The sequence below is a fragment of the Python bivittatus genome, unplaced genomic scaffold (assembly GCF_059951505.1).
Source record: "Python bivittatus isolate LINGU-HERP-01145 unplaced genomic scaffold, Pbiv_v1 ctg000220_np1212, whole genome shotgun sequence".
Classification (NCBI taxonomy): Eukaryota; Metazoa; Chordata; class Lepidosauria; order Squamata; family Pythonidae; genus Python; species Python bivittatus.
Window position 1 is genome coordinate 5,644,023 of NW_028277048.1, and position 72,089 is coordinate 5,716,111.

At 41.2% G+C, this 72,089-nt stretch overlaps 2 protein-coding genes and 2 long non-coding RNA genes across 6 annotated transcripts in view; 2 read left to right on the forward strand and 2 right to left on the reverse strand.

The window, feature by feature from the left end:
- The first annotated feature begins 1,187 nt into the window (after window positions 1-1,187).
- On the forward strand, window positions 1,188-31,382 carry LOC112542487 (uncharacterized). Of its 2 annotated transcripts, none has more exons than XR_003086230.2 (3): window positions 1,188-1,295; window positions 27,346-27,511; window positions 28,335-31,382. It is a non-coding gene; the product is annotated as an uncharacterized LOC112542487 (long non-coding RNA). The 2 variants fall into 2 exon arrangements; XR_015795617.1 differs by lacking the exon at window positions 1,188-1,295 and adding an exon at window positions 6,188-6,320.
- Window positions 31,383-31,565: 183 nt separating this feature from the next.
- Window positions 31,566-36,283, forward strand: LOC112542424 (uncharacterized). The gene is made up of 3 exons (XR_003086185.2): window positions 31,566-32,847; window positions 35,500-35,752; window positions 35,840-36,283. It is a non-coding gene; the product is annotated as an uncharacterized LOC112542424 (long non-coding RNA).
- A 3,103-nt stretch (window positions 36,284-39,386) lies between these two features.
- LOC103056107 (neural cell adhesion molecule 1-B-like) lies at window positions 39,387-58,821 on the reverse strand. Of its 2 annotated transcripts, none has more exons than XM_007441557.4 (5): window positions 57,717-58,821; window positions 47,808-48,068; window positions 42,961-43,254; window positions 41,353-41,613; window positions 39,387-40,295 (listed from the first exon to the last, which is right to left on the reverse strand). In XM_007441557.4, the coding sequence occupies exons 1-5, from the start codon at window positions 57,769-57,771 to the stop codon at window positions 40,201-40,203; spliced, it is 966 nt and encodes a 321-aa protein (XP_007441619.1). In that variant the 5' UTR covers window positions 57,772-58,821; the 3' UTR covers window positions 39,387-40,200. The 2 variants fall into 2 exon arrangements, with proteins under 2 accessions (XP_007441619.1, XP_087993836.1); XM_088137710.1 differs by lacking the exon at window positions 39,387-40,295 and adding an exon at window positions 40,302-41,249 and having other exon boundaries at window positions 57,717-58,809.
- A 9,729-nt stretch (window positions 58,822-68,550) lies between these two features.
- MRPL4 (mitochondrial ribosomal protein L4) overlaps window positions 68,551-72,089 on the reverse strand; it is a 17,035-nt gene continuing 13,496 nt past the window's right edge. Inside the window, exons 8-9 of the mRNA XM_025175234.2 lie at window positions 71,216-71,286; window positions 68,551-70,226 (exon numbers count right to left, since the gene is read on the reverse strand). Of these exons, the coding sequence (XP_025031002.1) occupies window positions 70,081-70,226; window positions 71,216-71,286 (217 nt within the window). The 3' untranslated portion in view covers window positions 68,551-70,080. The remainder of the gene's footprint in view (window positions 70,227-71,215; window positions 71,287-72,089) is intronic.

Here is a 72,089-nt window from a genome sequence, read left to right on the forward strand (position 1 = left end):
CTTCCTTTGCTCGACTCTTCGTAATATGTGACCCTTTGCTGGGCTCCAGGCCTTGGACCTTGCCTTGCTCAAGCTCTGGGTCAGCCGACTCAGCCCACACCTGTGCCTCCTCAGGATGCTACCTTTAGCTAATTCCTGTGGGTCAAGCTCTTGAGCTTCTGAATGTGAAAAATCAGACCGATCTCTATCATTGTGAAAGAGAGGAAAGTGCTGGGCCAAGGTTGGGCATTTCAATTCTTCTGCAAAGCCTCCATGGATCTTCCCTGAAAATAGCTTGTGGACATCTGAGATCTGGAGCCGCAGTGTGAGAACCACTGTGTTCCATACAGTGATAGGGAAGTCTCTAAGTCAGACATTACAAGGAAGACTTGCACGCACTCATCTCAGTATCAGTGAGGGCAGCTTTCTTGTGGAGGTGGAGTTGCACTGTAACTCCTTTGGCTTCCTAATGTCTGTAGGGGGCTTCCTAAAGCCTCCCCAGAGTCAGCAATTTGGGGCAGATCTGTTTTGGGGATCTGCAGGTTAAGGGGCACATTTTGCCCCTTAACTGTCCGATGGGAAAATGTGCAAGGCTTAAGGCAGCCATTGTGCCATTCAACATCCCCCTCCAAAAATACAAAACAAAAAGCAGCCTAAAATTTTGGCTTCCTATAACGAAGCTCACGGGCTGCAAGTTGCCATCCTCCGCTAAACGCGTGGCTTCATTTATGGTTAACAATCACTTCTATTGGATGAGGGAGAGAGAAAAACATTTCTCTTCACATTTCCTGATTAAGGCAGGCACACTGGCCCTTAAAAAAACTCCTACCAAATAGGTTTTCGTAATTTGATAAATAACAGATACACACCTTCAGGTGGCATTCCATATGGATGACCTTTAGGCCTGTTTGAAAGAGAAACTACAAGCCTGTGACTGCAACTTACTTGGTATATCTAGGGATTCACAGTGAGATCAGCACTAATGAAGCCAAGGTTCCTATTGTTGAACTGATAAGCCACAAGGACGATTGCTCAAAAAACAAGAAGTCATAATCACATGATTGAAGAGAAATTCTGGAGCCCTGTGTAATGGATGGCATTTTTTCAGGGGTGGGTGGACAAAGCATTATTTTGCCCTTACATAGGCTGGTGGGAACAATGAAGCATGAGGCATTATGTTTCACTTTCATTTTTCTCCATCAATCAGCTTGGACGGTAAATTTTGTAATATCCTTACGGGAGACGTGATCTGCCCTTGTGACTTAGGAGAGCTTGAGAACCTGATTCGTTTCTGTGGCACTGCTCATTTTATCCAGGTATATGTACCTCTCAATTTTTCATTAATAGACCAGGTAGATCTGATCTATTTTACAGCCACTCACCCTGCTTTTAATGGCAGATACAGATTTAGCTGAGACAGGCCAAATGTTGTGCTGCTGTTTGTCAAGTCCACCAATTGACTCTTCAGGCATTTGATGGGGGATGAGTTATTTAGGCCTGGAGTTTGCCAGCATGTTTTTCATGCTGATGGTCTGTGTGCTTGATTTAATCTTTTGTGGGACTAGTGGGGATCTGAGGATGGCATTTTTCAGAAAAGCATTTAAAGAACATATGGCATAAGGAGAAAGCCATTCTGTCTACTCCCCCAGGCATTCATGCCATTGTCTGGCTGTCTAGAACAGTGTTTCCATTCTCGGCTGCTTTGAAAAATATGGACTTCACCTCCTAGAATTCTTAGCAATAGCAATGCTGGCTAGCGAATTCTGGAAGTTGAAGTCCACACATCTTAGATACACTGGTTTAGAAACTACATTTTTGCTGCTTCTTTTTTTTTATTTTCCTAGAATTGCTATGGGGAAATGAGATTTCATGTGTATATATGGGTGCATGGCTTCAGAGGAAAAGAAGGTGGAATATAAATTTAAAAAGTACTAGGATAATACTGGTTTGATAGGCATGGTGAGCTTAGGTTTGTATGTAGACATTCTGTTCATGCTCTTGTGAACTGTTGATGCAGTCCATGATACATTTGTCTGCAAAGGCATGGTTGAACCTGTTTGTTTGACCTGTTCACTGCGATTCTTCTGTCCCTTTATCGTTTCACGGGTAAAAAGAAGCATTGTATTGTCAAACTGAAAATGCAATTCTTCGTCGAACACAATTTGACTAAGCATGATGTCTGAACCCAGTCCCAAACATCCAACCAGGTCTGAATTCAGCAGCAACCAGCATTTTTTGTTTCCTGAAGAAGTCATATATGAAGACTACTGATTCATTGTATTTTCTAACTATCAAGAAATTTTTTGACAGCTGTACAGAAACCTGGTTGGTTGGTCCTTGTCATCATCATATCTCCACAACATTGGCTTAATCCAAGTGGAAGGAGTGGGAGATCTAAACAAATATTTCAGAGAATAAGTCATCTTATCTCTTCCCTCTTCCCCCACCCCCAAGTTAAAAACCTCCCTCAAGCAGGAAAAAGGAGATAAAAAATACATAAGTACCAGAACTGGTTACGTGTGTAGAGGAGTGGTGGCTGATGAAAGCTGCATCAGAAAAGTTTGCTTCTCTTGCTGGAAGGAATCGTGTCTTAGGCTAAAATGAAATCACCACTTCATTTCTTAGAACTTCTCGTGCAAAAAAATCCCACAAATATTCCCACCACTCAGGGCACATTACATATGACACTGCATCAACAGGTAATTTCGCGGGGCTTCTTCTTAAATACACATGACTAAGAAAGGTAAAATAGTAGGCTTGGGCCTTTGCGCTCCTCGTGTTTTATGAGTTTGAGACAGATTTCAACACACAGGGATGCAACACCCATGACTCAGCACAAGAGGAATATATTAAAACCAATTAATTGACAGATTGGGACTGCCCAGTCTCAGTCAAATCAGAAAAGGAATAGTGAAGCTAAACTAAAGCCACACCTCTTGAATTTTATTCTGCCATTTCTCTTAAAGGAACAGCATATCTCTTTGGGGAATACAGGTCACATAAAATACAGAGGCTTGCCAGATCCAAAATCTAGATGCCACTAAGGGGCACCTTTTGAATTTTTACCTGCTGTGTGTCTAGCAGAACAAGCAGGTGGTTAAATCAGCTCTAAGTCTGCATCTGCCTTCAATTCCAAGTTTATTAAAAAAAAACACAACTTCTTCTGACTTCTGACCCTCATCATAGAAAGAAATATATATATATATACTTCTCCTTCCAAAGCCAAATATCTAGGCAGAAACCTTGGGAAAATAACGCAAACCAGAGGAAAGAATCATCTGTAAACATTTTGATATTCTTTGGCAAAGCTGGTATGTGTGTGCAGCCAAGTGGAATGTTGCTGGGATTCTGGAATAGATCAAGTGATGTCACTTTCTTTAAATATTTATATCTGTTATTCTGTCATACACTCTCCAGAGTTTATGGATTGGGGAGGGATAAAAAAAGAACTGTAAATAAATAAATAAATAAATAAATAAATAAATAAATAAATAAATATAAGGAAGAGCCTCTTCATGTCAAGCCTGAAGAGATTTCAGATTGTGTAGATCAACACTCAACAAATAGCAGTTCATGTGATGTAACTGTAATTGAATTTTACACTTTGTACTGGGGTGGTGCAAGATATTGTATGTTTGATGTGCTTTATTACATTTCTTCTCCACTGTGGGCATAAAGAGAACAGGGCATAAAGCTCCAGAGAGTTAGCAGCAATAATAAAGGATCTTATGGCTAGCAAATTTATCATACCCTAAACTTTCATGGACTAGAGTTTACCACTTCAGATACATCTTATGCTGTTGGTGGATTTCCACTCCACTTGGTTAAATGTCATAGATTTGGCATAAACCTCCATGCTTCTGATGAAGTAGATTCCATTTTATAGAAGGTATTGATGAAAAGATTAAGTTCTCTGATAAACCTGGATTGTGAGATGGCTTAGCAAATGAAACAACTTGCACAAAGCACAGGCACTCAAATCTCTCCTTATCCAGGGGTTAGTTGGCAGAAAAGAACTGGATTCTTTTTTCCTACCAAATCAGCCAGGATGAAGGTATTATGATTCAGATTTATGCAGGATTACAAAACAAACCTGCAGGCTTCTTGGTGGCTTGCAACACATTGCCCTTTCTAGCATTTCCTAATTCTTCCATGGTGTACCTCATGCTCATATGATACACCCAACAGATACTGTGCTGTATGATTTGTTGGGCCTCCTCAGCAACAATTCCATTTTGGAAGCAACTGGCCACCCACACAGGAAGGGCTTCAGAGTAGAAGCTGCCTAGATAGAAAAAGGCAGCTTAAACAGAGAAAGACTTGTTCTGGCCCCACAGATTTGTTTTTAAACATGTTTCTTTGTCATATCACAGATGTTTCTTAGTTCCAAAGTCACTGAAATTCCAGACCTGGAGTCCTACCATCCATCCGTCCATCCATCCATCCATCCATCCATCCATCCATCCATCCATCTATCTATCTATCTATCTATCTATCTATCTATCTATCTATCTATCTATCTATCATATTTGTATAGCCGCCCATCTCCCCAAAAAGTGGCTCTGGGAGGCATACAAGACTTAGTTAAAAAGAAAACAAATATAGTTTCTTGGTTTATTGAGAAAACAGTAAAACAGTCATTATTAAAACTATAAAAACTATAAAAAAGCACACAGAACAAGAGAGGATGATGTTAACCATAGTAAGGTTAGCCATCGCAAAATCTCCCCAGTCCCTTATGAGACAATTGCTTGCTTGTTGGAGGACATGCCATGGCATTCCCATGATACTAGTGATCCACCAGTAGAGTGCTGGAAGTCAAAATTCAACTGCTCAGGAACCTGCAGAAATGAGATTTCTTTCCCCTGCTTTCAGAGGAATGGGCATTTGTATGCATGTTTCCCAGTGTTTGTGTTTGGTCTGGTTTTGATTAGAGCAGAAGACTCTGTCCCATGACCCCCATCTCCCAGTCCCCCATTTGCAAACAACAGAAAGTGAGAGCAATGTGAAGCAAAGGTAGGCTGGACATAGTCTCTGTTGGGAACAGTTTGCAATCCCAACAGGTTATAGTGTGGTAGGGGCATTCAATAACGTTTAGTACTATGTACTTCATTCAGAGAGATCTGATTCTTGGCATAACCAGACGGGGCAATCTTTCTTCCTAAGAACCTTGACAAACTAACACCATTTTAAAAAGCAGCAGCATGTCAAAGCTTAGACAAAATAAGAGGAGTTATTTATCAGGGACAGCAATCAGAAAAAGGGGACTGTCCCTAGTGAAGAGAAACAATCTGGAATGTGCCTTTTGCTTTAAAAAAGGCCCTTCCTCTTGGAATTTCCTCCCAATGCAAATTTCAGAGGGATTTTCCCTGGACTGCAGTTAAATCCCCCTTCATGCTGACTCTGAATGCATTTGTACTAGAGGACTTTGTGATATGCCTCTGCTGTCAAAGATCCATGATCAGAGGTTGCTATTAGCAGAAAAAGGCTACCCAGGTCGGAGGCTGCATCCATCTTTGGCAGTCTCCAGACTGACAGGGATCCCCAGAATTCTCTCTCTTCCACACTGAAAGGCCTATGAAGTTGGAACAGGGAAACACTGGCTTCCCAAGGATTCCTGAATCCTTCCCGCAAACAATCTAGGCATTACAGGCAGAGATCTATTATCTCACTGGTGGATTTAGTCGCCAGTTAGACAATTCAGAGTTGGGAGTAGTCCTTCCTGCTAATAGATCATTATTCGTTGGCTACTACCCTCTGGAATCCAGCCAAACAAACGCCTGAAGTTTTCCTTCAAGTTATAGTCAGTTAGAACATTATTTTGCTCTTTATAATACTTGCATCCAATCCCTGGGGATCACTCACACAAACGCTTTAAAAACAAGGACTTGTCATTCTGATAATGAACGATTACCTTCGTGCCAATGAAGTAGTTACATGTTTAATTTATATGTTCTCCCTTACCCACATACACACACAGTTTCTGCTGGTAAAGTGAAAGCAGAAGATCATGTTCAATTGGCCATGTGGCCAAATGAGATACTTCCTCTTCCTCCTGAGTCACATGAGATGCTAAACATAGTGGCACTAAGCGTTTTGTTGTCAACTGACTTTCAGGATATGTAGTTATGTAGTAGCCTCCGCCCCCACAAATATACCCAAAAAGCCACGTGGTCCAAGTTCTTTCCCACACTTACAAACAGGGTCTTCTCATTGTGCTTTCCTTCCCTCTCTTGTGTGACTATCTCCATACAATCTCAGCCATCCACTTCTCGTACCCCAAAGCAAGAGACATCTGGGCCCAGGCACTTCAGCAAGTGGACTGTGATCCACAAAATATGGTGAGATAATAAACGTTTTGTTTTTAAAGAGCCTACAATACCCTTTGCTTTTGTAATTTAAAACCTGAAAATGTGATTCATTTTTTTTAATAAAGGAGAGTGAATTAGAGTCTAACCCTAACCCTATGAAGACAAAGATGGAATATGTTCACAAGGTCTATTGATTGCTTGTGTGAGAAATTGAGTGGGGGGGGCAGTTTTCATGAGACACCCAAGTCCTCCTTATATACATAAGAAGTGTGGGGGAGGAGGCAGGAGGTGATTACCAGGGACGAAAGTTGCCTCCTAGCCCTGCCACTTGCTTCAGTAACCAGGAACATACAGGAACATAGGAGAATACACCGGGCACCTTAGGTTGTATAGATTGAGGGCCCTGCATTATGGGAAAATAAAACAGTAGTAGGTACCCAGTATGTGTGTCAGCAACCAGCCAATAAAAATGAAAGTGGTCTCCTGAGATGTCAGTAGTGGTATAGTGAGCTCTCCTGGGACCCTAGCATTAGCCCAAGTATGCCAGGTGTTGGTGCTAGCCTCAAATAATCATACATGATTATTTGTTCCCGATGTCCATTTTTTCTTGTAATCCTTCCAGTGAAGCTTCAAAGCATTGTCAGCATTATTATCACCATATTACAAATAGCGGAAGGAAGACTAAGATGAATCATGGTCTGAGATTCCTTGGTGAGTTCATAGCAGAAACTCACAAGATTTGAACTGAGGAAAGTCTTGGATAGTCTAACTAGGCATGACACTAACCTACCAAACCTTTAAATGACATGTTACTTCTCACTCTCCTTTCTAAGTGATAGCAATTGTTTACTATTGATGACAGAGAGTAGATCAATCCATCAGTCCCTCCAAATAGTATCTCCAGCTCTAAACAACTGCATTTCAGGTGCTCCTTGTGAAAGCAAAATCCACCCCCCGGATCTTCTGAAGCCAATTTTGTTTCAGCTTTGATGTCTTACCATCCCACTCCATATTCCTGACATAAAATGAGATTGTGAGGGTCTGTCTGGCCCCTCTTCCAAACAGCTCTTCCATCATCTCAACAGGAATCTCTCAGAGTTGGTTCAAGGTCAGATAGTCACATTTCAAGTCCTCCATGCTGGAAATTTTGCAATGTTAGTTCTTCTGTGAGTTGTTTATGCCTTAAGAATCTGTGGAATGGGGCCCCTCATCTCCAAAGCCTCTGGGAGGAAAGTTGCCAGGAGAAACAATTGTCTGCAGCAAAGGCTCCTACGGGCTGCACCCAGCTGGGAGTTTTCATAGTTGCTGCATGAGTTGGCATCTTTCCCTGCTCTTTTCTCTTTCCATTCATTCTGTGTTCTGGGACACTGTCAGTAACGCTCAGCACTCCGGGGAGTTTTTTGAGCAGCAGAGAAGCAAATCTTGCTTTCCATATGTTTCTGGGTTTCAAGGATTGTTTATAGTTAAATAGTTTGGGGAAGTCCAGAGGGAAATGTAGTGAGTCTCATGTGGAGGAAGCAGTCAACTTAAGGCAGATTTAGAATAGCGGAACATTGCCTTTTAAGAGACTTATATTTCTGCTGTATAAAGTAGAACATTTGAGGGTCAGGGATTGGAATAAAATTCTCTCTCCAAATGTCTAAATATGGTGCTAGGCTAAAAGAAGGCAGTCAGAGGAAATTAATGTGTGTAATTTGATAGATGTAATATGACAGATGACAGATGACAGATATAGATATAGATATAGATATATAGATAAATGTGTAGAGGTCAAAAACACAACAGATAAAGATGCCAGAGTGTCAACAGTATCTCCAAGTATCCTCCCAAATTAAAGTATCTTTAATGCTAAAGTTTAAAAAATTAAGAATGACTGAGTGATACAAAACAGCCACATTTTCTACGACTTTTGGCTCTCTCATATAAGATAGTGTGAGATCACATGTTGGAATGCCTGTTATCTGAAAAGATTGTTGACACATACTGGAGCGCATAACATACACACAGGATAAATATCATGTGAAAGCAAGGACATGGCTTGAATTTCCTGCTTAAAGTTGTGGCACACAACTACAACTCTGACCCCATGTTTGTGTGGGTCTCCAAATGGCTCTGGTCAACCCCAATTCTGTGCCCTTTCCTCCTACCATTCCATTTTACAAATGGCTAATATGGATGGACCATTTTTTTTTAGTCACAATAAAAATAGATAGAAAGACTTGAGGCTTCCAAGAAGGAGATAACAAGAATACTGAGGCCTTCAGAAAGGAGGCTTGCTGGGTGTAAGCTAAAGAAGTGGCTGAAAGTTACAAAAGGGTGATTATGTAAGGGCCAGATGGAGGAAGGCCAGGGAAAGCAGAGTTAACCAACACCAAGAGAGACTGAGAAACCCGCTATATTCTGAGGGAAGTCCTCCTCTGCTATAGAAGGGATCCTATGTCAACGAAGAGATTAAGTTACTAATTTCCTTTAAGAAACTGTTGATCTTGTGCATGACTGATCATTTTGGCCTATAAACTGCATTGTGCCTTAACTATGTCCATAGAAATTCCGAGTACAACATGTTGGATAATAGTAACAACTGGAGAGTTGTTTTATATCTCTGCCAGGTCAAGTTTGCTTTCTCACAAGAGAAGCAAGAAAGTCGCAGTGGTCATTGTCTTTCCTCTTTGCTCTGATCACATTCCTGTTTTCCTTCTCTCACCACATCCAACCTAGCCCTCATGTCATGATGGCCTGTATATCTGCATCATAATGCAAAAATTGTTGCTACAATGAAATCTGCATCAAAATACAAAGGAGCATTAGGAGCTGCCCTACATATGTGGATTCTTCCTCATGGCCACATTAAAATGCAGTCTACAAATCCTTGAGCTGGCATAAAATTTGCTGCTTGAATATTCTGCCTCAGAAACTAGGCTGGTCAGCAGCATCGGTGGGAGATGGCCATGGGGCTGATTTAAAAAGATCAAAAGCAGAATGATCAAAGCCACATCCCCTTTGTACATGCATTACATTTGTCTTTTTTGGCTCCTGCTGAAGTTGATGAATGGTGCTATCCTTACAAATTCAATGTGGAACAACTTAAGGAAAGTGTATGATGGATTATCCTAACTTCATGTCCTGTCTCCCCAAGGATCACCAGCTGGCAGGAAAACATTGACCAATCACTCTGCTTAAAATGGGCTGGGACAGAGGCAGGTTTTGGCAGATGGCTAGATCAGCAGTATAGCCATTTGTCAAAACCTAGTACTGAAAAAGCTGATCTAAGTGGTTTGTGGGGTTGCCCAGTAAAGCAGGAAAGACCCTCTTGCTCTACTGGATCGCCTTCTCCCACTTGACAGATCAGCTGTTGCGCTTACAGCCACCATAAGTGAACATACAGATAATAACCTCAGTAAAAATTGGATTAGGAGAAGAGGTTATTTTAAAACTGGAGCAGCTAGAGATGCTTTTAAATCACCTCTGTGGAGCTGTGGGATGGAGCTGTGACAATGTGTCATTTAAAAATGATCAGAGGTCAGCATGGTAAACTGACTGTGGGCACATGCTAAATTTAGCTACACGAATAGGATTATTATTATAAAACCTATCCCACAGTTTCTATGATTGGACTCAATCCAAGTGTATAAGCTGAAACAAATCACTCAACAGAACAATCTAAGCCAATTTCTTTGGAGCTTGGGAATAGTTTTATTGTAAATCATGGCAACCATTATTCCAAGTTGTTGCAATAGTCATCTCATGTGCTTTTAATGACTGCTGGTGGTAAACAGTCTTACTACCTTTAAATCTAGATTCATGAATGCAACCAAAAATAGAACTAACTTTTCAACCTAAAAAGTGTCTGGTTTTCATTATCTCTCATAAATAATTTTATCAAGCCAGGAAATAGATTTTTTGAGTGCCATTCAAGAAGGAAGGGTTGGAGCCATGCCATCTTCCCACCAGACACGATCTACTTTCTGATCTCGGACTGGATGCAACTATGTATTCTTCTGGGCAAGTCTGCATTAAGTGAAGCCAGCTTACAAACCAAATAGTCTTGAATACAGTGCTGTATATTAGACTTGAGTTTGCAGCTGAGGCATCTTTCGCCACTTCTCTTGCATAGGCAAGGATAGAGCAGAAATGTGCTCAGTTTGCACTTGAATAACAGCTTATCTTTAAAAAAAAGTTTGAAAGTTGGATTTCAAGTTTTACAATACCATCCACCAAATTGTTCTTCAAGTGGTCATCTGGGAATTCATACATGTGGAGAATCTGAAACTTTCTGGAGTTTACAGAATTGTTTGGCAGAAGTCCTATGTCCCCCACATCCCATATGACTAGCTGTGGCTTCTGCTAAAGCTCTTCATTTCCTAGAGCCAAACAATAGATCCAAAGACACTGAAGTCATTTGAGACCACGTGAGGTAGGAGGACAAATCATGAAAGTTCACAGATGACTACTCAAACCACTGCAGTTGCTTATCAGTTCTTTATTGTGGTATCTGTGGAGAATCACACACATGGGTGAGTAGCAAGCTTCTTCTCTGGAGGAGATCACACCTTTATATGAGCCTCAGAAGACCAGGAAAAATTGCCCTGATGAAACAGTGCCATACAGTCCAGATGAAAAGTGGAGAGCATGATGGACATCCAGGAATGAAGCAAAGTTTCCAGTGATCTGGAGGAGCTGGGGAAGAAACTAAACAGTATTATGTCCTGATTCCGGAGGAAAATCAAGACTGACTTTGAAGGAAGGAACTCTTTTGGCCAAGGAGTACTTTGACCCTATGAAAAATAAAGAAGAGAAGATTTCTTTGTAAGGCACATAATTTTCCAGCTTGATGATTCAATGTCACAGCTATCTTTCATGCAAGGAGGTAAACCAAGGAGGTAACAATTGGCTGAAGGGAGTCTCATGTTAATATAGAGAGTATAAGAGATACCAGAAGAGAGACGTGCTGGTCCTTCCTCCCGTGAAGGAAAAACAGGAGGCAATGGCAGCTACTACTCTTAAACCGTGTTCTGATACAGTAGTTCACAAATAAGAACAAGCATGACAAGTGTATTTAGCAAACATGCGACATACTTACAAATGTCTTCTGTATGAGCTTCATAAGGCAAAAAAGCCAGTTTCTGACCATTTGAGTTGGGGGGAAAATGTGGTCCCCCCTTGCTGGCATTTACAAGATGGGACTCCCTAGAGCCATAATAGAGCCCTTTCCTGGATCGGGATGCCCTTCGAACAGTCACTCACACCCTTGTTATCTCCCAGATAGACTACTGCAATGTGCTCTACATGGGGCTACCCTTGAAGAGTATCCGGAAGCTACAGCTGGTCCAGAATGCAGCCACACGGGCTATTGTTGGAGCCCCAAGGAGGGCCCATGTAACGCCTCTGCTCCGCGAGCTGCATTGGGTGCCAGTTTGCTTCCGGGTCCAATTCAAGGTGTTGGTTATCATCTTTAAAGCCCTACATGGCATGGGACCAGGTTACCTAAGGGACCGCCTCTCCCCTATGACTTCAACCCGTCCCACCCGATCACACAGAGAGGGCATGCTTCGGACCCCCTCAGTGAAAGAACTTCGACTGGCAGGGTCCAGAAGGCGGGCCTTCTCTGCGGTAGCCCCCGCTCTTTGGAACGTCCTGCCCCCGGAGGTGCGTTTATCTCCCACACTCCTGGCCTTCCGTAAGGCTTTGAAGACCTGGTTCTGCCACCTGGCCTGGGGTGGGGTGAGAATACCTCAAGCATGGGGATGGCTAGCCCCATAGAGGCCTCGTCCTTCAGCCTCAGGTTTTCATCCCCTTGGTCTCTCCTCCTTCTTTTTAGTTATGTTAATTTAAGGTTTTATGTGTTTATATATTTTATGTTCTAATGTTTATTGTGAATCGCCCAGAGCTCCCCCATTGGGGGGAGATGGGCGGTTGAAAAATTTAATAAATAAATAATGCTGAAGGCCAAAAGCCTGTGAGAAGAAGATGATGTATCCTGATGAACAACAACTCAGATGTGAAGAAGAGTTGAGAGATTAAAGAAAAAAAGCAAAGGAAAACAATACATAAATAATCTTGATAAGGGAGAAGGATGACCATCTCAAGAAGAAAGGTGACAACACTCTGGTATGGCAATTGAAAAGGGGTTTGGTGGGAGCTGTGCCTAGCCATGAGGTATTGATGGATGTCAGGATCCCACAAATCAGTTCTGAAAGGTTCTACAGCAGTGTTTTTCAACTTGGCAACTAAGATATGTAGACTTCAACTCTCAGAATTCCGCAGCCATCTTAAAGTTGCCAAGTTGAAAAACACTGTTCTACAGTGTTCTGAATAGGGCTCTGTGCAGGTGCGCAACCTATGTGTGTAAATGGCAGAAACCAAGCTAAGGAATATACAGTATATGGCAGAGAATCTACAGATATATTCATGAGTATATGGCCAACAAAATATACAGTATATCAGGGAATTGTTAATGAAGATAATTAATTATTAATTTAATTTAAAAATTAATGTTGGCAGTTCTAGGAGCAGACCAGAGATGCTGGATGGTGAAGTCAAACCTTACCGCATTGTAATTTCTGTTCCTGCTGCTGCCTAGTTTAATAGCAGATGCAGCCTTGTCTCCTTAGGCCCGGCATGGAAATCTGTGTTCTCCAGGTGTTGATGAGCAGATTGGCTATGCTGGGTGGGGCTGCTGGCCATTATAGTTCAGCAACATCTGGACAGCCACTGGTTCCCCAACTCCAGCCTAAGCTAATGCTAACGCTAGCTCAGAAGAAGCCTGGGGCTGACTATTTTGCACTTATTTTCTGTCATTCTACTCTGATGTATTTCCAGGAATGTCCTTTTTGAACTATGATTCTAAAAGGAATGCAGAGTTTCTGTCAAAGTGCTTCTTGGCTGGAAGAACTGCATGATCACTCAGACTAAAGGGGGAAGGAAACAGATGTATTTTATTGTTGTACTGTGTTTTACTCTCAGATTTTGTTGGCATGCTACTGATCATGTGCTGCTCAGGGCATTTGATACTGATGGCTGATCTAGGGAGCTCTGGGAATTGTTGTTCTCTGTGAAAGAGATGTGGGACACTCTGGAATGATCTTTTTTCTGGTAATTTTATTAAATGTTACAGTTAAAAAGATACAAACTAATACAAACTAAGTAAAATAAAAGAAAAAAAGAAAATATAGAAAGTGCAGAAAATAAAAAAATAGAAAGAAAAGTAGAAAAAGTAAGAATATAATAAAGAAAAAGAAAAGAAATATATTAAAAAATGACTTCCCCTTCATCACAAGTGTACACAATTTTAGTAACTTCTCTTAAAATACAACAAATAATCTCTTCTTCCCATATCTCATCTCTTATCTATAAAGAAATCCTTAAAACCTTGTTGTTCAGTCCTGATCAGCAAAACTCCATTAAGAGTTACCAGAGATAATAACATATCTATTTTAACCTTGAACAAATAAACCAACTTTATATTCCTTCCCTTTATTTTTAACAATCTTGTTCCTTAAGCCCCTCAAATAATGTCCTAGAACTTGATTTCTTTTCATTTTTTCTTTGTCCTTTCTCACAAAATCCTTCAAACCTTTAACAAGTCTCTTGTAAATCCAGTATAAGAAAGTTATTGTCAGGCCCAGCCCAAGAACGATGATGAGGCAGTGCAGTCCAGTATAGTTCCTTTATTTGCTTTCACCCTCTAGACAGAATCTCGCCAGACTAAATCTATGCTAAAGCAACTAGTGGATATACCCCGTGAGACTCTGGGAGGGGCTAGCCTAAGCTGCTTCTTCTTCTCATGGTCTTGTTGCGGGCTGAGAAAGCGGTTGCCTTGTATCATCTCCTGGAATGCACTCCCTCCCTCCTGATAGCCTTGATCTTCCATTCCAGTATCCTCCTCACACATGCCTTCCATTACAGTTATCCAAGTTACTCTTTTGGTTTGTTAAAACATCACTTGGTTTCATTTGTATATCCAGTGTAGCATCTCCTTCCACATCATTCCCATAGCCCGTCATTTTTAAATCCACTTTCAAATTAGTCCTGTCCGGTAAAACTTGTTCCACTTCCATAACATCTTCCAAACACAGGCTATCTATAACAGGAAACACTCTTAAAATTAACTTCTGGGTCCATTGTTCAAAAATATCCTTCAGTATGTCCAATGTTAAAGTATTTTGCTCTATTCTGTATTAGTAAGTCAAATTTAAGTATTCTTCTCCTTTAGTTGTAATCTATTTTTTTAACTTTATTAAATTTAATTGTAATCTTTAGTTCCTTTTGGTTCCCTCTGGTGTCTAAACTTCAAAGTCCCATCCTATCATAATTAATCCTATTATAATTAATTTCAAAATCTTATTTCAAATCCATCTGGACCCTTAGCCTATTTGTAACTTTCCCAAATAAACGTTCTAATCACCCTTTTGCTGTTTATTCCAAAAAAAGCATTTTTTAAAGTCCTTAAACTTGTATTTAAAACTTCTTTCACTAAGGATTGAAGGAAACTCATCTGGTGCAGTAAAACTTGTCATTTTAAAGGTTCCTAATATCTGAAAAGCAGTTAATAAGCAATTTCCAAAAGTGATTAGAAAAGGAAGTAAGCAAACTCTGTATCCATAAAGGCGCCAACTGTGGTTTGGGTGAAGATGGCATTCCCTCATCTCCCAAAGCTCTAAACCTGCCAGAGACCACTATTTTGCAGTTTCCTTGTGATGAGCAACTGTCTGGAGCACTTATGGGTGATCCCAAGTCCTCTCCTTATCTGGAGAGGAATCCCGAAGAGACGGTCCACTCGCTGGCTCTTCATTCCACTATGGTCATCCGCTTTGCTCTCAGCAGAGCTGTCTTCAGTTCACCATTTCTTCCCCGGAAGTCAGAACCTCTGGAAAGATCTGTGAAACCTTCCACCCTGTCTTTGCTCAAAAAATCCTTGCAGTGTTGACCATAAGTCATAACTGTCCTTGTCCCTCTTATCAGCCTCCTTGTAGTTCTGAAACTGACAGTTTGACTCAGCTGGCTCTCATTGGTCACTATCCATCGTAAAACTATAGATGAATTTTGGAGAAAGGGGTAAATCTCCTTGAAGATTTTATACTGTTTTGAGTTTGCCCTCTTCAGAATGGCTCCCAGAAGAAAATTGCTTTCTGCTAGTTCCTGAAGTTAATAATGGTCAAGAATTCTTTTTTCTACAATCAGGAAGGGAGAGACTTGAAGCAATATCTCTGCAGAAGCAATTCCTCTGCTACCGTAATGGGCCTCCATTCTGAAGTAATGGGCCCTCCTAGATCCATCACTGACCCTGGAGCCATCAGTTCTCTTAATGACTAGGAGGACCTTCTTTCCATCCCATGTGATATATTCAGGGGACAAAGATCACCTGACATCAGATTTATTTATTTACTCATTTGCTGAGCATAGGTATCTCTCCAATAAAAACTGATTCTGAGCAGCTTATGCACTCTATTATATAAGTAAGGTTAAAAGTACAAAGTCTAAAACAAATGTAACAATACAACACTAAGCCCAGCACCAGAGGGAAAAAACGTCAAACACCACATTTGTTAATCTCCAAATTTCAGGAGGAAGCAGTTCACAACAATCCTACTCCCACGAGGCCTGTTGGAAAAGCCAGGTTTTGATATTGAGTTAGATGAGCTTCAGTGTCTTCTCAGTCAGATTTTTACATCACATTGTAGTTGGGCCTACCTTTAAAGAAAATGTGCTAATTCCAATTAATCCAGAATGAAGTTGCTGGGTTATTAGATAGGATTGTTCAAATGATGCTAGGGTTTTATCCTCTTTATCACCTGTTCACAGGCCAAATTCACATTGTTGTGCTGATTTTTAAGGACTTGAACGGCCAGGGCCATAATATCAAATGGATTGGGCCCCAATCTTTCTGGGCCATCTGAAAGGTTGACACCATGTTATGGGCACTCTTATCAAGTGGCTGTAGCTAAGGGTGTGATTAGTCAAGGGAAAAAAACCACCCATTTACCAGTAGGCAAAGTGATGAGATTATGGCCCACCACTGTCTCTACCTCTTGCAGATGGATTGAAGGGTTTACCTTGTTTGGGGGAGGCAGATGTGCACATTTCCAAAGAAAGTAGCTACCCAGAGGGTTTTTTACCCCCCCTCCCCCATGATTGCCTCTGAGGTCTGCATGGAAATAAATAAGCTGGAAGCTGACATGTTGCTGTGAAAAATGCTACATCCCTTGTTGCTGTTGTTTAAGAATTTAAAAGAACAATACATGTAAATCAGAGGAAGCATGATGTCTGCCAGATGCCAAGGACTATATCAGTCTGAGTATTGGTACCTGGGGCATCACATTGGAGACGCAGGATCTAAAGGAACAGCTAAAGGAGTATCTGTCTGAGCTGGTCATCCTCAAGGGCTCTTCTCCAAGTGACCCATCCATATGTACTAGTTAGGTGGCTTGCTACGAGAGAAGGACTTCTCAGGAGTAGGGCCTGCCCTAAGCTGTTTAGCAGCTATGTTGTTTGCTTTTTGGTGCCAGGCTAAGACAACCCTCTTCTCCCAAGCATTTCAGATTTTAGACCTTGATAGGTTAGTTTTGAAATTTTGGGGGCCTGCATTACATACCATATTACATTGTTATTTTTTCTTTTGCTGTTTGGTGATGAGTTTACTGTTACCAGTGTTTTATTTTAAAACCTTCTTTGTTCTTTTAATAAACCTTTAATCTGCCTAGAGATATCTATTACTGGCCATGTTACCAGCTACCAGTTCTGGGCTGCAAAGCTTTGGATGACCACTAGATGGGAGCAAAGGGTGCTCTGGCATCATGTTGCTACCATCTGGTGGTTGGCCAGAGTTTTGCAGCCCAGATCTGATAGCCTTAGCCTATTAGAAATAGCAATAAACACACGAAACAAAGTTGATCCTCCAAACCAGAATTCTGTCCTTCGCTGACTATATACCCGAATAGTATCTGCATATTTACTGCACCATTAAAGAAAAAGACTTTGTCATGATCTCATATTTCCCTTGCTTCACTGGATTGCAAATCTATTTGAGACAAGCCATGATAGGGTAGCAAATTCATACTTGGCATGTCAGGGTTTGCTCTTCATTGCTAGTTGTGTTAAATGAGCCGTTGGCATGCTATTTATAAGGACTTGGATCTGGGTTTTTACTTTTGATTAGTCTGCCTGTTTCAAAAGGTCACAGAGCAGAAAAAGGAAGCCTGCACAGTGCTAATGCTATCCTTATGGCGCCTTTCAGAGCCTCAGTGTTTCCCCTTCCTACAAACGTGTCACTCTGTCTGCAGATGGAGAATACGCCCATCTTGGAAATGTCCAGCCTTGTCTCTATTGCCTAGGGCACTGGCAACAATAGCAAATCCCTTCTCCCTGTCCCACCTCTCCTTCATGCACTAAACTATAAATAATTATAACAGCATAAAGCACATTAAGTTACCAAGAAAGCAAGGTTAAGTATACGTGGGGCAAAAATTCTGACTTCATGTACATGCTGATGGAACAGAGAGGGGATCATCAGGAAAGAGGTCTTGAAAATATGAGAGAGTTCAAGGTTAAGCTCTATGCTAGGGATTATTAGAAATATTCCAGAAAATAAAATTTCCAATTATAATGCCTTTATTCAATCCTGGAAGCAAGCTTAAGTACTCAAAATATATTTCTGGACTCAAAATTCTTTAATATTAGTAATATGAAATATTAATAATAGGACACGCACACCCCTTTTGCACTGAAATCCAGTTGATCTACTTCCAGTAAATAAGGAAAACAAATTCTGCTTGTCTGAAATCTGCCCTGTACTAAGGTCTACCTATACCAGTGTTTCTCAACCTTGGGAACTTTAAGATGCATAGACTTCAACTTTCAGAATTCCCCAGCCAGAATGGCTGGCTGGGGAATTCTGGGAGTTGAAGTCCATGCATCTTAAAGTTCCCAAGGTTGAGAAACACTGACCTATACTGTATTGATTACAAGACTCCCAGTAGCTGGACAGGAACAAGGCAAGACCTGCCAGGGCCCTTCGTGTGAGAGGCACAACCGCCTGTCTTCAAAAGGCAATTGCTATCCACTAGCCATCTGTATGCACTGCGTTTAAATATCAGCTTGGCTCAATTTTTTTTCTTTTTTTGCAATCCATAGTAGTTCTCTGCTACAGTTTAATATTTTTAACCCCTGCTTCTGTGAATGTGCAGACCTGTGCAAGAAGAAAGATTAAAAATGGTGTGGTCGTTTGCCGTTCCGTATTACCACGCCTATACACTGGAAACAGTCTTTAAAAAAAAAGAAGACGATGACGTGCTCAGGAGTCTTTTCCCTTGCAGAGAGCTCAGAGTTCACTTTGTTTTGCAGTGATACTAAAAGAGGCGCAGCTGCCCCACCCCACTTCCAGGTAATCAGGCAGGTGAGTTCTTCCTCCTAGCCTTCAACCCAGCCAGATGGTGAAGCAGTTGAGAAATCCTGTCTGGGAAAACAAACATCTAGTTTATGGTGTCGCAGGTAGAAGTGAAGTTCACCTTCCTGTGTGCTACCAGATCTGGGTGGCAAAATCTTAATGACCATTAGAAGGCAGTAGTGGAATAGGAATAAACACGTGCTCTCTGGTGCAATCTAATGGCTGCCTGGATTTTTACAGCCTGTTAACGTTTTGGAGATTAAAGCTGAAGCTCTGCGCTACATAAGTATAAGAAAGCCATAACCAGCCAACTACCCCACCCACCTATTAAAAAATAAAAATGTGTGTAGATTTGGTTGTACATACTGAGTCTAGATGTGAAATGCAGCTCTTTTCCTCACTCCCTGGGAACTTTCACACAACCATTATTTCCATTCCAAATTTTCACAATCAAAGCTGTCTCCAAGGGATTGGAGAATTGGCAGCAAAGGAGCCATTCCCCCCACCCACACCTTCGCCCACACCTCTTCTGCTTCTTACCATGGTTGGTGGACGAAGCAGTGGGAGAAAAGACAGAAAGTGGGTCTTTTTGGTGCCAGTTCTCCCAGCACCAGACTGTTTTTCCTCCTGGAGTAGCAGCTGAAAAGCCTTCCCTTCCCAAGAAATGACCCTCCACAGCTTTGTGCCACTGTGCCAAAGCTATGGAGAAGTGGACAGCTGTACTGAGAGGGTACCAGTTCCTCAGCAGCAGGGGGGCATTTTAAACACATGTCCAGCAGCCTTCCAGAGGACAGTGACATACATCTTGTTGACATGTATCTAACGGTCTTCTGGAAGACAGCTGGACAGAAATTAACATGGTCCCCCACAGTTTTGGTGCTCCAGGGCTGAAGCTTAGAGGGGCATTCATGATGCATGTCCAGTGGTCTTTGAAATATGTACAATATTTAGAGAATATGTGCTTAAAGTACCCTCCTGGAGGGGCACTGAGAAAGTGCCAAAAGCCATCCTCCCACCTCAGCTTTCCATATCCTTAGTCAGAACAATTGGGCAGAGGACAATTAGTGGAATCTACTTTCCTGTTTGTGACCTCAGCTTCCCCTTGATGGTCTGAACTCACATTACACCTGAAAGAGGTGCCAGCCAGCAACTGCAGACAAGGGAAAGCACTGTGTTTGTAACCCATCACCAGCAGGAGGGGAGAGACCACCTATGAGTCAGGAAGGAGAGGCAGAAGTGGGCCATTCAAGAAAGGACTTTTTTTGGTTCAACAGCTACACATCCTGCACTAGTGCTTCCCTCAACATATACCCCTTCCAGGACACTGGGTGCATTCCATAACAGGGTTTTACTGCCAAGGCCCCTTACATTCCAGCGTTGGCATGTGTGGGAGAAGGTGTGCTAAGAGAAAAAGAAAACAAATACTGTAAATTTGCTTCTTGATCCCATGATTCTCCTCCTTCTCCTCCTTCCCACTGTGGGGAGGGCAGCCTATAGGCCTGCAGGCCACATATTTCCTCAGTTAATCTGGGCAAAGCTAAGTAGGGTCAGACCTGGTTAAAAATTGAGAGCCAGCTGGTTGAGGTAGAATGGGAAGGAAAACCTGGAGTGTCATCATAAAAAGAGCAGCTGGTTTGTCCAAGCCAAGATAGGAGTGAATTCTGAGAAGGTGCTGGTTTTGGGCGTGCGAGCTGTGGCATAAAGATATTATGCCTTTAAGGGGAATAGTTAATTGGCACATGCCCGTTGGAAAAGTGCCTTTAATAAGTCAAATGTATTATATATGTTGACTGTACCTTTCTGGGTCAGCCTTACCAGGTAGACCAGATAGGAAATACAACCAGATAGACTAATTCTACTTTATTGTAAAGCTACATTAACAGAATCTTGCAAGTCTGAAAGTACAATTCTCCTGCTGTCACCTTCATACCTCAAGAACTCAGGGAGGGTCCCTTCTGAGCCTCTTCTGCCCACTATGCAGCTGTGGACGATGTTCCCTCTTATCTGACCATTCCCCAGGCAGCATCTCTTTGCCATCCCTCCCAAGGTCATTCCCACATACTGTGACAGGGACTTACTGTTATTTTATGAGTACTGATTGCTGGGTATGTTTGGCTCTCTTCCTGTGAATAAAAGGACTTGTTTGACATCTGAAATGCCTCAACTGTGGACCTTGGAACTAAAGTAGAGCCAAGATCAGTGTTGGGCCAGCAAATGCAGCATGATGTTGGAACTGAGTGAACTCTAAATGGCCTTCCAACCCTGGCTATCCTGGTGACAGCAGCAAAGGCTGTAGAGAATCGGTATATATGGCTGCAGGCAATTCAGTGCTAGTGGGTCCAAGTGGGGAAAAAACTATTTCCGTGTGCTTTGTTTTTGCAGTTTGCTGGTGAAAAGGCACAGGAGATTTAGAACACATTTTAGTTTACACAGGAGCTGATAAGCAAAAACTGCAATAATAATAGAAATGTTTTCTGAACATCTTGTCTCTAAGAAAAACATTACATTTTAGAGACATGTGTTTTTTATTAGGACTCAAAGAGCAGAGGCTTGATATGTACAGTATGTTACAGAGTTAGAAAGATTCTCTCAAACCTGTGAATTTAGAGAACTTTCTGAGTTGCTTATAAAAGACAAGATTCTGTGCAATGTACATTCCAGCACCCTGGACTAGATTATAGAGAGTGCATGATTTGACCTTGGATAAAGTTTATCTCAAATGCAAATTTTGGGTGCATCCAGGAATGAGGCATATGGTTTGCAAGTTAACTCAACTTTGGAGCAGACACCTTATGGGCAGTTTTCCAGGCTGTAGAAGTCCACAGATGTCCTGGCTAAGTCAACAGCTAGTAAGGTTCCAGAAGGGGTGACAGGTAGTAGATTTACTTGCAGGCATTATGGAAAAGCTTATGCCCCAAGAAATTACTCAGCATTTGGCGCTGTATTTTTAAATGGTATTAGAACATGAGCTATACCTTTGCTAGGGAGTAGATCTAGTTTGAAGAGTCCATGATCATACCATGCCTCCCTTAGCTCTGAAAGAGTATGTACCATCAGATGGAAAGGCTGCTCACACCCTACTCATTCAGCACCAGAACATCAGTTAAAGCAACCGTAGTAATGCAGTTTTGCATGCCTTCAGAATTTACAATCTTATCGGCTGGCCTAGATTGTGTAAATTAATTAAACTTGAGCTTTGCCCATATTGGCTGATTAAAGGGCAGTTTTGTACAGATAATGGGCTAACTTTTATGAGGTATAAGGTAATAGTCCCTTTAGGTGCCAGAAAGGAGCCTATCAAGGTACTCAGTGATAAAAAACAATTCAGACTAAATTTCAGTGATAAAAAACATATGCCAGATTGAATTGTTTAGTCTAAGCAATTCAGAGCAAGTTCTCCAACCTCATGAGAATCCTGAGTTAGTTTGGATGAAAGTAGCTGCAGATATCTTTGGGATAAGAGGATGTTCATTTCTACTAATGGCTGATTATTATTCTAAGTTCCCAGAAACACTGGACTTCAAGGTTAAGGCCTCTGCTGTGATCATTGCCAAGTTAAAATCTTTATTTGCATGACATGGGATTCCAAATGAGCTTGTTTGGCACCACGTCCCTTCTGCAAGTCAAGCAATGCAGGAGCAATGCAGATAGGACTACTGTATAATGGATTACCTCTATGCCCCATTTATACACAGATGGGGCACAGAGGCAATCCATTATAGTCCTATCTATCCACAGTCCAATGGGTAAGCAGAGAAGATGGTTCAAACAGGAAAGAGATGCCAAACAAAAGCTCTTCTAGATGGCACAGATCCACAACTTGTATCGCTTCATTTGAGGAGTACACCAAGTGACAGTATATGTTTGCTCCGTCACAGCTGTTAATGGGAAGGTTGTTGAGAACTACTCTCTCCACAACTACAACTGGTTTGGTTCCTGGGATTCCAAAGGGATGACATTCATTTCTAGTTTGGTTGCAACTTTGCCAAAAGGAGGACTGCAACAAATTCTCTCTCACAATTAGACTCCAAAAGGACAATGAGCCTTGATCTGAAGTGGTAGAGGCTTGACAGGGTAGGAGATCCTGGAGGAACTGAAGATGTCTTTGGACAGATGGCCCTACAGTGGCAAGACTCAGACTACAGAGGCCATTGCCTTTTGTGCTAACTTTGGGAGAGGCAAAGAGGACTTGAACCAAAGTACACCACATGCAGAACATTTACTCTGAGTGCAAACAACTCATCTAGTCCCTGCATAGACACAAAGCACAGTGACTGGGGAAGCTGCCTGTTGAGGTTTCAGGATTATGAAATGGGTAATGTATATACCCACACACATATAATCGCTTAATTTTTAAAAAGTTAATTAGCCCTATTGAAGTACTTCCCAAAAGGGTAAATGTGGCATAAGAGCATTATGTCTTTAAGGAGATATGTTAATCACCAGATGCTTGTTAGATAACTGCCCTTAATAATCCTAATTTATGTTATATATATTGGCTGCGTCCCTGTTGGGGGGGCTTTCTGCTTTTGCATGCACTCTGGTTGTTGTGTGTGCTTGGCTGTCTTCTGGTGAATAAAAGGACTTGTTTGCCATCTGAAGTGACTCAGCTATGGATCTTGGACCTAAGGTAGAGCCACAAGGTGGTATCGGGCTAGCAAATTGTACTCACACCTCAAGGTGTATATACCCAAGGCTGGATTGCTGGCAGATTTTGCTTTGATTAGACGAGCTGGCAGCAACTCAGAAAAGCAAATAGCCATCCAGAATAAATGGGGGTCAATGTCACTAAAATAAAACCCAGTTTTCAAGGAATTATGCAAAACTAAGCAAGCTCGTCCTTCTATTAAAAATATGGCTCTGAATTTGATGGCGTTGCTATTTCCAGTAAAAGGTTTTGTTTTCTAAAGTTGCAAGATTGTATTATTTTTAGTTGTTTGTCAAATGTATACCCCACTGTAGTCGTTACTTTTATTCATAGGGGCTGCACAAGTTAATTAATCACAGCACTATCAAGTTGAGGAATTTCTGGATTCATAGGTTGCAGGCTTGAGGTGGATCTGGGTAAAGTTCATCTACTAGACCCTTCCTTCATTAACCACTCTGACAAACGTAACTGGGAATGATCAGCAACAGCCAAACACTGAGCTGTCTAAGTAGCAGCTGAATCTAACCACCATATTGATCTTCTACAATCTCCCAATATGGCACCCTAGCAAATTGTTGCAATTTTTATTTCCCCAATTGCTTTGTGAGGGTTTTAAATAAAAGCTCATGTTGGTATCATCATAGCTTGAAACAGATGTCTATGCTGCTTGGGATATGAGGCACTGAGACTTTGTTTTCTAAGGCAGTGTTCCTCAATGTTGGCAGCTTGATGTGTGGACTTCAACTCTCAGAATTCTGAGAGTTGAAGTCCACACATCTTCAAGCTGCCAACGTTGAGGAACACTGTTCTAAGGGGACCAATGTATGTGCCTGTAACTGTTAGATTCTGATGACAGCTCTAGTCATTTGATGGACCCTCTTATAAGCATTTCGTGCTACCTAGTTATATATTTATTATTCAGGTCTGTTGATTAGCTGTAGAGTATCTTAAATACTACAAGAAGACTGAATTGGAAAATGGGGCAGAGCCCATTTAAATTCTCTCTCTGATATGTTCTCTACCAGGACATCTATCCCTTGTCCTTGTATATTTGCATTACACAATTGAGTCAAAATATAATCCACATGTTGAAGCCCCCTTTAGACTGTTTCATGCAAGCAGGTTGAATGATCATTTGATTACAGCAGGATCAAATGTTGATCTGCATGCATGAATATATTTTAATTTATGGTTTTATGTGTTTATATATTTATGTTCTAATGTTTATTGTGAATCGCCCAGAGTTCCCCCATTGGGCGGATGGGCAGTTGAAAAATTTAATAAATAAAATAAATATGCTAATGCAAAGCAAAAATCAGGAACAGAACTTTCAGTACTGAATTTACAACTTGCATTCACTTCTCTTCTTTATTAAGCTGCCAAGTATAGACCAAGTCAAATGTGCTATGTGGGGCTCTTTATTACCTGGCCCTTCATTTTACTGGAGAAACTGCTGACTTCTGTAGATGTCTGAAATGCTTTGCAATGCTGTCCTTGCTCTAAAAACTGGAACACACATAGGATGCTTCCAAGAGCTGAACAAAAGCTTTTTCATGGCCAGCTGCAGAAAATAGATGGGGGAGCGCAAAGGCCATTTTAATAATGTTTTTATTTTTCACATGAAGCTGTTGTGTTCCAGGCAGACTCAGCAGTTTGGCATCTTCAAGAGAAGCACCCTGTGTGGCCAACTTTCATTTCCTGTTCCCGTTTGAATCAAGAGATTACTACTTAGCAGGGGAGAAGCCTTCCAGGGAAGAGAAAAACTGCCAAATTTATGGGGCCTTAGCAACTTCCTCAAGGAAAACTTGGGCGATCCATTTGGAAGGAGGGAGGGCTAGCAGACATCTTCCATCGTGTTTCAATCGCCGTGTCTTCATTCTTCAGCATTAATTGTCTTTCTGACTGATTCACAATTTCTGACACAACAGAATTCAACCTGTGTGAGATATATACAGGGGCGATTCCAGGCCAAAGTTGGGAGACTCATGGGGACCCTTGGATTTTGTGAGCATTGTGCATACCCTCCCAAAATGTCTTGCCAACTCACAAAATGGCTTCCAGGCAGAATATATACCTACTTGAAAACTTACCAGGATGGTTACTTGAGTTCCCTCTGGCCCCTCCATCACTGCAGAATATTCTGTGCTGTCCCTTGTCTAATTTCTAGACCAGGGTTTCTCAATCTTAGCAACTTTAAGATGGGTGGACTTCAACTCCCAGAATTCCCCAGACAGCCTCCCATGCTGGCTAGGGAATTCTGGGAGTTGAAGTCCACCCATCTTAAAGTTGCTAAGGTTGAGAAACCCTGGTCTAGACCACAGGTACATGTCCAACAAAGCAGTTGGAGGCAGCCCCCATCATGTTTGTTTTCATGAGGCCTATTTGGGTTTCAGAGGATTCTTGGAAATGAAGATGATGTTGGAAGTTGGTTCTTTGCTTTGCATTTATTAAAAATATCCACCTTTTTGTACTTGACAATATAAAAATATGTTGTAATTTCTAAAATGCCAGGTGGGGCAAGGAGTTTGATGTGTGCCAAGAGAAGTGTCCACAGCAAACTGGAGTTCTGAATACCCCATTGAAGACTCCAACTCTAAGAAAGAGACCCTTCCCCAACATTTCTGGTATCTCATATAGCTGGCCCCCAAAATCACCAAAAATGCTGTTATTCCAATATGCAATTAAAAAAAAAAAGCAAGTCAAACTAGCTACAATTAGGCTATAGAGACATCCAGCTGTAAATCAGACATCTTTCCTGCCGCAGTAGCTGACAAGATAAGGAGCTCATTCTCATGTCCCTTAACTGTGGCATGAACTTAGTCCTTTAACCATTTTTATGCCCTGCCCTCACGATGTTGTCTCCATCTCATCTGCAGTCCAAACCTGATGAAGCTTTAATCACATAGTAGTTAGGGTCACCATCTTGGCTTTTTTAATCCCTCTGTGGATGCCCTAGCACCACTCTGAGTTTCTGAGCTGCTATAAATAAGGTACCTCCAATATCAGGATACTGGAGAGGAAAAAGGATTAGAGAGGGGCTAATTTCTGTCTCCTCTGTGATCTTTATTCTCTTTAGTCATTTCAGCTTTAAAGTACTGTTTTCCTGCTTCTCCCAACAGTTCTTGCTGTGGTCATAACCCAGCATGCTTCATTGATTAGAGCAGTGTTTCTCAACCTTGGCAACTTTAAGATGTGTGGACTTCAACTCCCAGAATTCCCCAGATAGGCATATACATGTCCATTTATGCACACACCTATTTTCCCTGCACATCTGAAATTGTGTCCCTCCGTACCATATAATGTAGACTGCACAGATATTTTTTCACAATTATATTCCTACCATTTGTATTACCCTATTATTCATGTACGCCAAAGCTTTCGTTTGACTGCAGCCAGAACAAGTCTGCATCAGTGTACTTGAAAAATTCTGGGCAGCCAACCTCTGATGAAATTTCAGAAACCAGAGAGAACCTGATGGCTAGAATTCATAGTGGTTGGAGAGGAGATCCAGTGTTTCATTAAGCTGCTTGCTTTACAGTTAGTAAAACAAGTCTGCTTATTTCAGAATAAGAGTGATTCTGTTCTGCACAGAAGAATTTCCAGATAGATTATTAAAGTAGATGTAGTTCTACAGATATTTTCAGTTTCAAGATCCAATGTAAATGCTATAGAAAAAATATCCAAGAGTAAATTATGTTAGAAAAGATAAGCATACATAAAAGTCCCCAAAAGGGATTTAAAAAGTCAAGATGGCAAGCACAACCACCACAACACACATTTAAAAGGGGGGAGAGCTTTAATCACATAGTAGTTAGGGTCACCATCTTGGCTTTTTTAATCCCCCTGTGGATGCCCCAGCACCACTCTGAGTTTCTGAGCTGCTATAAATAAGGTACCTCCAGTATCAGGATACTGGAGAGGAAAAAGGATTAGAGAGGGGCTAATTTCTGTCTCCTCTGTGATCTTTATTTCCTTAAATTAACTCTGCTGTATTTCTCAACGTACATCTTTCTATTTAAATTTAGACGCCACGCCAGACAAAAGACATTACTTCATAAAGTCGTCACTCCACCCTATTCATTTTATTGCCTAACTCTGGGAAAAAAGTATCTCCAACTGAAAGAACACTTAATTACTAAAACAATGGATTCCCTGGAGGCTCTGAAGTCGTCAGTCTTCAGACAAAGATAGGTAATTTCCACATTATCACTTACTTTTTGGTATTTCAGACATGGATTCCCTTGATTGCAGAATCTTCCGTTTTCCTGCCTACATGCTCTAAACCTGTCTCACTGATTTTCACTAAGTGTATTATTTGCCCAGTTTTATTGTTCCACTCTTTATATGAGGTTAAATTGATATTTTTCTAAAATGTTGGTGCAGTTAATTAGATATCATGGGTTGGATATATTTTAAGTACTCTGGAGTTGAAAAGTTCTAATAATCAATAGCACAGTCATGGCTGCCATCTTGACATTTTAACACACACACACACACACGCACGCATGCACACACATCATGGATGCCTCTGAGTAAGTTTTGAATGGCAGTTCCACACCATGCCTTATCATTCACCATGGTGCTGGGGGCTGATGGAAACTGGAGTTCCAAAATGTCTGAAGGACACCAAATTGTATACCCTTCACAGTTAAGCTGTCTAGGAAACACAGGAACAAAAGAAAGGAAGGAAGGAAGGAACTTTCATGAAGTTGAATTTGAGTAATAAAACTAAAGAAAAATCAAACTGGGGTAGATCAGTAAACTCAGTCCCAAAATAAAGGATAATAATTTATTCCTTTGTTTTCCTCAAGACTCATTCTAACGCTCCTTCAAGATCTACTTCTTTGCACCTCCCCTCAACCTCATTTCCTCAAATTATTTCTCAATACTTTGATCTCTCTCTTGTGTTCACTGTTGTTCTTTTGCCAGTTTGAAAAACTGATTCACTTCCAGGCAGCATCTGGCACTGGGGAAGCTCAGAATACATTTTTCATGTTCTTATTTTTCTCCACAGAATAGCTGACGCAGTTCAAGTTGCAACCTGTATGAAACAAACACTGAAGAATTGTCCATGGAGTTTGTTCACATTTTTTTCCCACCACAAGTTGTATTCTGTCTTCAAGAAAAGGGGACTACTTCCCTGTCAAAAGCTTCCAAATAGCCTACATATCAAAAAAATCAAACAAAATAGATGAAAGGGACATTATCTCAAGTAAAATAAGAACCCAAGCCTCTTGTTGTCCTTGCCATAATCCAGTATCTTGGTAGCCTTAGAAGAGAACTTCCAATTTGCCTTTGTTCCTTGATAAGATCTTATTTATTTCTCCATAAAAATGTCCAGGAAGAACATCACATTAGGGTCCTTTTCTCTTTTCACAGAATCAGGCATTTGTGATAAGGCTAAACTGTTAAATGATTGTCTTTGTCTTAGAAGCTTGTTAAGTAGCCAGTTAGAGGCAATAAATCAGAAGGAGTCCGACAGCACCTTTTTCAACTAACACACTTTAATTATTTATCTATTTATTTGGAAAAGGTGCTGTCAGACTCCTGATTTTTTTTGTCACCTAGGCTAACACGACTTTCCTACTATAACATCTCATTGTAATGTAATTGAAGACTTAATCCCAAGTATCCATTAAACCCATCTGTGGTAAGTCCAATATCCACTGATCATTTGATTTATTAAAGGTGATCATAATACATGTAAATTACTGACAAAAAAGTCCAACACGGTGTCACATTTGACTGGGGAAAAAAACCCAACAGAATTCAGTTAAGAAAGAAGCTGGCAAAAAGAAAGCTGGAAGGAAATCAAGAGGATCACATTTCTCCAGAGAGCTTGGAGATTCTTCAAAACAACCCTGACAGAAGTTAACTCTATCCTCCCAGGACCAGGACAGTCCACAATGAAGTCCTCATGGTGAGTGAACAAGGTCAGAGAACCCTTTAGCAGCAAGAAGATTTTCTTTAAACAGTGAAAGACTTGGAAGACTCCAAGCAATCAACAGAACATACATTGTTGTTGTTATGCAAAGGAGTGGCAAAGCATATCAAGGTGAATAATAACGATTACTTACATATATTCTAAACAGGAAACCAAACGAGACCGTTAGGCCACTAGGCAACTGAAGCACTAAGGGGGTGCTTAAAGAGGACAGGGAAATTTCAGAGAAACAGAAATGATTATTTGCTTTTGCCTCCACTCCAGTGTATGTTGGGCTGGTGCCTGAGTTTGAACTGCCTCTTCAGGAGGAGAATGAGATGAACTCAAATAGAGGCAATGACATGATGTTATTAGCCTGTCAATTTGAATATATATATACTATATATATTTTGCATATAGTGCAAAGTGGCTGCAGGGCCTGAGAGCAGACCACAGCAATCTCCCAGAACAGGAACCAGTCGCCATCACAGTAGCAGACATCCAACAGCGGGTCAAGGACATGAAAAGCTGGACAGCACCTGGCCTGGACATGATCCACACCTACTGGCTAAAGAAACTAACAGCAGTGCATGAACGCCTAGCAGCACAGATAAACCAACTGCTAGCAGCAGGCTCCCACCCAGACTGCCTAACACAAGGAAGGACAGTGCTGATCATGAAAGACCCTCACAAAGGAACAGCACCGTCCAACTACCGGCCAATAACCTGCCTCCCCACAACATGGAAAGTTCTATCAGGCATCCTAGCTGCCAAGCTACAAGACCAAATGGGCCAGTACATGAGCACAGCCCAGAAGGGCATTGGGAACAACACCAGAGGCTCAAAACACCAGTTACTCATAGATAGAGCAGTCGCCCGAGGCAGACCAATCTGAGCACAGCCTGGATTGACTACAGGAAAGCCTATGACTCAGTGCCGCACACATGGATCTGTGATGCCTGGTGCTATACAAAGTCAACAGGACACTAAGGACCTTCCTCAAGAACTCAATGGGACTGTGGAAGACAACACTGGAAGTCAACTCAAGACAGCTCGCACAAGTGGCCATCAAACGTGGCATATACCAAGGTGATACACTGTCCCCACTGCTGTTCTGCATAGGCTTAAACCCCCTCAGCCAGATAATCACAAGGTCTGGATATGGGTACAAGTTCAAGAGTGGAATCACCATCAGCCACCTCCTCTACATGGATGACATCAAGCTGTATGCTAAGAGTGAACTGATCCACCTGACACAGATCTACAGCAACTGATCCACTGATCCACCTGACTCACTGATCCACCTGACACAGATCTACAGCAAGGACACTGGGATGTCATTCGGACTGGAGAAGCATGGCAGGATGATAGTAAAGAGAGGGAAGGTAGTTAAGACCGATGGAGTGGAACTACCAGTGGGCCACATAGCAGACATAGAGACCAGCTATAAATACCTTGGTGTCCCACAGTCACATGGGAACCATGATGAGGAGGCAAGGAAGACAGCAACATCCAAGTACCACCAAAGGATAAGACAGGTCCTGAAGAGCCAGCTCAATGGGAAGAACAAGATCCATGCCATCAACATGTATGCCCTGCCAGTCATCAGATACCTTACTGGTATAGTGAGCTGGCCAAAGGAAGACATGGAGGATGCCGATGTGAAGACCCGGAAGCTCCTCACAATGTACGGAAGTTTCCACCCCAAGTCCAACACCCAGAGACTGTACACCAGCCGCAAAGAGGGCAGGCGGGGTCTGATGAATGTCAAAGCCACTGTCCTGGATGAAACCCAGAGTATCCAGGAATACATCAGTAAGATGGCACCCAAAGTTGAGCTGCTGAGAGAATGCCTCAGGCAGCAGCAGACATGGGAGGAAGTTCAAGCGGAGGAAATACCATGGCAAGACAAGCCCCTGCTCGGGATGTACCATCAACAGATAGCTGAGGTGGCTGACACTGGGAAATCCTATCAATGGTTGGAAGGGGTGGACTAAAAGGCAGCACTGAGGCACTAATCATAGCAGCACAAGAACAAGCACTAAGCACCAGATCCATAGAAGCAGGGGTCTACCACACTAGACAGGACCCAAGGTGCAGATTGTGCAAAGAGGCCTCAGAGACAGTCCAACACATAGTGGTAGGGTGTTAGATGCAGGCAGGACAGCATATACTGAACAGCACACCAAGTAGTTGGCATTGTACAGGAACATCTGCACAGCGTATGAGCTAGACTCTCCCAAGTCCAGATGGGAAATTCCACAGAAGGTCATGGAGAAAACAGGGCTAAAATCCTGTGGGACTTCCAGATCCAGACAGACAGGCAGGTACTGGCCAATCAACCAGATATCATGGTAGTAGACAAAGACCAGAAGACAGCGGTAGTGATAGATGTAGCAGTGCCAAGTGACAGCAACATCAGGAAGAAGGAGCATGAGAAGCTGGAGAAGTACCAGGGCCTGAAAGAGGAAATAGAGAGGATGTGGAAAGTCAAGGCCAAAGTGGTCCCAGTGGTGGTAGGAGCACTTGGGGCCGTGACTCCTAAGCTGGGAGAATGGCTCCAACAGATCCCAGGAACAACATCAGAGTTCTCTGTGCAGAAGAGTGCAGTGCTAGGAACAGCTAAGATACTGTGCAGAACCCTCAAACTCCCAGGCCCCTGGTAGAGGAGCCGAGACTGAGGAAGACATGTACCACCCATAGGGATAAGAGGGGAATTTTTATATATTCATTCAAGATGGTATCCCCCAATGGAGGAGGAGGATGATTAGTTTTATATCATTGTGGAGACTATATTTATACATCCAGTATAATGTTGTTTATACATCTGTTTCATATTCAGTAGAAATCTGTCATTTTTTCTACAAATCCTGATAATCTTTAAAGAGTTTATTGCTCACTTAACAAAATCACACCATTTTTATAAAGATATATTTCTCCATTTTGTTTCTCCAGCATTTAAAAAAACTTTTCAAGTAGTTCTTCTCCAGCTACATTTGAACTGAAAGATTACCCAGCGATGTCCAATGCTGAGCAATAATTTGTTTAGCTAACATCAGAAAGAATATAACCCCTTTCATAGTTTGCTGTTTTTCATTCTGATCACTGAATATATGCAGCAAATTTAACCTTGGAGTGTATTCAGTCTTTTGTGTAGTCACAAGGCTTATTTAATCAAAAACATCCTCCCCAAATTTTGAAACGTTAATCACATGTACGCCAGAAGTGAAAAAAATGTCTCTTGTAGATCTCTCACAAATCCTGGATATTTATGTGACATATATAATATTATTTGGGTTAAACGGCAATAATAAAAAAACTTAAGAAACAACTCTTGTACTCAAGTTGAAAGAATTCTTTTTAGCTATCATAAAGACAGCCCATATAATATTATCTAGATGCCTATCCAGATTTCCCACACTTTTTTTCAAGTAAAATTATCTGTTTGTATTTCTAACCTTTATAGATCTCAGAAACCATGGCATTAAGTTCTAAAGCAGAGATACCCACCGTGTGTGTGTGTGTGTATAAAATAATTAAGGATGGCAGCCACAACCACATGACTGAAGATCTGCACAAGTGACATGCATAGAAAATGAGCCAGGTCAGCACCACCAACTTCACTTTTTGGACTCCTCTCCCCCCTCCCTCCCTCCATTGACACCCCTGTTCTTAAGAAAGAGTAATAATTAAGTTCTCAAAGTATGAAAGGCAAGAGTTTAGCTAAATTTATTACTATCTGCTTTGTACCAATGTGTTCGGCTGATGCTGTAATTGGAGTATTATTTAGCCTAAGTGTTGTACTCTCACTCTCTCTGTCATAATATGAAGGGTGGAATTTTTAGAGAAATCTCTTTTTCTTCTAATCCTTTTTCTTTCCATGCTAAAATTCTACTGTCCTGTCTTGATTATAAAACCAAAAATGTACTATTGGGGAGATTAAGGGGGACATACCCACCCTAACCTCAAAATCCTTCTGCTTCATATTAATTTAGTACATTCTACAAGACTCCTTTAAAAAAGAAAAGAAAGCAAATATGTTAAAATAATGGACACTGTCAGTGTTTTGCTAAGTCTTCCAAACTAAAAGGAAAGTTGTGAGCTAATGTGCTCCTTGAAAATGTAATTTCAAATATAATACATTGGCTTAATTAATTAATTCCATTTCTGTCTGCTTGAGAAATTTTTATGTGATATGTTTACAGGAAGGGTCTGAAATATGTACATCAGTGTTGGAAGGGTATCAATTTGAGTGCCACCATTCAGCCTAGAACACTAACAGAATTTTAATCCACATCTGGTCATCACATTTCAAAAAAGTTATTGTAGAGGTGCAAAAAATAAAAGTAACCAAAATAATCAGGGAACTAGAGCATCTCTCCTACAAGAAAAGATGATAGCCCTGGGGTACATGAGATGAGACACAATGGATGTATATAAAATCATGTATGGTCTGGAATACATGGACAGCAAGAAGTTCTCCTCTCACACAGGGTTAAAATCTGGAATCACCTATTAAATCGAAATATAAGGAAATCTGGGACTGATAAAAGGAGGTCCTATGCCTTCTTAATAAAGTAAGTAGGGAGTTGGAAAAGACTTGTGATCCCAAAAAGGTCTGCTTCAGCCATTTTCTCTGTAAGATTGCTTTAGCCAATATATCACTGAAATAGTGATATATTTCCTCCCTGGCAAGTAAAATGATTTTTTCCAGTTAAATTGGGCATTCAATCCACACAGGTATCACAACCTTACAGTTTATCACAACCTCACAATCACTCATGCCCTAGTCACCTCCATATTGGACTACAGCAGTGGGGCTGCCCTTGAAGAGTATCTGGAAGCTTCAGCTGGTACAGAATGCGGCAGCACGGGCAGTTATGTACACTCCGAGAAGAGCACATGTAACACCTCTGCTCCATGAGCTGCATTGGCTGCCAGTCTGCTTCCGGGTCCAATTCACGGTGCTGGTTTTAACCTTTAAAGCCTTTCATGGCATGGGAGTGGGCTATCTTGAGGGACTGCCTCTCCCCAGTTATTTCAGCCCACACCATCCGATCTCACAGAGAAGGCATGTTGCGGGTACCATCGGCCAGGGACCTGCATTTGTTGGGTCCCAGGAGACATGCCTTCTCTGCTGGGGCGCCCGCCTTATGGAATATCCTTCCTCCCAAGATTAGATTTAGCGCCATCCCTTTTGCTACTCCAGAAGGTCCTCAAGACCTGGTTATGTCACCAGGAATGGGGGTCCCAGGGAACCGGAGACCTGCTTAGTTGGCTCCATTGTTGAGGGGGCCATTTTTATTCTCCCTCCCCTATGGTTTATATCTGGGTTTTTATGATATTTATTAATGTGGTTTTTATATTTTTTAATATTGTTTTTATATTTGTTTTTATCTTTTTGTACACCACCCAGAGTCACTTCTGGTGAGATGGGTGGCTATATAAATTTGCTTAATAAATAAATTAATTAACAAACCTTAGCCAATAGCATAAAAACATACAGAGAAACCTCAATGTCACAGCTTTCGGATGCAAAGGACTCAAATGAACTTCACCCTCCAAATAACACACAAGCCAGTTGTTTCTGACATTTGTTTGGACAGTTCTTGGGTCTGCATCCTGCTACATCATTTGTGTGCATTTTTATCATAACCGTGTAGGTATACAAATGACATAATGTATATTCAGGTTTCATGGATATTGGGGTACCACAGACATCCCCTCCCCACGAATGGCCATTTAAGGCAAGCTTTTGCACTGTATGGGCCTTTCCACATCTGTGTGGCAGAGTCTAGGCTTCATATGTCCTGGTTTGGGCCAATGGCTTAATGTGGTGCATATCTATGAGACTCAGGATAGTGCAGTCATGAAGGCGGTGGGCTACTCTTAGCCATGGAAGCTCCCTGGATGACTTTGGGCCAGTCACCCTCTCTCAGCGCAGTCTGCTTCACAAGGAGGTGGTTTTGGAGAAGAATAGATCTTGTCCTGAACTGAGATATAAGGGTGTACCGACAGAGGTATTTGGGGGGGGGGGCAGAGAATCAAGGGGAAGCAAGTGACAAAAGCAGTGTTGTGCCAACACAACGCAAGTTCCACTGCTTTCCTACGTGTGTTGACCCAATGCACACACACGGACAAAAGGGGAAAAGCTTAAATCCCTATGCTGTGACTCTGCTTTCTTCCTTTTGACAAGAGCACTATAGACCTTGCTGCATATGAAATAAAAATACTATCGCTGATACTCCTACTGTAGATTTCCAGTTGGATTGAAAACTAACTTGGAGAACTACTTTCTAATAACTGCAATGCAAAGCGTAACAAGGAGCCTGATCCAGAAATACTTCTTCATTCTGAGAATCGGATGCAGTTCTGTCTCTTGTATCACTTGATGCAAATGGAAACCAAACAAAAGGGGAAGAGGAAGAGCCTTTTCTTATACTTGGCAAGTTCTTGACAATCAGAAAAAAAAAAAAATTGGAACATATATAGGAAACTTTGACCCCCTGGTAAGGTTTATTTTAAACTTACAAATATTCCACCAACATTCCCAGGTTGGCTAATCCTTTTACATGAATCATTTCTTTTTCCTTTAGAAATACTTCCAGGAAATAATACATAAAAGATATGCAAGAGAAATCAAGTGTGAATACATTACAGAGAAATCTCATTTGTTGCACAGCGGAAGAGAGAACAACAATACCACTCATTTAAATAGAGTTGAAATCAGATGCATGGAAGTTTTTGAGATAAGACCGTGATGTGATGGGGCAGACAGAAAGAGAAGGTTAACTTCAGAAAGAAACTGAAGACCTGGTTTTGTTATTGTGCATGGAGTGGAGATGGGAATGGTCAGTTTTGGGAATGGCTGGTTCCCTAGTCCTACCTGACCAATATTATCTGGTCACAGGCTGAAATAATACCACCATCGCTTGGATTTGATCATAATAATTGTATTTATGCTGTACTATTTACATTTTTATTGGTTTTAACTGTTTGGTTGTGAGCCACCCAGAGCCCCTCCTTGTGGGGGAGTTGGACGGTGATATAAATTTGATTTATAAATAAATAAAAAATAAATAACTGAAGACTCCTTAATGATGGAGGGCTTTGATGGAGGATAGCACAATGTTGTTTGCCCTTGTGTATGCGCTTTATCTATTTGCATACACACACAGAGATAACGAAGTGCATGAAGGATCCTGAAAGACGAATACATTTATTACTGCATAATCACTATGCTCGTTTTCTGATGCTACAGTGGGTAGTTTTATTAAGGACATATATACTTGCTCACCCCCCCAACCTGGTATAGGTGGTAATCAATCAACAACGCCACTTGGACTTGACTTTGTCCAACTGGTCAGCCTCCCAGGGAATCAATGAGCACAAATCTGACCTCCAGAATAACAATATCCAAAACAACTGGAGGGGGTTATATTTCTCTACCACTGAAATCAAGGTGGCAGCTTTTAAGAAAGGGATGATGAAGACCAATTTCATCAAGACACAGCTGAGCTAAAATGCTTCACAATATTTAACACCAGTTCTCATGGATTACAGAGACCATCTTCTTATCACATCACATATTAATTAACATATCTACATTATTTGTTTATTTATTGGGCTTAAATTCCACTCTACTTGCTGAGTGGCATACCTACCCAATATCTGTAAATCAAGCTGAAAGGGAAAAAACAAAAAACAAAATTGCAGTGATAATAACCAATAACACATATACATATATGCCGGGATTGTCAGTTACATTAAACAACCCCCAAGCCAAGTTGTAATGGCTTTCTCAGAAACCCTAATCCATATATCCTATCTAACTATCGCTTTAGTAAGGAACAACATCTATCCTAGGGTGTTTCAAACTGTTCTGTGGAAGCGTTCTTTTTTGTTTTATTTTCTTTATTATTATATATTTTTGAAAGAATATTCTAAATAGATCATGCAGATAAAAGAACTGAGTATCAAGGTCTATCATTAGAATTTTGCCTTTTGATCAGGGGTTCCAGGAATTTTTTTTCATTAACAAGTTCTGTGCCTTGTAAAAGTTTGAAAACCTCTGATCCATCCTCTCTCTCATTTCTCCTATTACCATTCCCCTTGCTTCTTTTTCTTCCTGGGTGTGTGTGCACATGCGTACTTATTCTATTCTCAGCACCAGGCTCCATCTATCTGTGATAGTAGACTATAATCCATGAACATTTAGGAAAAAAATGAAGTTCTTAGTCTTTAAAAAGCCATCAAACTCTTTTTTTTTTTTTTTTTTTTGCTATGCAAGTCAGACAACTACTGGAAATGTGTGTGTGTGTGTGTGTGTGTGTGTAGAAAGAGAGATACAAAATGCAACTATTGCAAAAACATAATTCTCCAGTAATCTGTCACCCCAAAGAAAATAAGCCTGATTAGAGCCACCATCTGAAAACATCTTACCTGCCAGAGAAACTAAGTGGAGGAACTTTTGCAGATTCAGGAATCAGGATCTGATTCAGTATTCATACTGCAAAAGTGATCATGTGGTGGACAAATATTAAAAAGACCCTATAATAAACAAAGAAACTTGTAATACAGTACAAGAACCTGAGGGAAAATGGACTACAGAAAGAAAATTGGTGCTAGATAACCAGTTTCGTGAAGGCATCACCTGCCAGGTCCATAAAGAGGGTCTAAGAAAGGGGATAAGAAACGCTTGTCCAGCTAGGGCTCCTGGCTGCTTGTCATCTCCTAATTCATCTCTGCTTATCTACAAAAAACTCCTTCTTCCCTCAGCCAAATGTCCCTGTGCTAAGGGAAGTACCTCAGCCTGTGATGGGTTTCCCCAACCAGGGACCTTCCGGATAAGAGGTTTCAACTCAAACCACTCCCAACTAGAAACAGTAATTAGCTATCAGTGGCCAACATTGGTGCCCACACTCTGGAGAACAACAGGGAAAGTCCCTTAGAGTCACACTGAATCATTCACCAGAATTGTACTTCATACACAACTAGGGATGTACGCTGTTCCTGTGACAGTATAGCTCCATCATGTGGCAAACCCATGCAAGGCAAATGAAAACTATACTGGACTGGACTGCATTCCTGTTCATCATTCTTATTAGGGCCATACTGTCCTTTGGAATCAAGGGCATAAGATGCTTTGGAGCATGAAGGGGCCTGAACGCAACTCCTTAAAGGAGATTTGCCTTTTTCCTGGAAAAAGACTGATTTCGTTTAAGATGTGACAGGTGACTGGGGAAGATGGCAACTTTTCTCTATCTAAACTTGATGTGGAAAAGAGGCCCTTGGCTGTTTCTTGACCAAGAAGGAGCTGATACCACAACTGACTAATGCTAATTACGGCCTTGCACATTAAAGTTACCTCCTTTTTCTTTAAATGCTTTCTTTATCAGAGATGTGATCCAGTCAGCTGGTCTATTTCTTTTTTCACTTCTGAGCTAGTTCTGGTTATAGGCTATGGCTCTCCACAATTGGCAAGCAGCAGCTGCCACCCCCCCCCAAAAAAAAGTTCTTCTGATTGAGAGTCTTTCCATGGAAATGTAAGGAAGAGGCATCAGGGATGCAATTTACTTGTCCTTTAGCGACGGGCTTCATGTTTAACATTTGAATGTGCCCTGAGAGTATGAGTCAATCAGAAATGACGAACCCGTGAGCCACATATGGCCTGCCCCAGTCCCATTTTGGAACACCTCAATCTGGGCAGCACAAATGCTCGATTTTTAAGAGCTGAAAATAAAGGCTAAAATATGTGTTGAGCTTCTGTTAGGATTTGATCACCTCATTTGCCTTAAAAGATCTTCCCAAAATACAAAAAGTACCCAACATTTCAGCCCCAGCCACCTGGAGATTTCATCCCATCACCGGTACTCCATTGATCCTTGAGATAGCACTCTGGTCTTCAATGATCATAAACCATCAATGAAACTTTTTCCCCAGACAAGTGATTCTCCTTGATTAGCTTGACCAAACTGCTTTCCTCTTCTCCAGTGGATACCCAGGCACACCTCACAAACCTCCCATTTGCAAAAAAGTCACCATCACTGATATGTTTCTGAAATTTAAGTAGGCCTTTTTTTTCTTAAGCAGAGCCCCCAGTTGCGAGCAAGGGTACAGACTTCCACAAGTCTAAAATAGTTGAAATCAAGGTATTTTTATTGATGGAAGCAGAATGAAAACAAAAACATCCATAAATGCAGACAACTGAAAAATAGGCAGTCATAATTTTTAGTTTCACTTCCCTGGTATTTTGCATAAGATTGCAGCCAAAGGCTAAAATTATTTTAATGAAAGATGTGAACTTCTATAACCTTTACTTGTTAATTGAACACAGAGCTGCCTGTATAAGCTGCAGCAAAGCATTAGGGAAGAGGGACAAAGTAGAACTGTTTATAAACTTTAGCCAATTCAAAATTTTATATTATATTGAATATAGCAACCTACATCTGATAGGGAGTTGAAAAATGTGTGATTTATGTTAATTTGCTTACATTATTCAATTTTTTTTAAACTTGGGGAAGAATAAAGAATCCTATCTGCAGTAACTGGGAATCTTATTCACATTCTGAGATTTCAGCAGGTATAACCCTTATATATATGATCCCCAGCTCTAAGGACTAGAAACACTTTTTTATTTCCAAGTAAAAAGCTCCCAGGTAGCTAAATCTCATGTCTGATAGAGGTTTTGCTTCTATTCAACTTCTTGCTTTAGTTTGGCACACATTCCAGTTCCTACAAAGGCTCTTGGTTGCTCAGAGGAACATTTTCTGGTTCTATCAGCAGATGAATGTTGATCGGGCTCCATAGAGAAGATCATCCAACTTCTGTCCCTGCTGCTGTGTAGGCTTGTGAATGAGAACAAAGATTTCTTCTTAACCTGGTTTCTGCTGTGGCTGGTCAGGAAATTCTGCCTCCGTATCACAAAGGAATCCCGATCTGCCCTCTGTTAAAATGGTCATTTTCGGCAAAAGTACCAGACACCAACAATGATGATTAAACCCAACACTAACACCGTCATCACCGGGACTATAACCCAGATGCGAGACTTCCCTGCAATAGAACATTAAGAGATGGCTTGGACCTGAGATTGTTATAGAAGCGTTTGCTGACTTTCTGCATGTGCGTAATTGCACTTTGCTGTTTTGTTGACATTTCTCTGACCAACTGGATCAAGAATCCATTTCATTCTGCGACTGAGGAAACCACAGAGCTGGTAAGACTGCTGTCTCCACCTTCTGAGGCAATATGTCCCCTGCCGCTGGGGACAAGCAGCAGGGTTGGGCTTAAAGGGCTCTCGTGGTCTGTTTGTGGTCTTCCTGGAAGCAGTAGATGAAAACTGATGCTGAATTAGATGGGCCCTTGGAGACATTCCATCACAGGACACTTCTGCTAAAGCCTCCTTGAGAACTGACTCTCCAGTGCTTTATGGTGCAGATTAATAGCACCCATGCTATGGTTCTTATGGGACCAATATCTGCTGTCAGGAATGGTCTCCTCCCAGGGTCTCATGATGAGAACACTTCTCTTCTCTTCCTGTCCCTTTAAAATGTGGAAGAAATAGACTAGAGAGACAAAATCCAGGGCAACCAACCATTCAATCGCAGTTGGATGATACTACATGGAAGCCAGGAGGCCATGTCTATGTGAAGCTGCTTTTCCCTTTTTTAGAACATTCTTCCAGAGATTGGGAGCTTCAGTATCTCTCACATTTATTCATAGCAACTCACGCTGACCAGGACAGAGTAGGGAAGTCAATCTTTCCCTCTCAAAATGTGGCCGGTTTTACTATATATTGATCTCCCTTGAAATTCCTGAGATGTTTCTCCAGAGCACTCTTCCCAACATGGTACCATCCAGATGTGCTGGATTTCAACACCCATATTCCCCAAACATGGCAACCTTCAGCTTGTGGGTTCAGAATTATTGGTGTTCCCCACACATCAGGAGTACACTAGGCCAGTGAAAGCTCCTCTGGAGAACTACCACCTCACTACTGCCCAGCACCTGCAAATTTGCCAGTCAAATTTTTAATTGTAAATATTAAACATGGATATAAGTAAAAGAAGGAGAAATGTGCAAATCTGAAAAATAAAAACATTTATCCTACCTTCAAAGACAATGTCAATCTGTGCTGAATTCTTGCCGTAAACATTATGGGCTAGGCAACGGTAAGTCCCATTATGGAACTCCTTAGCTGAACGAATTGTTACAGTCTTATTGCCGTTTGAGAACTCTACATCAGCTTTGGGGGGAAGATCCCAGGAAAATTCTGGATGGGGTTTTCCTTTAGCATCACATGTCACCACAATGTTTGCATCCACTTTGTAGGTCACATGAGTTGCTGATATGTTGACATTATAAGGCTTAGCTGCAAGAAGAAACCAAAGAGGTGAGTTACAGAAATCTTGTCTACCATTTCATGTACAGCATTGACTGATAGCACAGAAATGTATACAAGCAAGACTGCTCCATTTCTCTGTCCACTCTTCAGGCACCACTTTCCTATCAGATATTCTGTTTTGTTCTGTTTTGATAAAGATTTGTCATTAAAAATCCGGGGGGGGGGGACCTCTAGATCTTTTAGTAAAGGGGATTTACTGTAGATGTAGAGGATGGCTGAGAATCCTAAACATTTATTTAGATTTACTGTGGAACTCCCCCATATACTCACAGTATGCTTCTCCCACAGCACTTCATGGACTGATCATGTAATTACCTTGTTTCATGGTCAGTTCATAAAGCACTTTAGGACAGACAGCCTCTGAACAATGAACATTGTGCTGCTGGAGATGGCATTTTTATAATGAAAGAAGAAATATATGTAGGCTGTCTGGGTACCTCTTTAATTTAAGCAAGTAAGTTAATTATTGTTAAGGGGAAGATGAACACTAGCCAGACTTCAGTACTGCTAGCATTCCTCCTGCTACGGATACCTGGACGGTGAAATTCCCATGTTCATAAAAAATAAAGTTATTATAAGGTGTTACATTGAAAAAAGCAAACCTGGTAATGGATGGCAGGCCAGAAGATCAATACAGTATAGCACCATTATTACCCAGTCATTAGGGAAACTAATGTCTACCAGAATGTGCCCAAAGCAAAACAGATCCTACAGAGCGCTGGACTAAAGAAGCTCTAGCTTTGACATCAGATGCAAGCATGGACAAGCTACAAAGCTGGCTACATGCTCCCTCTGCCAAATTACACTAGTCAAGTGGAAGAGAAGGTCTCAGCCTGCCACATCCTATTCTCACTTCACTGTACTGAACTCCAAGAATGAAACCAAGATATTTCCCACAGCTTAGCCTCCCCAGCAATTCAACTATGGCAAGGGTGGCAAGTAATATCTGGTGTAAATAATGTGACAAGAGCATCCTTGGCCTGGGGGTACATAGTCACTCCATGATTGCTGAACAGTTTCTGCAGAAACGTATGGTGCTTCTGAAATCTTGACACTCATTTATTTAGTCAGCAATGGGACAAAAATGTTCTGCAGACAAGAACAAGGAAATAATCTTCAGCATTCTTTGTGAGAAGGGAGGGGAAGGAAAGGTGGGTTTGATGTGATTGCTTAAATGCTGATCTCACTATCAAGGACAAGCCCTAGATTTTCCAAGCCAGTACAAATTGTCAGAGAGAAACATGACATCTAATAACAAATAATCCCTTCTAGCCTAAAGGAAAAGAAATCTGCCACAGAATAAATGCAACTTACCCACAACCTTCAAAATTCGAGTTGCATTTTTTCTCAGCTCTTGTGAACCCACCAGGAGGTTGGCCTCACAGAGGATCTCAGCCCCGTCATCCTGCTCTAAATTAGCCATAAAGTTGTATTCCACAGATGGTTCTCCATTGCTACTGTTCAGGATACTACCACCTCTGCTCAGGGAAATGTTGATGTTAGATGGGACGGAGCCGCTCACCTTCAAGCTAGAGATGTTGCACACGATTTTGTCCAAATGATCACTCACAACTTCAGAAACTGGATATATAGCTGGAGTAGAGAATTCTAGATTGGAATAACAAAAGATAGGAATGACCAGTATTTAGAAAAATAAATGGGACCTAGCTCTTCAAAGAGGCCAAGCAATCTTGGCCTCCTGGAGATAGTAATGCCATCAAGAATTATTAGTATTATATGTTGTTATTATTATTATTAATATTAATGTTATTTCCATACATTGTGAAAGTGACCCTAGATTGTCTAATGGATGCAGTTATAGATGAACCCATGGTATGCAAAATCTAAGATGGAAAAGCTTAGTAGATGAGCATGAGACAAAAGGAAGAGGGAGAAGAGAGATATTACTGCAGTGTTTCTCAACCTTGGCAGCTTTAAGATGTGTGGACTTCAACTCCCAGAATTCCCCAGCCAGTATTGGCTTCTGATATATCTTGGTACTGTGACTTGATTAATTTTATCAATGATGAGGATTAAATATTCTCTCCCACACCATTTAATGGTGACTATGGCAGTTGTACCATGACTGCTTTTCAATCTGAAGAGTAACATTATTATGAGAAACAAATCGTGCTGATATGTAGACTCCCATAGTCTTGGAACAATGGAAATAGAATACACTGGCAGGCATCATGGAGGCCTCAACTAAGAGTTCTGTTTAGCTGTGAGAGTGGGAAGATGTGTCACAAGTTGGGGCAATACAACTTTTCGAGTATGCTGGCTGGGGAATTCTGGGAATTGAAGTCCACACATCTTAAAGCTGCCAAGGTTGAGAAACACTGTATTATTATATTTAATAGGGATTTTCCTCTCCTGACTCTATTCTCATATTTGCTTTGGCCCAGCTCACTTTCTTCCTTGCAGTCCCCTGGCATGTCATTCAGTGCCAACATGTTCATAGAAATAAGGTTCACCACTCCTGTCATAAGCCATCTCAGCTAGTGTCAGCCCTTCCAGGTTGTCCAGACCAGGAAACAGACTCCACAAGAAGACTGGAACTCAGCTTTATTGAGATAGGCGATATGAACAGAATCTTGCAAGTCTGACTGTGTCGTTCCTCCTCTCCCTCTTACACTCCAGTGAGTCCGGGAGGAGCCAGCCTGAGTCTCTTCCTAATTCTACCTCCTTTCCACATCTCCACAAATGCTTCTGCCCTTTTTGTTGTTGTGATGGCTTTTGAGTATTTCTCTCAAGGCCATCTCCATGGCTCTGTACGGCTAGTAGAGAATCAGCACATGAACGGTGAAAAGAAAATTAGTATTTTTTCACACCTGAACACAGCCCATCAACTACATATGACAACCTGAACTTTGTGCAAGAAAAAGCAGGCCCAAAGAGGAGATTCTTTGTGTGGGTGAAACTGAAAAGCAACACTGAAAGCTGAGCATAAGAATTAAAACAGGAGGGGAGGGGGTATCTTAACCTTTTGCTGGGCATTTTTGTGTAACTTCCAACAGCATGAGATGAAAAGTGGTCATTTTTTGGGTTGTTTTTTGTACTGTTTTTTTTATTTTTAACTCATAAGCTACCCAGAGGATGGACAGCCATATCAATTTAAATAAATAAATGATCAAGAGGAAGCCCTGACCTTCCACAATGTTTTTCCCAAGATTGCGCCCCGTAAAATGTAACAGTTTGCAAAAAGGTCTACAGAATCACACGTAATATGAAATTCTGCTCTTGAATAGTCTGGATAAAGTGCATATGTGAGCATGGGGGGGAAGAAAAAAAATTGGTTTCTGATATATCTTGGTACTGTGACTTGATTAATTTTATCAATGATGAGGATTAAATATTCTCTCCCACACCATTTAATGGTGACTATGGCAGTTGTACCAAGACTGCTTTTCAATCTGAAGAGTAACATTATTATGAGAAACAAATCATGCTGATATGTAGACTCCCATAGTCTTGGAACAATGGAAATAGAATACACTGGCAGGCATCATGGAGGCCTCAACTAAGAGTTCTGTTTAGCTGTGAGAGTGGGAAGATGTGTCACAAGTTGGGGCAATACAACTTTTCGAGTACGATCCATTTGGAACGTAGACAGTATATCACAGGCGTTCTTATAACATGGCTGTCTTGATGGAGGGGGACCTGCCTCTTCCCAAAATGGCCACCATGGGATATGTGGCCAGTTGTAAAACCACCTCTTTACTAAAAGTCAAAATGGAAAGTTGCTCCCTTATATCTTTTCTGGTCCCCCAGCAAGCTCTCGATCAGCCCAGGTTATTCTTTTACTTTTGTGGGAAGGGACAGATGGATCTGCTTCCAAGGAAAGCCCTGCAGTGCGGCCCTCCTCTATTTTAAATTGCTAATGGGCTCCCAAAGATGCTCATCAGGACTCCCAAAGATGCTTCTTCTTGGAAGTAAAGACGCTGCCAGAAGCTGCTGCTTTCCTCTGTAACTTGCCAGTTTCCTGTTTCCTTATGGAATAGGTAGGACAACTCAGTATAGACAAGTTTGTTACCATGGGTGTGGTAATCCTGTGAGCTGGATGATGGACCTCATCAAGATGAATAGCTTGTTCCCAGTCATGGGAAGAGGAAATGGAAATGGATGGGTTGTGACTATTTGTCTGAAATAACTGATTAGTTTTTGGCTTGATGCCTAGAAATACATGGAAGTTAGATGTAGAAGAAAGTGTAGGTTGGCACAATACATCTTCATCAGGGACCTTTTTCCTGGTATTAAGAGATGCACATGGGAAATTGCATTGTCTAAGTTCTAACATCCCTGTTTTGGAACAATGAGTTCTGCTTAACAGGCATCATGTTGGTGTCTGAGTTAGAAAACTCAAGTAGCAAATTCATTTCAGATGACTGATGATTCAAGTTCCAGTTATGGAAGGATTCGTGTATATTTTGTTATAAGGATGCTTATATTTTAATAGGAACTAAACTTACACAGAGGTAAAATGTATGTTTACATGGTTCATACTTCCTTGGTTTGATCTCCTCTGAATAGGATCTAATAACCAACCAAGACAGAAGATAAATTCCTATCTCATCCTTAAGACATATAAATATTTACTGAATACACTTTTGAACTGGAGCAAGTTGTTCCTCTTCTAATAAGCCAAAATTTGGGATTACAGGTAGTCCCAGTTTAAGAACGAGTTCCGTTGCCAAGGTCTGTCCTTAAATCGAATTTATATGTAAGCCAGAACAGTATTATTGTTTAATATTGTGTAAGTAGTATTGCGTAATGAACTCTAATCGTGTATTTACATCAAATTTTGCTACAGTTCTAACAACGACAACAGATAGTATCATGTGTGAAGTTGTCTCAGAGAAAAATGAAACCTAGTCTTAATGGCAAAACTGCAGGATGAAAGGGAAAAATTGATGAGAAATAATTGTTTCTTATTTATATTACAATGAATAGTGTTTATTTGATTTAGTTTTTCCATATGCACAGGTATCATTATTAACTACATTTAATTTTGGCTTATTATAAATAAATTAGATTATCGTGCTTGCCTCTTTCTGCCAGCAATAGTGACTAAACCAGAAGTAGAATTCCTGGTGCCCTCTAGATGTTTTGAACTACAAATCCTAAAAGCCCCAGCCAGAGCATCCAGTGGGCAGGGATTTGGAAGAAGACCTGGTTGCTAGTTCTTATGCCAAGGTTAGACATTGTGGAAGCTGCTTCTGCAAGTTGTTAAGCACGATTTGTAAACTCTGACTTGTTCCTCTTCTAATAAGCCAAAGTTTGGAATTACAGGTAGTCCCAGTTTAAGAATGAGTTTCGTTGCCAAGGTCTGTCCTTAAATCGAATTTATACGTAAGCCAGAACAGTATTATTATATAATACTGTGTAAGTAGTATTGCCTAATGAACTCTAATCATGTATTTGCCTCGAATTTTGCTACAATAGGCTCTGTTCTTAACTATGAGTTGTCTGTAACATGGTCATTCTTAACCCGGGGATTCCCTGTACAGTATACTTTTTCTCAGGTTTTGACTCTTTTCATTTCATGACAACATTTTGGCAGCCACTTGGTACAAGGATGTGATAGCATGTCAGGAAAAGTCCTGGGAAAGTAGAAAGCAGGAGAAAGAAACTCAGAACAATTCTGCCTTGATTGAGCTGGGAATATGTTAAAGTAGAGAGAGGCTTTGTTAGGCTTCCAGGTTTACCGCATTACAGTACTTTTGAAAACTCCTAGTGACTCCTGTTTCCTGATTCCCTCACCGTAGTCAATCTCCATGTTCTCAACAGGCTTTCAAAATTTCCAGTGTGCCCACCAGCCCAAAAGATCCTGGAGATCTTGATGTCAGGCCTTAGAATATAATGGCTAGAAATTCTGAAAACTGCCATCCCAACATATCTGAAGGTCACTTAATGGGAACTGCCATTGCCTGGCCTTTGTGGTGTCACTTTATATCTATACCAGAAGTACAATGGATGTTTTATAAAGATTCCACTGGAAGTGCCTGGCCAGAAATTGCCACTATTTTATAGTTGATAAGAAGAAATAAATGCAGGGTCTCTACAGTATTCTTTCTAGAAACTAAATATGACCCAAGCCTTATGATACCTTCTAATTCTGACAATCCAAATATTTATGGCAAACATAATCTGTGAATACTTACGGTAAACAAAAATTTCTGTCCTGGCATAGGTTTGATTAGAGACTCCATAATTAACCAAGCATAACAATGGAAGTGTCCATTCAGTTACATTAGCAACGTACAGATCAATCCAACCATCTCCCTTCTTGGTCACGGATGGAAGAGCCACTTCCCATCTCAGTTTATTGTAGCTGCTACATGAAACCATGCAGGTCAAATTCAAAGAAGCCCCGAACATCACATTATTTACCTTGGGATTGATAGTCACTTCACATGGGTGCACTAGAAAAACAAGAACAGGATGCAAAGGTCAGGTTACAAAGAAAGATGAGCAGTTATTTCAGGTGGAGCATAGTTCTAAAAAGATGTTTGGATGAAAATTAAATGAGCCCTATGGGTAGTCCTCACTTACCAACCACTTGTTTGGTGACTGCTCAAAGTTGTGACAGTGCTGAATGAGTGGTATTTATGACCAGTCCTTGAAGTTCCGGCCATTGCAGCAACCCCACGGTCACATGATTCCGTTCGGGTGCTTGGCAACTGTCTTGCATTTATGACAGTTGCAGCATCCCACAGTCACACGATCACCATTTGCAACGTTCTCTGCCGGCTTCCCACAAACAAAGTGAATAGGGAAGAGAGCAGGGAAGGCTGCAAGTTGCTCTGTTAAGCCTCCTCGGCCTTCCTGCACTTGCACCCTGCTGTGCTGTCCACCCCCCAGCCTTCCTGCCCCAGTGCCCCACCGTGCCGTCCATCTCCCGGCCTCCCTGCACTCATGCTCTGCCACACTGTCCAACTCCTGGCCTTCCTGCACTCGCACATGACCTGTTCCAGGCCTCCCAAGCTCTCTCCAAGCCTCCCTCAATTCCCATGTGATCTGCGCTGGGCCTTCCAACCCCTCCCCCAGCCTCCCCCAACTCACGCACAGACTGTGCCAGCCCTCCCAGGACCTCCCCTGGCCTCCCCCAGCACCCCACAGCACCCCCGCACTCCTTGCCCCTTACCTAGGACTCCAGCCACTTCCCACTTAATGACCCACATGTCTTGGGCTTACGACGGCAACCAGGACTGCTGGGATTGTTATCACTTTACAACCGCATCACTTAGTGACAGCAATCCCAGTCCCAATTGCTATCATAACTCAGGTCGGCTATTACAAAAGCTCTCCTGACAGGTCCCTGGCTCCCTACCTGTCATCACAGTACCTATGATTCCCTGATGGAGAAACAAATTACTGCTAAATCTAGTTAAGTTAATGGGATGATGATAATGATGATAATGATGGTGTTTCTGGTACTGAAGATCTTATTCAAAACAACTACCACTAATGTATTGTTATCTACTATACTGAAGGTGCATTAGCCAGTAAGTTCTCAGAAAGCAAAATTAAAAAGTAACATGTTTATATTAGTTGAAGTTGAACTCAACATAGATGCTAAGACTGTCCATAGCATCCAAGGGCCAAAGGACAGTCCTCCAATTGAGGAGGAATGGGAATGGGAAGGCTGCCATCACCTTTGCTCATCCATTAGCCAAAATCACCATCTCACTCTGATTAATAGTACTACTGGCTATATTCTATTCATGGGATTGCAAATAATCAGTGAGTAACCATTGAGTTACCAGTGATCTCTTCTTTCAAAAGAAGGTGAACCTGAAATAGCAGTTCTGTGCAGAGAATTGCATGACTGAGAGGCACTGAGCGATATTCTTTCTTTCACCTCTTGGCCAATTATATGGGACACTGGCTTCCCATTTTGTCTATAGTGAACTCTACTCCCCTTAAATGCAGAAGTGACCCATGCCGTTCCACTTGCAAACATTTATTCAGCAACGTGGAATAGGCCAAGACAAAAAGGAAGCAACTTGTCTGAACAGGTCCAAGGGCAGGTTTCCAGGAAAAAGGAAAATAAATAGTTTCCCATTAGTTCACAGCATGTTCTGTCCACAACAAAATAATCCCTTTACTGTAACATTGATTGCATTCTTGCTTTCTACTTGTTTGTAACAAGCCAAGACATAACGAATGCTTTAAAATCACACATCCCCTTCCCTTGGAATAGAACTGTCTTCCTGCAACTGTTGTACTGAGCCAGACCCATCAAACACTGACAAACAAAATTCTGCAATGGAATTCTTGGCAATGAACACTTAAGTTGGCATCTTCCCCATACATCTCTGTTCCAAGCGTACCGCGTTGTGGACTGTGCATGTGTTTTGCCAAGTGTAAGCCTCTGTCTGCCCTTCGATAGTTGGCACAGAGAGATCATTTTTACCACTGTATGGGCTAGATGTTTTCCCTCTGAAGTTCAGCATAATCCAAAGCAGTTAAATCTCCACATCAGTGGCATAGACAGCATTGGTGCTGTGATAAAGGCAGGAGGGAATGAAGAAATGAATACTGTGGAGTCCTTGGGGTTCTCTGAGCTTGGTGCTTTTTCTGCAAACGTTTCATTACCCGGCTAGGTAACATCTTCCGTGATGGAACGGGATGGGGTTTGCTAGTAACATCTTCCGTGCTGGAATGGGATGGGGTTTGCTCTCTACTGTGGCATGCCCTGCCAGTGTTGGTGGGGGTGGGGGTTTTGTTTTGTTCCTCTGGTAGTTCCTTGATTAGGATATTGTTTGCTGCTTGCTTGAGTGCCCTGTGGTAACCTCTGCTTATCTGGGTGATAATTGCTGGTGAGGAGCTGTTCTGGTCTTTTGTCTCTTTTGAATAGTGTGTAGATGCTGTTGATCTCTATGTGTCTGTTAATCACTGCCTTGTCTGAATACCAGGCTTCCAAAAATTCTCTTGCATTTTTGGATTTAGCTTGGTCTAAAATGCTGACAGTTTCCCAGTTGAAACTATGGTTGTGTCTGTCCATGTGTTGTGAGATTAAGGCGTTTTCATCGTGTCTTCTGACTGCTAGTTGCTGTTCGTGGATGCGCTCTGCCAGTCTTCTGCCTGTCTGTCCTACACAGTCTTTGTTACAGTCCTTACACTGTATGTTGTAGATGCCTCCTGTTTTTTCTTCTTGTGCTACTGGGTCTTTTGGTTTACTTAAGATGTTTTGGAGGGTTTTAGTTGGTTTGTGTGCTATGGTGATGCTGCCTGGTTGTAATAGTCTGTTGGTAGTTTCTGAGATGACTCTGATGTATGGCAGTGTTATCCTTTTTATACCTTGTGCTGTAGTAGGTTGAGTGGTCAGGCATTTTTGATAACATTGCATGGATATCCATTTTGTTGGAAGATGTTGTATAGGTGGTCTCTTTCCTTTCTCTGCTGTTCTGGGTTGCTGCAGTGTGTTTGTGCTCACTTGAATAATGTTCTTACACAATTCCTCTTGTGGGAGATTGGGTTGTTGCTTTGGTAATGGAGTACTTAATTAGTGTGGGTTGTCTTCTGATAAACTTGGGTTTCCAGTTTGCTGTTGTTTCCTCTGCTGATGAGGATATCCTGGAACGGTAGTGTGTTGTTGTTTTCTTCCTCTCTGGTGAATTTTATTCCTTTGAAGATGTTGTTGATGGTTTCATGTGTCTTCTCTACTTGCTCCTTTTTTATTATCACAAAGGTGTCATCTACATATCAGATCCATATTTTAGGCTGTATTTGTGGGAGTGCTATAGCTTCTAGGCGTTGCATTACAATCTCTGCTATGAGTCCTGACAGTGGTGATCCCATGGGTGTGCCTCTGATTTGTTGGTATATTTATCCATCAAACTGAAAATAAATGGTGAGGCAGAGGTTGATGAGGTCCATGATTCTGTGTATTTCGATCTGGGTGTATTTGGTTAAGTCCAGTGTGTTGTGTAGCATTGCTGATATGGATTCTTTCGCTAGTTCTGGGATTATGGATGTAAAGAGTGCTGTGACATCAAAAGAGATAAAAGACCAGAACAGCTCCTCACCAGCAATTATCACCCAGATAAGCAGAGGTTACCACAGGGCACTCAAGCAAGCAGCAAACAATATCCTAATCAAGGAACTACCAGAGGAACAAAACAAAACCCCCACCGCCACCCACACCCACACTGGCAGGCCATGCCACAGTATATAAACAGAGAGCAAACCCCATCCCATTCCAACACTGAAGATGTTACCTAGCCAGGTAATGAAACGTTTGCAGAAAAAGCACCAAGCTCAGAGAACCCCAAGGACTCCACAGTTCAACCCTGAGCTACACATATTCACCTCCATTGGAAATTAATACTGTAGTAAAATGTCATTAGAATTCATTTGAGATTGTTCAGTGTGATCCATTGAATAGATCAATAGGCCAAGGAATAAGGGCCAAATTAGAGATAACAGAAGAGGGATGGAGGAAAGAGATGCCTCCTAGTATTTTGTAAGGAGCAAAAGAGAGGTCTGGATTTGACTGGGGGGACATGAACACTCTTAATGATAAGCTTAAAAAGCATTTGAACTTCTTTAAAAGAGCAAAAAAGAAAGAAAAAGGACAATCCTCAGTCATGAGCTCCATTGTTTGAAAAACAAGAATTAACTTCTTGCCTGAGGATCAAACTAAGGGCCAGGGTTTCCTTCCAGGGTCACAGAGAGAGAACAAAATATTGACTGAAACACTTTCTTCATTCTTCCCCAGATTCCCTTTTCCAGATAGACTGAAACTAGCACTTTCCAAATTCTCAGTCATTTGCTGAGTTGATGGTCATCAATTCATTTGCTGAGTTGATGGTCTCCACCCATCCTTGAGTCAACAGGAAATTATAACAGCACATCATCTGCTGTCTCCCTTGCCAGCCTTTGCCAATAATGGGTGATAAAGCCTAAAAGATTATAGACACTTGAAGACAGAACTTGGTGTCAGAATTAAAAGGAAAATGTTACTGGTGCAGCTAAGGATGACTTGTCAGTCTCACCCATGGGCTGTGTGGAAAAGGAAAGTAACATCATGATGTTAAGATAGAAAAAAAAGTGTTGTCCTGGCATTTTTATACCATGAGTATGTACAATTGTAGAAAGGCTCCTTGGTTGTATCCTTGTCTGACAGTTTTTACCCCCACTCAACCGAAATAGAACAAATGACTCAGGGTTGGCAAACAATCTGGGCAATTTTGAAAAAAAACAAAACTTGCTTGATATCCTTCAGCTTCTCTGCCTTCCATTAAAGATAAATAAGTTGTCCCATGAATCCAGATGGTATCAGGGATTTCTCAGGGATCTAGCAAACCAAAATGCTCTCTGTTTCAACAAGCAGTGAGCAGGAATTGTTACTAGCAGTGACAATAAGAGAGGTCTAGTTAGCAGTGCCTGGTAATTCAGTAAAAGAAGCATGTTCTGCTTTTAAGGGCACTTCCACACAAGGACTGTGCCAGTTCAAAGGCAGTTTTATTTTATTTGGGATCATCAGTGCTAAACTGAAGCACCAGTGCCTTCAATCAATCAATCAATCAATCAATCAATCAAACAAAACTCTGCAAGTCTGTGAAGCTTGTGCACAGTCTGTTTCCCCCTCTGCAGGTGCTCCCGCCTCTCCCTATCTAGCGAGCTTTAGGTCTTCCAAGGAGAAAGGGGCTTTCCCTTTTAATTTCCCCCATAGGAACTGCTGAGTTGGATTGAATTCAGTTTATTGTACGCTATTGTACTGTACTTTCTTATTTACCTGATCACTTTTTGATGTTCTGTGAACATGGAAAACAATACAGTATAGCCTGCATCAGTAACACCTGAACCAAACTCATGCTTTATGAATATGGTGAACAAAACATTAAGTTTACTGGAAGACAGAACCTGAATCAAACAAACCTTGAATCAGGCTCATTCCAGACTGGAAGTGATTATCTGGCATGATCTCTTCAAGCAAAGATTGCTTTAAATGGGCATGAAGGTTTGCTTTGCAGAGCCACCGTTTTAACCTACATAGTTTTGCTTTATGTATGTCCCTACGTTCTATCTATATGGTTATTAAGAGTTGACAATGACTTGATGGCACATAACCAATTAGTTTTGCTTTAAATAATCCATATTGGGTTTCTCTGTGTATTCAAGGAAAAGATGTCAAATTGCAAGTTAAATTTTGGGTAGGGCTTGAAATGCTGTACAATATTAGAAGCAACTCTGAAGTCGGAAAAAGCAAAGACCACACACCTAAATTTCTCTTAATTAAAACCATGACATTTATCTTTATTTATAGCAATCCCATCCCACCCTGGAGAAATAAGTCACTTTTATAACTTATTGGAGCCTACAAAACTAACAGAGAAAAATAACATTAAGAGAAAGTTACGATAAATTTAAATAATAAATAAATTTATGAGACATTAGATAAAATTATGAGAAATTTAAGAGACATGTGCGAAAATGTAGTATTCTGATACAGAGAAACAAGTTTATTTTACTGGAACATAGAGACACAAATGTAATTTGATGTAACTCTCTTAACTTTAAAAGTTAATGTTGACTTTGATTAGCTCTGTGGGGTATAAGTAAGAGTATATATTCACAGATCATAGTCCTATACAGTACTTCACTATATTTGATATATAGAATTATACTTGTTTATAATTTTTATTTTAATATAAAGGACTTCTGAGATACCAGGTAAAAGTAGAGTCTTACTTTTTTACAGTAAGGGCTTTTTAGGGCCAAGAGCATTTGGAGTTGGCATATTTAAGGTTAGGAGAGTTTAGATACAAAAAGCCCAATTGGAATCATATCAACAAATAATTTAATGGTGTTTTGCTCTGAGAATTAATCAATATAGTGTCAATTTTAATTGGTAAGCCCTAGGACATCACCAACAGACAATGACCATTCACTTATTGCTTGGAAGGCTTAAATCTAGGAAGCCCCCACTGGTACTTGCACAACATCTGTATAACAACTTCAATATCGACTCCCAGTGGAAAGTTAAATGGGTTGATGTACGCCCAGATACAGGAAGACGTATAGATGATCCTATGCAAAAGGTGCCAGGTTTTGACCTATCTCGTCAGCAATGGACAACCTTGAATAGGATTCACACCTTACATGGCATCTGCCAGGATTCACTGCATAAATGGGATATCACATTGTCACCTCGGTGTGACTGCGGGGCTGCACGTCAAACTATAGATCACATTGTGACCAGCTATAAGCTGAAGGCATATAAGGCCCAGTATCTGATTTTTTTATATATATAAATGATGCTGCGCTTCAGTGGCTAGATGGCCTAGACGTTGGTATTTGAATTTAGATCTTTTTAATATTGTATTTTAAACCACTTTTAAGTTAGACTAAATGTTAGTATTTAATGCAAGTCCATGTATGAGATGCCATAGCTAAATAAATAAATAACCATTCAAAAACAGCAGCAGCCTAATGAAATTTGGGCATTCAAAACACAGGGAATTTGAAGCTTCACTTGCAGCGGGGGGTACCATATTTTCACTACATCCTTGAGTATTTAGAATGCTTGTACTAAGTATCCTTATACGGTACTTTTCTTCCTGATTTGGATTAATATGCTTTTTTGGTATAATTTATGAATTATGCCCTGATTATTTTCTGATTTACTATTTATTAAGTCTGAATCATTTCAGTCAATTATATTTATGGATTGACTGTGGTTAACCCCAAGTGCCATCTGCCCTGTCTGTGTGCTTGAGCAGGGAGAGGTTGGTGGCCAATCGCAATTGTCTGCTGGGCTGCAAGTATTGGGCTGCGGTCCTTTTATTCTGCTGATTTTGAGTTGCAAATATTTTATTTTTGCCCTGCAAACTATCTGGAATCTTGGGGTCTGGGCCGTATATAAATCCTTGTAAGTAAATAACTAAGAAAAATATTTGTTAAAAACATATCCTGTCTTTAACTCAGGTGCTTAAGGTGGTGTACACAGTGTTCCATTCTCCCTTTTTTTCCAACACCCTGGGGAGCAGAATCATCCTAAAGATACAGTGCTTTTGTCAAAATGATGAAAGTAGTGTCACAATCCTAGCAATACCCCTTTTGTACCTACTGTACATTCGACATCATGACACATTTGGAAAAGGGGCAGTTTACACTGCAGTAGAGTCACACTACTCATGCCATTTACCCTCCCTTGACCCCCCCTCCCCTCCTTATGACATAGGCTGAGCTGAGAGAGCTGGATTTCCCCGACATTATCTGGCAAGCTTCTGTGCCTAAGGGTGGACTTGAAGCAACCTGTGTCTCCCTAGTCCTCGGCAACGCAGGGGTGGACAATAATCGTTTTGCTCCTCATTCTCAGCAGTGCAAGGACGGTAGGCTTCAAAACAATCATAGAAATCTTCAAACTGGCATGAGGGAGTGGAAAAGATGGCTCTTTGGTTGCCATTTACAGATATACAAGCACACCTGCAAGGTACCATGACGATCAGCAAGAAAGGTTTTGAATTCCAAGTGACAGAGTGAGTTTTTACTAACAGGGCACAATCCACCAAAGTATTCCCCTGCATTATTGTATCCCCTTTTAAACAAATGGGAACGATACCTTTCTTTCCATAAGGCTTACATACAGTAGTGCAGTCTACTTTCATGTTCAATAGCTGCTGAGAAATAATGCTGTTTGGATATTCTTACTTTCTCCATTTGCACCTGACTGGCCCATGAACATGCCCTGGTGATCTCCTTTTCCTGCTGTGTCCTCCTGAGGTTGCCTTCAGCTCATTCCCTACCCAAACCGGAGCCAGCCTTAAGGTGTCCTCAGCTGTTGCTACTCTTGGGCATTGTCCTCCAGGGTCATTCTGCTTTGGGCAGTAGGAGAGTCCAGTTCTTTCAGATCAGGCTTTCTCTTTTATCTGCCAGACTTGTGAGCTGATCCTGGCTCGGAGACATATATTAGCCTAAATAGCAGGTGACCAATGATGGCAGCAGCAATGCACTAATTACAGATTGAGAGCTGGCTCTCTCGCTGCTGCTTTAAGCACTACAAGATAGTTACGTGATCACCTGGAAGGTAGATTTTTCTCGGCATACACAACCCATTCCCTTGATCCTCTAAACTGTGACTTGGATTACTTTACATGGGTTTAAGCCTCTTTTAGAAGAGTGCTAAACCCATGCTTTAAAGCAGCCTGATTTAAGAGATAATAGATGCATGGGAGGGTTGCAAGGTGCTCCAGGAATCCTATGGCGCCACACAGGCTCTCCCATGTGCCTGTCAGCTGTTAGAAGGGGGGTGTAAACAGTGTGGCAGGAGGAAGACTGCCACTATACCATGTTGCCCCCGTGTTCCTGTCAGTAATTAGTAGCCAACAGCTGACAGTTGCATGGGGGGTACATGTCCTTCCCAGTGCATTCCAAAACCATCCCATGTGCTTTTCCTGCCACACTGCCACCCTAACCCTTTACACCTCTCATCTGCTAGCAGCTAACATCTGGCAGATGTGAGGACCCATGTCTGTCCCACTGTTAGAAGAGTGATTTGTGGATGTTTTCTTGCTGGATGGTGATGTTTGATGAGGGAGGCAGGGAGAAAGCCAGGGGAATCCACCAGAATTAATGCACCCTGCCCACAGTACACCACCATTTGACAGCATTCTTCCTGTGGCAAGGCAGGGATCCGCAGTGAGAACAGCAAAATTTATGTTGGTACTGTTTCCCCACATCCCTCATATTTTTCTATGCTAGTTAAGGCTCCTGTGAGTTCTAGCTTAGCCGTATCAGAAATTTCCCTCTTCCAGAGAAAGTGTGAGAAAATGTTAAACATGCTATTGTTAAAAAATTACATTATATCAGGTAAACCAAAGGGTTTTTTTTCTTTTTGCCATATACTGCAGTACGTTGTCATCACAAGGTTACGAACTGCTAAGGTTACTAACTGCATGCAACATCATTGGACGAAATTCATTATATATAACATTCCCACAAACTCAGATACTCCACTTGACATGCTCTGTTCCATTTTGCTCCTTCATTAATCAGCTTCTAGATCCCGCCAGCCACACTAAATGTAAATTCAGGTGTTTTTTGCAAAATCGAGTACTTACTAGTAGGCACCCAGAAGAGAAGGACAGGCATGATCAGAAGCAGGACAGTTGTCATTTTAACCAGCTTGAGGGACCAAAACTTGAAGCACAAAAGACGGGTCACTTAGTCAGATGGAGGACTTTCAAGCGTGATATATGGAATGAGAACAGTACAGTACTAAAAAAACAGTATGTCACTTCAGGAAATAAGCATTTCCTTTACTCCACCCACTCACATGCTTATTTTCCTGAAATGAAAAAATCTGCAGAAGAAAAAAGGAACATACAATTCCTAAATAACAGAAAACGAAGGGGCCCAGACTTAAATATTACTACCACACGCCACTCAGCATTAAAATTTGCATCAAAGAGAATTCTGTTAGGTGTTAGAGAAAGTCACACCTGAGGAAGTTGTTTAAACGACTACCTTAAGCAATATTAAGTAATTTGTTTCCTTCAGCCAGTGGCTTCCTAAATCCTTTAAGGCAATAAATCGATTTTATTCAGTTTACAGGAGAAGATTTTAGGCCTTTGAATCATTGCACATCAAGTAGAACTTTGCTAATGTCTAACTCAGTTGTAAGAAATGTTACAATGGATGGAATTCTCTCTTTCAGGAAACTTAATGCTGAGCAATGGGAGTGTAACATTTAAATCTGTAAGAGATACTGTATAAAATGTTCAGTCTGGAATGTGATAGCTATATAGTAAAGGAGAGAGCAATATTACAGTTTTTTTTTTAAAGGTGGAAAACAGGCATGTATTAATTCTTTAAGTAGGTGATGTGAACGTAGCTGATCAGGGTTCTTCATTAAAGACACTAGTTTTGTAGCAAATTAAAAGCAGCCTTTGGAAAATACATAAAGGTGAAGTGCCTATTTCTACAATAACACAAATAGCCTTTATTTTATATTTCAAAAGCTTGTTTGTTGTCTAGATGTGCTTTAAACATAATGGGTACAAGATTGTTGGTTCTATTTTCTTAAAAGCTTGCAGTTTCACAACGGTTACCCAACATCATTTCTAGCTGACTCTTTTTTTATTATTATTATTATTTTTTATTTTAATATCTTTATTGTAAAATGCTATATACAGACTACATTAAATACAACAAATAAAATAAAGCATTAAACATAAATCTAACAAAAACACATATAAAAAAGAAAGAAGGAAAAAAAAGGAAAAAAAAGAAAGAAAGGAGAGGAAGAAGAAAAAAAGCAAAGAAGAAAGAAAGAGAAGAAAAAAAAATCATTTAAAATGTGGTTTCCAGCTGTCAAACATTGTAAGATATACTAGTAATTGTGTTACTTTTAAACTCTTATCTTTGTTTTACCTATTTTACTATTATTTCTATTAAAACAGTTCTTTAATATACAAAACCAGTAATCAATACATTATTTTTCTCAACTAACATCAGATAATCAAGAAATGGTTGCCATATCTTCTTAAAGTCCACCATATTTTTATCTTTCATTTCTAGCTGACTCTTGATGAAATGATTTCTAATAGAAAGTTATACTTTATAGCTGGGTTGGTATGTTTCATTAACAAAGCCATGTTTTATTACATAAATCACAATTTGCTGAGTTCATAATGCAGTAAAGCCATAAACAAGGGTCTCTAGACTTGGGGGGGTGGACATATTTGAGAAGGTAGTAGGGGTGCTTTTGCAAGAAGCAGCTGGGGGACTGCTCTTTTCAACCAATGACCACCATGGGACATCTAATCAGATACAAAGTACCAATTTACCAGGCTGGTCCCTGGCATCCTGTCTCCTGCGGGACCATGCCTGCTACTTATATTTGTCCTTTGCTGGACAGACAGGCAACTTCCAGACCAAGCCCTAGCCTTCAGCCACTTCATTTTCACTTCTGAGAAAGGATGTGTGACTCAGACATCCCGGGAAATCAAGATTATGCTGGAGGCTGCATTTTCTTTTAGAGCATTCCAGTTCTCCATCCTAAAATTCAGATGTTCCTTTAACATAAAGACTAAAGTCAGGCAAGGAACCTGATCGCACCAAGGGATGCAGCACCAGGCCTACGATGCCACAAGCCCCGCTCTGGGGATGCACAGTAAACCCTAATTTACATACAGCATTGGCAGGGTTGAGATAACCTCCTTTGCCAAAACCCAACTAATCACATCAGAGCTTATTCTGTTGGATGTGCATAGCTGAACATGAGTCAACAGACTCAGATCTTTGAGTAACACAGGTTGCTTGTAGTCTCCCTCTGAATTAGGATTAAAGTCTAACAGCAATTTAACTCTGCCTTAATCCCCAAATCCCCTTGATCCTATTCTGTTCTAATTGAACTCACTCTTCTTGCTCGAACTGACTTCACATAACATGCTTTGTGCAGCCTAACTCAGCTCCAAGAAAATCTGAACCACAGGGTGCACGAACATCTCAGAGGCATTCCTGGTTGTAATTGCTTAGGTATTGTAATTTATTTTATGAAGCCTGCAAAAGCTGGGAGAAGTGGGCTCTGCTCTAAGACATAAGGAATTGCCCAGTTGGCTGCTGGGCCAGTCAGTAAATGAATCAGCTGCCAGAATTTTAAATGGCATTCGGCTCCCTTCGTAGTTGCAAAAACAAGATGTCTCAGAGGACATTTCTCTGTAGTACCATCATACCTGGGGAGGGGGCAGAGGGAGACCGGGCAATCCCAGTGTGATAGAAGAGGGCAGGAGCAAGTGTCAGGGTGTCTGCAGGGCTGTGATAGCTGCTGTGAATTGTGCAAATCGACAGTGTGATATTGAGTTTTCTGCTGCAAGTCTGTCCACCCTGACTTTCTGTTTAGGGCTGGAACAAGCTCCAATGCTTTACTGAACTCGTTTGTGACTGGGAGCTGCTTGTGTTGGTATATTAGGGATTTCCTGTGTCACTCCCGCTTCTTCTGGTTTGATTTGATACGTGACTAGTTAAAAGTTGAACTATAGTACCCTTTGCCTCATTATAATAGTAAAAAAAAAAACACCCCTAGGAGTAAACATGAGATGCTAATGAGCCCCGCTCATGATTTATTATGGGGTACATAGTTGTATGCACGTCCGTGATATAATACACCCGTGGATTTGTTTCAGCCAATAAGAATTGTGATGAATGTTGCCTGCTTAGTGAAATGTATAAAAACCTTTGGACAACGCCCCTTTGCACGCTCGATTTGGATTTGGGTCCCGAGTGCACCTCTTTGCTTCTGTACAGAAATAAAGCGTGAAAGCCTTCCCTCTGCTCTGTGCGTAATTTGGCTCTCTCGCACCGGGTAAAAACGTGCCCCAATTAGTTGGTCACTCGGTGGCCAGCAAAACAAACCCCAGCCTTCCGTCCAGGCAGGGTGATGTGTTAACTGGAGCCAAGAATCCAAGATCCCATAAGCAGTGCAAACAAAGGGAACGGCTCGAGTCCAAGTGTCACCCTAGCACAATACAAGGAGTCAAGGCAAGAATGCCGCTGTTTGTTGTGCAGGGGCTTATAAACCACTCTCAAGATCTACAAACAGGAAAACAGCCTGGATCAGTTCCAGTTTTATTCTCCACGCCTGCAGCCACAGGAACAACTAACCATTTCTGGAGCTATTGTGAAAAGCACCTGACTACAAAACTGCAGCTGTGCTATCTTTTGGCTTCACTGCTGCAGTGACTTTTAAATTGAGACGGAGGGAATGGGTCTTGCCGCCAGGTTGATTCCACTCATAGGAATCTCTCAGCTTTTTTCACTAGACAAACGCACACATGAAAGATTGAAAGGGGGGATGTAGTGGATTTAGAAGCTTCTAAGACGCAACGACCGCTCTCTTTTTCCAATGAGAGTCAAGGGGCTGGGATTCTGGAGAGGAGAAGGAGGTAGAAGTTTCTTCTTCCTCAATCAGATCAGCTTCATTGAAAAAAGCCAGGGCAAGTCCTTCATCTCAAGCCACAAACTGTTTCAGTTCCCTCCCTTCACACTGGTGGAGATGCTACACACTTCTGAAGAGCAGTGCCAGCCTGTGCTACGCTCTGCAACACAACGGTTGCAGAGAAGGAAACTCTCTCGGCTGCCTCCCCTGTTGCAGAGAATGGGTTTAGATAGGCCTGAGAGTCCTTTCGCTTGTTTTCCAGGTGAAGTCTCATCCACTTCACTATTCTCAGCTAATTTGACTCCATGGAAAGAAAGAAAGAAAGAAAGAAAGAAAGAAAGAAAGAAAGAAAGAAAGAAAGAAAGAAAGAAAGAAAGAAAGAAAGAAAGAAAGAAAGAAAGAAAGAAAGAAAGAAAGAAAGAAAGAAAGAAAGAAAGAAAGAAAGAAAGAAAGAAAGAAAGAAAGAAAGAAAGAAAGAAAGAAAGAAAGAAAGAAAGAAAGAAAGAGGACACATATGAGCAATAGTTCCAACATCCCACAAGTCTACTAAACCATTGACAGTATCTCCAAGAATGTGGAAAAGTCCCCAGGTTCACTCAGGAAACCATCCACCTTCATCGGGCACCTGGATTAGACCATTTTAACTAGCCCTGCAGAGCTTCACATCAACACCAAGCCGAGCTGGGAGTGTCCATCACAATGGAGTCACTTAGGGCAACCCCATCTTTGAATCATCAGCTCCACCTGATCAGAAAACCAAATCCAGTGGGTGCCCTGCCACATATGGGGGTCAGATATCAGTTGAGCCTGGTTCATGTTTGTCATGCAAGACATGAAACCTTGAGCCCCTCCCGGTTGGGTAAATTTAGCATGGATATTGAAATCTCCCTGGACAAGGAACCTAGTGAAATACAATGTCATGACTCAGGTCATCCTAGCTAGCTCAGGAAGAGACACTTAGGCAGCAGGGGGGATAGTCCAGTGTGTCTCTACCCTGTCCCAGCCACCAACTTCAGCAGTGTGCACTTAAAACTGGCAGATTGTTGTATTAGTCACTCCATCTCCCTCCTCTCCAATTTAGACTTACAAAAATAAAATGACGGATAAAGTTGGGAGAAATTAATCCTTCCCCCTTTTATCTCAACCATGTCTCTGTGATACATGCCAACTCAAGACTTTAATTTAGAATTAAGTCTTAAATAATAGGTGTTTTATCAGTAACTGATTGGGCATCCTTTCCCTACGACAGCCTGGTTGCAGTGCTGCAACAACCAATCTGCTTTTCTTTCCCTGTAAGAGCCACGTTGCAGCTTCCCACCATCTCTTCCCCTTTGAGTCCCTCAATGTTTGCTCCTAGGCCATTTTTCATGACCCACCCTCCCCTTTGCTTGATGAAGTATTCAGCCATATCAATGTCTATTGATTTGACATTGCAATAATTGCAATTTGAAGAGATGGACAGAATTTCATAATCTCTAAAGACACATCCTCTCCATTCCTCTAATTGGCCAAAGCAATATATCTTGGATAGCAGATGTTTCATTAGTAACTATGCAGCCACTTAAAAGCAGGAGATTCAGGTAGGAGTGGTCACCAGCGCTGTCACCTTGGTCAGATTGAAAGGAAAAGTCAGCTGTCTCTGTTGGTCTGCATGTGCCTGGATCTGTTCACCAAGAGATTCCATGAGATCAGAGGCTGAGTTGTGCATATGACTTTTGCATGCAAAAGCATATTTAGACTATTTCCACACCGTCCCACTCTTCCTACTGCAAAGCAGAACAGCAACCTCATGGAAATGTTGCAATGGTGATCACCATAGCAATGCCTGAGTCAGGCCACAGAAGGCTCCCTGCCTTTCACGGAAAGGTCAAGAGTTCTAGGTAGGCAGAGATACCAAGAGAATTATGGAAATGTACTATACAATGAAACCTATTATTGGTACTTTCTGTTACATGGAGAGAGAGCAGCCAAAAGCATTTAAAATACTGTAATGACATGGAGAGCCAGTTTGGTAGAGTGGTTAAGGCATCAGGCTAGAATCCAGGAGATGGTGAATTTTATTCCCATCTAAGCACAAAGCCAGCTCTGGGTGACCTTGGGCCAGTCACTTTCACTCAGCCCTAGGAAGGATGTAATGAAAAACCACTTTTGAAAAACCTTGCCAAGAAAACTGCAGGGACTTGTCCAGGCAGTCTCCGAGAATTGGACATAATTGAACGGATTAAAAAAAAAAATGACATGGAAGTTCACTTTCTTAATTTCCTTGAAGTGGCTAGGGATTTAAAATCCATGGATTTTACTGAGAGGGAATTTGGGTGCCACTAGATTTCACAGTAGCATAGCATCAGACAAAACCCCCTAGTATTCATCTTTCCATGATCAAAGATCAAGGAAAAACACATTTAAAGAAAAAAAATAGAACTTATTTTAGAGAGGTTGCTTGCAATGTAGCTATGTTTTTAAAAAGACTTAAGTCCATGCAATGTACACTTTAAAGCCTTTATCTGGGAATGTCAGGGAATGAAAGGGTTAGGGGAGAATTTACATTAAAGCACTGTGTGCATTAAGAGAGACTGAAAATACAACTAACTACTACAAATTATTATATAGACATGTTGATCTATTATATAGATAGTAAAATTGATATAGATAGATACAACTTTAAAAAAAAACTCTAAAAACACTGTTGGACCAAACTGTTGCCATACAAATGAAGACAGTAAAAATTTGTTGCTTTTGTATTGATCTGCATGTGAAGCCCAGATTGTGATGAAACTATAGATTGCTAAGAAGTGCACATAAATGTTAACTGGCCACTTTCTTATCAGGAATGCAGGGTAGAAAAGAAACAACAGGTAATTTTGTGACAATCATTCTATAGTTAAGCACCCAGAAGTTTGTTGAGATTCATCTATACAGAAACATAACTTATACTATCTGTTCATGCAATGTTTAAAATGAGTTTTAAAAATCATTTTAAAATTATGTTTTAATTGAGTGTAGGCTGATCCTTGAGTAAATGAGAAACAGAGTATAAATGACATACACTTTCATTTAAAATACTTGTGTGTGTGTGCGTGTTTGTCCATGCACGTGCATGCCTTTCAGTCGGTCTTGACTCCTGGCAATTGCCTGGACAAGTCCCTGTAATTTTCTTGGCAAGGTTTTTCTGGAAGTGGTTTGCCCTTGCCTGCTTCCTAGGGCTAAGAGAGAGTGACTGGCCCAACAGCTGGCTCTGCGCCCAAGGCAGGACGAGAATTCAGAGTCTCCTGGTTTCTAGCCTGTTGCCTTAACCACTACACCAAACTGGCTCTAAAATACTTACTACATGATCACAAAAGTAACTTACAAGTGAGAATATAACAGTATAATAATTCTAAGTTTATCATTTTGGGATAGTGGCAGGAAGGTTTAAAACTTTATTGATCCCCCTAATAAGCTTAGAATAAGTTGTGCCGCATCTGAAGAAAAAAAACACATTCAGATTAGTCACATGAATGAGGTTAAAATCTCAAGAGCAGAGATGGAAGAAAAGACCATGTTTCACACACTACAAGGAAAAAAATCATGTTGTGATCTTGGAAAAGACATTTATGTCTTCTGAATCTTCAAAAGCAGATCTTATGACTCACCTAACTGAAGGCTGGACACCAAACATCCTGTCAGATCTCTCAGATCTGCAGCCTGCCTGGAAATGAAAAAAAATGGAACGTTGAAGGTTGGTCAAGCATCATCAGAGGGACAATAAGACAGCAAGTATGAGCTGTATTCAGTCATGCAGATCAGTAATACAAACCTCTGTTCTCATGGGGACTCAGAAGGTATTCTCTCTCAAACAAAACAAAAATGCTGATATTTCCTATTCCAAATTCTACGGAACAAAGTGTTTCTTGGCATGTGCAAATGGGGAAAAGCCATGCAGTAGCCGAGGAAATGACAAAATTATCGTTTTAATCTGCTGTTGTAAATTGTGAAAACCCAGATCATACCTTGCATAAATCTCCTTCCACATTTGAATACACAGTAAAAGTTGGGTGCAAATGAGAAATCAAAGTAGGGGTGGGGAGTGAGAAACCATTCTTTTTCTCCAAACTGAGGCCAAAAGAAGTAGCTCTAAATAAGGATAGATACTTTGGCTATGAAATTCTTACATTTGAGGGGGAAAATGTAGTAAAACATCAGAACTGAAGGGAAGACTTTGGATATCAACACACATTTAGGGCATTAGATGAAAGCAGGTATTCTGAACATAAAATACATAAGGGTTTGGACTAAGACTGGGAGATCTAGGTTTAAACTCCATTCAGCCCTAAACTTTCATCTCTGCTATCAGCATGCGAGGAACCCATGTTATACAAACCTTCTAAACTTAAGAATTCAATAACATGACTTTCGAGTTCCTGTGAAATGCAAGCTTGACAACAATTTCCTCTTTCAGCAATCTACCAATTGTCCTTAAATCAGTTCTTCAACCTTTCTCATGTGAAACTCATCAGTTGCTGCCACAGATCATCCATATTGTTCTTGATCATACAAATCAGTTCTTCCCAGTTCACCATCTTTATATTATTTGGCCCCATGATACAGCGTTCATGTCAATATAGTCATCACCATTTGTAGTTAAAGTTCAACAGGATTCCTTTGATAGTCAAAAATTCAATCATAATGCATTGCTTAAAAGTGCACTGACAAGTACTCATTGCAGACTTCCATTTCGGGAACAATAGCAAAATAACATTTTCTCACTGCAACTTCAAACTGAAGTGAAAAAACAGAGGCTAAAGAACACATCAGAGCTCCTAACACAGTTTCTGGCTGGGAAATTCTGGGAGTTGAAGTCCACATGTCTTAAAGTTGCCAAATTTGAGAAGCATTGTTCTAACACAGTGTTTCTCAACCTTGGCAGCTCGAAGATGTGTGCACTTCAACTCCCAGAATCCCCCAGCCAGCAGTGCTTCCATCTGTTGGTGACTTATAACACTGAAGATAGCTTCCTTAAGAATTATTTACACCTGGATAAGCTGAACTTGTGGTTGTTTGTTTTCCAAACAGCAATGTCCACAGATTTCATTTATATTTAGTTTGTAATCTGGATCTTCTAACTCTCTAATATAATAGAGGAGCTTCCCAAATCTGGTACCTTCCAAAGGTTATCCCTGATGTCTCTGGTGGGCAGCAGGTTTAGCCTAAATGTGCCAGTTCATGGCCACTTTAATCCAGGGCTTCAAATGCAATATTGCAAGGGAGTGGTGCCACCAAAGTTGGACTACTACGTGGTCTGGAGCCCTGTAGCTTGGAGGTCCCTAAAATTAAGCACCATATCTATCTTTTATTTAAAAAATAAATAAGGGCGAGGTGTTACAAAAATCTGCCCTCTTTGTGAGTTGTCCCCCAGCCCCGCAGTCTGTCTGGTTAGTTGTCTGCTGTTTTTCTTCCTCTGGGAAAGAAGCTGAGGGTTGGGTGGGTGAGAGGCAATGTTACTGTGCGCTTTACAGACTTGTCTCCTGAAAGCATCTTGTTCACAGCCTTTTCACTCTGGCTGTGTCATTCCTTAGATGTGCCCCATACTAGATTCTTGTGATTTGGGGAGGATCTGTTACTTAAAACCACCAGCGGCAAGAGCACAACCACAGAGAGCAAACTTCCTTTTTATGGGACAAATCCCGCTTTGGTATTGAGGAAGCCAAAGAATCACTACCCCATGGGACTGCTGATCATACGCAGAGAAGACAAAAATCACAACCACCAGTTTCCATTTGACCCTAATCACAGCTCTGGTTGTGACTGCAATCTTTAATCCTTCCTCCAAAGGCCTCTGATCAATCTTTTGGTAGGCATTCGCCACCCTCATTGTCAAGACAATTGTGCAAAATAGGAGATGAGGAGGAAAGTTTTCCCACTTTCTGGACTTTTCAGGGAGATTCCTCTCTCCCTTTTTAAAAAAGATACTTGAAAATTATTTTACTGCCCTAGGCTAATTTTGCCGGCTCCAAATGACAGAAGATAGCTGTGCCAGTTTTGAAGTTTTTGTGTCTCTTAGAGGCACAGGAAATGGTATTTGGGCACCAATAGAGGTCTGGAACTTTAGCTTGCTCATCCTGGTTTATAATTATCTTAGCTTATCCATTTAACCTCAGAATAGCTCCGTTGAAAGAGGCTACCCGGTGAGCTCTGTAATGTTGGCCTAATTTTTGAGTCCAGAACTCCAAACTTCAGCAGTCTATTACACACCAGCTCTGTCCAACAGGCATCCACAGCGTGAACAGGAAGTGCATGAAATCATGGCTAAGTAAGTTGGGTGTGGAGACAACACACCCTTCCCAGGCTCTAGAAGAGTTTCTCAATCTTGGCAACTTTAAGATGTGCGGACTTCATCTCCCAGAATTCCCCAGCCAGTTGCTTTAGAAGCTATATGGAGGACATTCAGCAACTCCTTGGAAGACTCTGGAGAGAGGCAAGTGGGCAGCCTTTCTGAGACAAAGTCTGTTGGACCTCTATGAGCAAATTTCTGTGCAAAACTTTCTGCTCTGAAGCATTTTGCTAAGTTGGAGTACAAAACTCATAAAGGTGTTGCTGGAAACTGATTTCTGCTCCAGAAATGAAGATCAATTTGGTGCTGGTTCAAATGAAGATTAAATCAAATTGCCTTCCATTTGTCACTGTTTGTTCTGCCTTTGATACTAACGTGTTTAAGCACAAATATGCCTCTACTATAGATTAAGGGTTGCTCTTTCACTACTCTTATATGCTGATGTTATCTTTGAATTTTTAAATAAACTACTAGCAACAGCTTTCACAAAATCATCAAGGAATTCCACTGAAATGGGCAACTGTTCATGAACGTTGGCACAACCGCATCTACTTCTTTTTCAAAATTAAGGTAAAAACCTACTGCCAACTGTTTTCATTAGCAGTGCACAAAATATTTTGAATTTGAACAGGCTTATTCTGAGTTCAAACCAGGTTGTTTCAACTGTAACTAGCGGTGTCCCAAAAATTCCAGAAATGTTCCCAGCAAAAAAAAAAAAAAAGGTCTTGAATTTTGAGACAAACTCAAAACTATTGGAGGTCTGTGTGCAGGTGTTCCAGAAAGGAAGAATCTGACCTGAGCAATGATTAGTAAAGGAGGCTTTATAACTACAGTAGAAAGGAGATTTACTTACAGAAAATACGTTATAGGGGCAGGCACATAGCTAGCTAGATCCTACCAGGAGGGGAATCAGAGAGCATCTGCTCCATGCATGCATCTGAGAAAGGCAGAAGGAAGTAACCTCAGATTAGCATTCTCTTAGGCAAAGAGCAGCAAGAGGAGACAGTGAGTACGTCAGGAATTATCTACCGCCCCCCACCTTTGTGGTCAGTAGGCTGTGAGGTGCCACTCAGTGCCACTGGATTTGCACCTCCAACAGCAGCAGAACGTTGCTGAAACAATGTGTCCAACAGTCATTTCAAGCTCAAAATATTTCCAAGACAAAGCATTTTGCACACTTTTAGCTGGAAGAGTATCTTTTCTATTAAATTACGTACACATTTCCAAAAAACTTGCAATAAATGTCAACGCTGGAAAGTTTAAAGTATTACATCTTTAGAAATTCGAATAGTGATCTGTTCCCTCGGCTTAGTGAGCAGACACGTAGCCATTTATGAATGTTCTGCAGAGCAAAGATAAGAAGATATTTAATGGAAAAACATTATCATCATTATGAAAACACAGAAACAGGAATACTGAAGTGGGCAGAGCCGGTCTCTCTGCATCTCTTTCTAGGCTACAAATCCCAGCGCTCCAGCCGTTATATTACGCCAGTTTATTCTGTAGCTTTACCATTGCTTTTTTGCTTCTCTGCCAACAGCAAGTAATTTGCATTTAATCACTTTCCTACAAATGCTTCAGTAAGTTAATGAGCCCTAGATGTATCATAAGACTTTTCTTTACAGGGTAAAATTTAAGATATTTCACCTCTGAGAATTCTTCTATTGCCAGGAAGCTGTCAAACCAGGGAAACAAAAGATGGGAAAGAAAGAAATAAAATGGAAAATTCCTTCTGTGGGCTAATAAGTGCTTTATAAAGAAGAAGAAGAAGTGAAATATGCAGAGTAGTTATTGCAGTGAGCATCTACCTTCAAAGTATATTTTTAACTTCAGGAAAACTAACATGACATTTTGCCCGTAGTCAAAAACTATAAAATCTTAGTTCTGTGAAAACACAAGTCTGCTCTTCCAATTTCTCCTCAGGAACTTCCAAGGACAGCCACTGGTTGTTTTTGAAAAGATTCTAGACCAAAAAAAAAACACCTTGGTCTGACTCAGCAAGGTCTTTCTGCCATTTTTCTGAAATACATTATATAAATATTAAATTGTGTTTCTACTTTTCCTCACCTTATTTAATTAACTCCCAGAGCAATACCACATCATTTTTTAACTTGAAAGCTTTTATTTCAAGGCTGCCTATACTCAAGGACAGATGATGACTCAGGCAGAAAGTTTAGTTTTCATGTACATATTTTAAAAAATACACAAAATGGTCAGTCTTTCTTTGACAAATGTGCTAGGGGAAATCACTGTAGGGCAAGTGGAAGGGATAGAGCGAACTGTATCGTGAGTCATGCCACAACAGTTTCTTTTCCAAGAAGGAGATGGTGTCCAAGGTGAGCACCAGGGTTTCATACTTCAGCATACTGTGCACATTAAGACCTAGAGATGGAAAAAAAAGACGGTCTTCAGGTTATTTGACTCCACAGGTGAAAGGCAGGAAAGAAGCCGCCCTCAGCCCCAGAGGCCCCCAAGGGTTTGTGGAGCAGAAATGTTTGGAAACATTGTTGGCACTGGAAGACGGGGCTGGCCTCAGGGTGGCCCTCAAGCAAAATACAAGGACGAGATGCAGTCCCCCAGCTGAAAATGGTTACCCACTCCTGCCCTTAGTGCCGTGCAAAGATAGGGAGCAGTTAAACCATTCTTCCTGTGTGCTGATAAGCCTGCCTACCAGAAGTGCTTTTAGGATGTTGGCCACCCCACGTGGCAAATCCAAGTTTGGCCCCTTGTACAATGTTGCTTGGCCTCTCAGTTGCTGGCTTAAAACAACAGAAAAGGACTAGGAGGAAGAAAGGACACAACCCTGTGGTGTTTGTTGCAGGCCTGGGTCACCTAATATAAGTGGCACTTCGTAGGCAAGGCAGAACATTGGGGGTGGAAGAAGGGGGGTGCTGAAGATTTCTTATTGGAACTAGTGTTCTTAGCAAATCCTCAGTGCTCTCTTGCCAGATATGGGGGTGCCAATCATATACAGAAAGATATCTTTCTGGTAGCAGCTTCCAAGATTTGCTGTTAATATTTTCAGGCTATATCTGTAAACACTAACAATTAGTTTACAAAAATTAAGAACCAGGGCTTTTTCCCTGGAGAGACCAGCTGCTCTGTCATTCTTTTTTAATATAAGCTTTTATGCAAGATGGGTTCTATGTTATCAATCTCTTTTATTTCTTGCTAAGACTACAGTGGGATGACCAATAGCAACAGAAGATGAAGCAGGCCATTCCAAAAAGCGGAACAGGACTAGTGTTTTCAGCGTCGTTCCTGAGGCAGGAATTACTATACTGTTTAAAGACTGAGAAGGGACTGGTTATACACCCTGAGCAGGCAAGGACTCATCTACTGAAGAATCCTACCCATCCACCCCAACTCACCTATTGCTGGCAGTACTGTGAAAGTTTTAAGATCGCTTGTTGCAGACTTCATGTTTTCAGGTATTTCATTGCTGGAAGCCAAGAAGGTGAAATCAGGGATGTTATGCAAGCTCAGATCTAGGATCTCCCGAATGCAAACTCCTAGCCACTACCCTCCATTTGCTGGGTCGAATCCCCTCTATCTGCTGCCTCAAGTCCCTCCCAACTCTGGGGAGTGGGGTCTTGCACTAGAGGAGCAGTGCTCAAAGATGAATGGCACATTTCCTTAGTAAAGGAATCCAGGCATCCTTAAGAATGATTCTGAAGCCTCAGCAAGGCAGCAGGGTTCTACAACAGGGAGAGGCAACCTCGGGCAACCCTTAGGGAGGCTTCTCCATGTGGCTCTCCTGCTCTCCCCCATCTCCCCCACTGAGAATTGTAATTCCCGACATTCCATTTATTGCCTTCAAGGGTATCCCAATTCTGGAGCTTCAGAAGAAGGTTGGCCGCAAATATTGTTATTAGGGAAAGGTGCTCTGAATTTGTTCCAAGGTACAAAAAGAAATCTATTTCAGTATCAGGCCCTTCCATTAATTATGCAGCAGGAACTTAAGAATTCTGTACCATAATCAAAAGGTGCTAGATTTCTGGCCACTCTAAAGAGGTCTTTGTATGCCTAAACAAAAATCAGAAGCCTTTTCAATGCAACTCTGGGAAGTTTATGACTAGGGTATTTCAAAACTTAGATTAACCTACATGGCTGAAACAAAAGCCATATTGGACAGAATGATGTCCTGACCCTAAAATATTATATTTGAAGTACTTTGAAAGTGGACAGCCCGAATCAGATCCATTCCCCACTTATGTAATAACACTCATAGGACTTTGCTTGTGG

Coding starts and splice junctions, on each gene's coding strand:
- LOC103056107 (XM_007441557.4), bottom strand. CDS start 57,771: ATGACAACTGTCCTGCTTCTGATCATGCCTGTCCTTCTCTTCTGGGTG. Junction 48,069..57,716: donor TCTCTTCTGGGTGCCTACTA/GTAAGTACTCGA, acceptor TTGTTTTTCTAG/TGCACCCATGTGAAGTGACT. Junction 43,255..47,807: donor GACAGAAATTTTTGTTTACC/GTAAGTATTCAC, acceptor ATTCCAATCTAG/AATTCTCTACTCCAGCTATA.